This window comes from Conger conger, chromosome 2 (genome assembly GCF_963514075.1).
Source record: "Conger conger chromosome 2, fConCon1.1, whole genome shotgun sequence".
Lineage (NCBI taxonomy): Eukaryota > Metazoa > Chordata > Actinopteri > Anguilliformes > Congridae > Conger > Conger conger.
Genome location: NC_083761.1, coordinates 76,800,828 through 76,872,239, shown reverse-complemented (window position 1 = coordinate 76,872,239; position 71,412 = coordinate 76,800,828). Strand labels below are relative to the sequence as shown.

Here is a 71,412-nt window from a genome sequence, read left to right as displayed (position 1 = left end):
GGCTCTATTATAGACTATCAGGAGAGACTATGATCGGAGTTAAAAACCTCAGTGATCTATGTCCACCATCACCACCACATGGAACTGAAATAGCCTGCATAGGTGCAGGTGCATTAAATGCTAAATTAACCATAAATTGTTCAGTAACTGTTTGCTCCTACCATGCACCACACCACCTGGATTTACTCATTATTCTACCTGCTTGGTTCATAAGCTAATAAGTGAAATCAGGTGGCGTAATGCATGGTTGCAGCAAACTACTGCAGACACTACGGCCCGTAGGACGTGGAGTTGAGTAGCGCTGGTCTAACGGCATGCAAGACATAAATATACAGCATCTAAGACTGCTAAATGCCAGAAATTTAAACATGAATGAATAGGCCAAAATGTTAACAGGGGCAGTGTGACTGTAAGAACTGAATTAAAATACAGGTCAAGTTCATCGTTGACACATGACAAGGTCCAACCAAATGGGCAACTTTGTTCTTTGTAGTGTAGTTTCTGTCTCTTTACTGCTGAATTTGTCTGTATTTAGGCTGTATTTGAACCATTCGTTTCATAAATAAAATTTAAAAAAACTTTTCACTCTTGTGAAGTCATGTGGTCTTAGCCAAAAATACAAAAGATACGGGAGGGCTCGTCGTTGAATCGTCAATCGCAGAAAAGAGGAACATCAAAGAACACAATGGAATAGGAAAGAGCTGGAAATGTAAATCAATACAACCAAAATTTTTTGAAATCAGCAAGGAAATCCCATGGAAAAAAATATTTTGCCTTTGAGGCAAAACTTATGATCTTATGAATGTTATCAAGGGTGAGGGGGGCGGGTTGCAGAGATGCAATTGGATACAATTTCCTGAGTTTATTTTGCTAAAAGTGCAATTCTTTACGACAGCTCTGCCTACATGCCAATGACGCATTTTCGACTGGATCTATAGAAGGCAATGGAGTCATAGGACACTGATTTTGGGTTTTGAAAAAAACATTTGAAAAAGCGTAGCAGTAAAACTGCCGTACAGCACCAGGAGGACCTTGCTGGTAGACTCCTTCATTTCACCAGTGAAGTATGGAAGGCCCAACGAAGATGGTTTTTGTGGTTACCTTTCAATCAGCTGTCAATTAGGGCATTGAGAACAGGGTGTGTGGATTCTTTAGCCAAACAATGACTCGAATAACCTAACATAACATAAGGTGATGGCGAGAACAGGCCATTCAGCCCCGCAATGCTCGCCTTTTCCTAACCTAAGTGTACCTACTGCCTCGTTTGCCGAAAAGCTAAATAGTATCTAACACCGTATCAAGCCTGGTCATGAAAACACCCAGAGTTTCTGTACCGGCAAGCTATTCCACACATTGAGCACTGTGAAAAAATACTTCCTAAAATCTGTACTGAATTTCTCCTCTGCCGATTTTTGTTTGTGCCCTCTGGTTCTGCTAACCGAACTCACCCTGAAGAATCGCCTATAATTAATCTCCTAGAATAAACCACTGGTGCAGAGGACAACCAAAAAAAAACCAGCAGACACTGGAGTCTGTCAACTGTACTCTCAGGAATCTGTGATAATACCCATAATCCTCCCCTGCAGGTCTGCTGCTCCTCCTGCCTGGAAAAATCGCATTAACTCCATGTACAGTTGGCTGGGAAACGCATGGCGACAATTGCACTGGTATGTTGCTTCTTTAACTTTTTATTATCATTATTATCTAACATTATATTTTCATTGGGTACTTCAACACATCATATATATACTCATTGAGCACTTCATTGGGTCGACCTGTAGACTAGCTTGTTAATGCAAATATTTCATCAGCCAATCATGTGGCAGACATGGTCAAGAGGTTCAGCTGTTTTTCAGAGCAAATGTCAGAATGGGGAGGGAAAGTAATCTAAGTGACTTGATTGTGGAATGATTGTTGAGATTGTTGACTGTAAGAGAGATAGTGTGACTGTAAGAGAGATAGTGTGACTGTAGGAGAGGTAGTGTGACTGTAATAGAGATAGTGTGACTGTAAGAGAGATGGTGTGACTGTAATAGGGGTAGTGTGACTGTAATAGGGGTAGTGTGACTATAAGAGAGATAGTGGGATGCAGCCTCTTCCACTCTCCTGTTTCCCTGCAGACGTGAATGAATGCATTGACCCTGTCTGTGGCAAGGACGCCAGATGCTTCAACACCATAGGCAGCTACTTCTGTAAGTGTCATCCCGGCTTCCACGTCCATTCAAACTCCACGACGTACACTGGCGTGGAAGGAGCATGTCATGGTAAGAACTCGTGACTGCATGAGTGTGCATGCATGTGTGTGTGTAAGAGATAGATAAATAAATGTGTATGCTAGTGTTGAATCCTGAAAATGTATATACGTGCGAATAATTGTATATATACAAATTACTTAATAGTAATAACAAGTACACTACAAAATTATGCTAAAAATGTTGCCAGGGGGATGTATATATTAATGATAAATTGCATGAAACATGTTATTTTACTGGGTAAACCATGTTAATTCATGGGATGTTCATTAGATAATGAATTATTCCCATTATTCTATATATCTTTGCCCATGTTCTGGAAGAAAATCAGTGAAATCCTCTTTTGGAACATTTTATATCCAAAATGTAGTTAACATTTACATTGTGTTCCAGCATGCTACAGATCGGACAGGGTTTTGAAGAATAAGTGTGTTTCCACGGTAACGCGTGTCCCCTTCCTGGTCCTCAGATATAAACGAGTGCTTAGAGAGGCCTGGTATCTGCGGGGCTAAGGCCTCCTGCCAGAACATCGTTGGCTCCTACAACTGCACCTGCTCTGAGGGATACATCTCCAGCACTGGGGAGAGAGTTTTTCAACCAGCCAATGGAGTCACCTGCACAGGTACACCTCCCATGGGCACCCCTTTAAACTGCACTGGAACACACAGCAGGCATGGAGGAGATGGAGGAACGTGAGAGCGTGTCTTGGGGAGAAGGCCCTCCCCTCTCAGACTATTCGGGTGAGAGATAGGGTTGCCAAATGTGAAATATGTTAAAACAGCTTGAAAACAGTAAAAAAAAGTGCCGTGGTGCAGGCAGAATTTGATTAAAAACTAGCAATCGCATTTCTGACTGAGCGCTCGGTCAGTCTAGCTTTGTAAGCACTAACTCCAGTTGCAGCACACATACACACACTGTCAAGGGAGGCTAGTTTGCTCTGTTGCCTTTAGCTAACCTGGCTAGCACCTGTGTGTTGTATATGCGTAGTTGGTGCTTCTGTGTTTGTCGCCGTGTGTTTTATGTACCTTTCGCTGTTCAGTCATTATTTTTCAGTTCATCCATGTCAATCCTTTATTCAGACCGGACATTTACATATATTGATCGCAAACACAACCTGTACAAATAATGAGAAGGCCAGAGATGACTGATTGACCACTGCAGGAGAATGATTGACAGACCTGACTAGATGATTGGCAGCTGGGAGAGAGTGATTGACAGGCCCAACTGGGTGATTGGCGGCAGGGAGAGAGTGATTGACAGGTTGCTTGCCCACTGCAGACGAGGATGAGTGTGGGAGAGCTCGTCCGGTCTGCGGCAGGAACGGAACCTGCACAAACTCACCTGGTGGATACACCTGCACCTGTGAGGCTGGCTTTAGTAACCATGGGGACAGCCACGCACCTTGCTCAGGTAACGAGTGTGACCCCGGGTCTCTCAGTACCTCGCATGCTGCGATCAGACGCATCATGGTAGACGGTAGATGGCAGTATAGAGGAAGAGAGCCCAATGATAAAAACGTGATTAGGACGGAAAAGTACTCCATCGACGGCCTCTTAGACGACACTTGCTGTTGAAGTTTAAAATTATTGAACTTTTTAAAATTGTATTCAACAGAATTCCAAAGCTGATGTGACACAACACAGCACAACGCAAAATCGATGTTGAAATGTGTATTCTGTGTTTGAAGTTGTTCTAAATACAAAACATTTGGTCACAAATTAATGAAATGGATATAGAAAACTAAATCTTGTAAAAAAAATGTGTAATTTTGTCCCCCAACATCGATAATTCAAACTCGATCGTTCTTTCCCTCTCCATATTGGAAACTGCCTGTATTACCGGGCGATTCCTGAGCAAAATCCCCATAGCAATGTATGCTGTATTTGCTGCCATGCCATCCTGCCTTTTTTCTAATACCGTTCCAAAAGTGCTGTTCTACCGTCTACCACGATCCATGTGAAGGCAGCATGACTGAAGCATGCTCCGCCCGCTAACCTGTAACTTAGCGAGAAGCAAGCCTGCCATCCCATTCTCCCACACCTTAAGTGCAGCAAGACTTTCTCCCAAAGACTTCATGAAGCATGTCCACTCACACCAAGTTTAGTGAAGCATGTCCATTCTCATTCTCAAGTCACATTGCAGCAAGATCTCTCTCTCTCTCTCTCTCCTGCCTTAATGAAGCTTGCTCTTTAGCCTTGTCCTTTTAACCTCCTGTTCTACCCATTTTACTCTATCTCTCACCCTCAACAGCCTCTCATTTCAAATACAAATTTGATCTTAATTGAAATGCCTGGTAAAATAAAGGGTAACTTGTATGTATCTGTATGTATCTGCCTAAATTTGAGTGATGCATGTTCTGTTTACGCCTCACTGGACCCAGTTTGGTGGCTTGTTACAGGGATCCTTTCGCAGGCAGGATAAACCCTTTGAAGAGTAGGATTTTTTTTGTTGTTGAGTGTTCTAGAAGTCCATTGCTTTCAGTAACCAGTAGTGATTTGTTACATCAGCATCTGAATGTAGAGTTAAGAACTATATTTTCTTGCACCGTAAAGGGTCAAAGGTTATCCCCTGTATTGGATATGTTGAGGGTTTGAGTCCTCTTTTCCCCACCTATCTGTCTCTCTCAGATGTAGACGAATGCTTGACTGATGCCACACTCTGTGGAGAAAGGGGGTCATGTGGCAACATCGAGGGCAGCTACACCTGCACGTGCAGCCATGGTTACAGTAACTACGGCTACGCCCAGGGAAGATGCGTAGGTGAGTGGCTTCTTTGATTTGAGCCCTGGTTTGGGCCCTGGCACAGGTCCTCTCTTCGTGGAGTACACATGTTCTCAGGGTGGAGTATGTATGTTCTCTGGGTGGAGTTTGTATGTTCTCAGGGTGGAGTATGTATGTTCTCTGGGTGGAGTTTGTCTGTTCTCAGGGTGGAGTATGTATGTTCTCAGGGTGGAGTTTGTCTGTTCTCAGGGTGGAGTATGTATGTTCTCAGGGTGGAGTTTGCATGTTCTCTGGGTGGAGTTTGTCTGTTCTCAGGGTGGAGTATGTATGTTCTCTGGGTGGAGTATGTATGTTCTCTGGGTGGAGGTTGCATGTTCTCTGGGTGGAGTTTGTCTGTTCTCAAGGTGGAGTATGTATGTTCTCAGGGTGGAGTATGTATGTTCTCAGGGTGGAGTATGTATGTTCTGTGGGTGGAGTTTGCATGTTCTCTGGGTGGAGTTTGTCTGTTCTCAGGGTGGAGTATGTATGTTCTCTGGATGGAGTTTGTCTGTTCTCAGGGTGGAGTATGTATGTTCTCAGGGTGGAGTTTGTCTGTTCTCAGGGTGGAGTATGTATGTTCTCTGGGTGGAGTTTGCATGTTCTCTGGGTGGAGTTTGTCTGTTCTCAGGGTGGAGTATGTATGTTCTCTGGGTGGAGGTTGCATGTTCTCTGGGTGGAGTTTGTCTGTTCTCAGGGTGGAGTATGTATGTTCTCTGGGTGGAGTTTGTCTGTTCTCAGGGTGGAGTATGTATGTTCTCAGGGTGGAGTTTGTCTGTTCTCAGGGTGGAGTATGTATGTTCTCTGGGTGGAGTATGTATGTTCTCTGGGTGGAGTTTGCATGTTCTCTGGGTGGAGTTTGTCTGTTCTCAAGGTGGAGTATGTATGTTCTCAGGGTGGAGTATGTATGTTCTCAGGGTGGAGTATGTATGTTCTGTGGGTGGAGTTTGCATGTTCTCAGGGCGGAGTATGCATGTTCTCTGGGTGGAGTTTGTCTGTTCTCAGGGTGGAGTATGTATGTTCTCTGGGTGGAGTTTGCATGTTCTCTGGTTGGAGTTTGTCTGTTCTCAGGGTGGAGTATGTATGTTCTCTGGGTGGAGTATGTATGTTCTCTGGGTGGAGTTTGTCTGTTCTCAGGGTGGAGTATATATGTTCTCTGGGTGGAGTATGTATGTTCTCTGGGTGGAGTTTGTCTGTTCTCAAGATGGAGTATGTATGTTCTCAGGGTGGAGCATGTATGTTCTCTGGGTGGAGTATGTATGTTCTGTGGGTGGAGTTTGCATGTTCTCTGGGTGGAGTTTGCATGTTCTCTGGGTGGAGTATGTATGTTCTCTGGGTGGAGTATGTATGTTCTCCTTGTGTTCATTTGGGTTTACTCTGGGTCCTCTGGTACACTCCTGCCAGTGCCCTGGACCAAGGCACTAGCTTCTCCTAAGCAGTTACGGATGGGCCAAATGTAGTGTAGTAATGATCCTACGGGGTTAATAATGTATAACTTAACTGTCAGGTACCTAGTGTCTAATTAGACTCATTTTTCTGATGCCTGTAATATAATCTCAAACTTCTGAAGCATCTGAAGAGTCACATTATTTCTGATGCAGGTTTGAAATAACCAGAGGACCTGTCAGCAGTTTGGCCGATTCTGTAATATCCACAATACAGCGCAGGTGTTCATGCTGGTTTCAGAAAGGTGGGGGGAATCAAATCAAGGCTGAACTCAGTGTCATAAAAATCTTTATACCTCTCTGTTCCCCCCTCAGAGCTGAATTGTGACATGTATCAAGCCACAGTTGCACCTGAACAGGTAAGGGTCTTGCTTATACACCTGACTCCCCACTCACCATCACACTGTTCTGGATGTGACACACCACTCTCTCTCTCTCTCTCTCTCTCTCTCTCTCTCTCTCTCTCTCTCTCTCTCTCTCTCTCTCTCTCTCTCTCTCTCTCTCTCTCTCTCTCTCAGGGTTTTACAGGTCTGAAGTATATTGTGTCTCTAATGAGAAACAGCTGTTTGGAGCTGGAAGCTGGTGGATCAGCGCAGCTGAATGGAGAGACGCTATTAGAGGTACAGACCGGTCTACAGACCCACAGAGTACTGACCCACAGAGCCGCAGATCGATACTGACCTCCACAACTACAGATCCATGCTGACCTTCAATGACCTACAGATCTACACAACCTCAATGACCTACATAACTGCACAACCCTCCTGACCTACTGAATAAACAAAAAAATCCCAAAAAACATAATAATACTCTGATATATATGAGCGTGCACGCACACACACACGTACACATTTCAATAATACCTCTCTCTCCCTCTCTCTCCCTCTCTCCCCTCATTCCCCTCCCATCCCTCCCCCCCTCTCTCCCCCCACCCCACTCTCTTCCCCTTCTCTCTCTTTCTCTCCCTCTCCCCCCTCTCTCTCTCCCTCTCTCTTTCTTTCTCTCCCCCCCCCCCCCCCTCTGTAGAAACTCTTCACTAAGACAGATGACATCATGTCGGACGGGCCACCAAAGAGCAACCATGATGTGAGTGCCCTGCTGCTCTCCATGGAGACCGCCATGAGGCTGATCGGCCCTCAAATGAGACAGCCCAACACCACGATAGAGACTAAACTCACAGGTACTGACCCCATACAGACACACACTGACCCCACACACAGGCACACACTGACCCCACACACAGGCACACACTGACCCCACACACAGGCACAGTGACCCCACACACAGGCACACACTGTCCCCACACAGGTGCACACTGACCCCACACACAGGCACACACTGACCCCACACACAGGCACAGTGACCCCACACAAAGGCACACACTGTCCCCACACAGGTGCACACTGACCCCACACACAGTCACACACTGACCCCACACACAGGCACACACTGACCCCACACACAGGCACATACTGACCCCACACACAGGCACACACTGACCCCACACACTGGTACACTCTGTCCCCACACAGTTACACACTGATCCCACACACAGGCACACTCTGACCCCACGCACAGGCACACACTGTCCCCACACAGGTACACACTGACCCCACACACAGGCACACACTGACCCCACACACAGGCACACACTGACCCCACACACAGGCACATACTGACCCCACACACAGGCACACACTGACCCCACACACTGGTACACTCTGTCCCCACACAGTTACACACTGATCCCACACACAGGCACACTCTGACCCCACACACAGGCACACACTGTCCCCACACAGGTACACACTGACCCCACACACAGGCACACACTGACCCCACACACAGGCACACACTGACCCCACACACAGGCACACACTGACCCCACACACAGGCACATACTGACCCCACACACAGGCACACACTGACTCCACACACAGGTACACTCTGTCCCCACACAGTTACACACTGATCCCACACACAGGCACACTCTGACCCCACACACTGGTACACTCTGACCCCACACACAGGCACACACTGACCCCACACACAGGTACACACTGAGCATATGACCACACTGACAAGCATGATATGACACACATAACCATCGGCCCACATGCCTTACACAGGTTTGTGTATTGTTCCTGTGTATGTGTGTGCATGTGCATATGTGTGTGTGTGTGTGTGTGTGTGTGTGACACAGGTGTGTGTTTGGGTGTATGTATGTGACATAGGCGTGTGTTTATGTGTGTGTGAGACACCGTTGTGTGTGCATGTGTGTGTGTGTGTGTGGGTGTGTGACACAGGCGTGTGTTTATGTGTGTGTGAGACACCGTTGTGTGTGCATGTGTGTGTGCGTGTGGGTGTGTGACACAGTTGTGTGTTTATGTGTGTGTGAGACACCGTTGTGTGTGCATGTGTGTGTGCGTGTGGGTGTGTGACAAAGGCGTGTGTTTATGTGTGTGTGAGACACCGTTGTGTGTGCATGTGTGTGTGCGTGTGGGTGTGTGACACAGGCGTGTGTTTATGTGTGTGTGAGACACCGTTGTGTGTGCATGTGTGTGTGCGTGTGGGTGTGTGACACAGGCGTGTGTTTATGTGTGTGTGAGACACCGTTGTGTGTGCATGTGTGTGTGCGTGTGGGTGTGTGACACAGGCGTGTTTATGTGTGTGTGCGTGTGTGTGTGTGTGTGTTATTAATGTAAGGAGTGTGTTTTCCCTGCAGAGGCGGAGCTGCGGGTGTGGAGAGGCAGAACTCCGCCACAGGGGCTCACCAGCGTTGCCACCGAACACGCAAGACTGGACATCCACTGGGAGAGCGCTACGGGGAACGGCTCATACCCAGGTACGTCATCATCATCATCATCATCACTACGCTATCATCATCATCATCATCACTATTCTATCATCATCATCATCATAAACATCATTAGCATCATCATCATCATCAACATCATTATCATCATCATCATCATCATCATCATCACTACTCTAACATCATCATCACCACCATCACTTTCCTTAAATAAAGTTAAAGAAATTGAAATTGATTATAGCTTCATTTATAACAGGATCTCATTTTATAGCTGTAGATCTTAGTTTATGTTAATAACCGAATAAGCAGGAAACGGACATCAGGCAGCTCAGCTTCCCTCGATCCCTAGTCAGTGTGAGCTGTTCAGACAACTGCTTTCTTGTGCCGCAGGTTTTTCTATGGTCTCCCTGGTGAGCTATAAGGGCTTAGAGGCCGTCACCAACCACTCCTTCCCCAAGTCTGATGATGCGCACAAGGGTCACCACTTCCAGATCAACTCCAAGGTGGTGACCGCTATTGTCAGCAACCCGGCAACAGAACACCTGGACAAACCCGTCACCTTCACCTTCTCCCACCTGCAGGTGAGACTGGCCCAGGCCACACAGGTATAACCAACCAATTACCACACATGGTTTACACAGGTGTGTGTGTGCATGTGTGTGTGTTCAAGGTCAAGTTCAAGTTACTTTATTTGTACCCGTAGGTAAATTTGTTTGCAGAGAGAGTCACACAATACTTTAAAACACATAAAATACAACAAGCGTATAAAGTGCAGGGTGCAAAAAGTGCTCGGGGGTTCCAATCCTCCAGTGGATCGGTAAATACAACGCAGAATAGACGCATCAGACAGTGGAAAGCTTATCAGCGCTCTGACTTGTTCCACTCAATAATGGCTGCTGGAACAAAGCTATTTCTATAGCGCTTAGTTCTGCACTTTGGGACGGCAAGTCTACACCCAGAAGGGAGAAGCCGGAATTCACCGTGCAGAGGGTGGAACTCATCATTTATAATTGAGCTGGATATTCGCTGTAGCTGCCTGATGTATAGAAACTCAGGATTAAGCTCAGTATGTGTGTTCGTGTATGTGCGTGACATGAACCACACATGCATGTTCTCTCTCTCTCTCCCTCTCTCTCTCTCTCTCTGTCTCTCTGTCTCTCTCCCGCTTAGTCCCGAGACATGAATCACACATGCGTGTTCTGGGACACGCGGAGCGGGAAGGAGATGTGGTCCACGCAGGGCTGCAGGAGGGTGAAGTCGAGTGCCACACACACCACGTGCTCCTGCACCCACCTGAGCAGCTTCGCCGTTCTGATGTCCCTTTATGACATGAAGGTGAGCAGTGCCTTTTAGCTGAGGAGTATTACGCACAGGGAGCCGCAGGTGTGTCTATAAGCCCTTTATGAAGGTGTTCTGTCATGGTAATGAAGGTGAGCAGTGCCTTTTAGCTGAGGAGTATTACACACAGGGAGCCGCAGGTGTGTCTATAAGCCCTTTATGAAGGTGTTCTGTCATGGTAATGAAGGTTAGCAGTGCCTTTTACCTGAGGAGTATTACACACAGAGAGCCGCAGGTGTGTCTATAAGCCCTTTATGAAGGTGTTATGTCATGGTAATGAAGGTGAGCAGTGCCTTTTAGCTGAGGAGTATTACACACAGGGAGCCGCAGGTGTGTCTATAAGCCCTTTATGAAGGTGTTATGTCATGTTAATGAAGGTGAGCAGTGCCTTTTAGCTGAGGAGTATTACACACAGAGAGCCGCAGGTGTGTCTATAAGCCCTTTATGAAGGTGTTATGTCATGTTAATGAAGGTGAGCAGTGCCTTTTAGCTGAGGAGTATTACACACAGAGAGCCGCAGGTGTGTCTATAAGCCCTTTATGAAGGTGTTATGTCATGTTAATGAAGGTTAGCAGTGCCTTTTAGCTGAGGAGTATTACACACAGGGAGCCGCAGGTGTGTCTATAAGCCCTTTATGAAGGTGTTATGTCATGGTAATGAAGGTGAGCAGTGCCTTTTAGCTGAGGAGTATTACACACAGGGAGCCGCAGGTGTGTCTATAAGCCCTTTATGAAGGTGTTATGTCATGTTAATGAAGGTGAGCAGTGCCTTTTACCTGAGGAGTATTACACACAGAGAGCCACAGGTGTGTCTATAAGCCCTTTATGAAGGTGTTATGTCATGGTAATGAAGGTGAGCAGTGCCTTTTAGCTGAGGAGTATTACACACAGAGAGCCGCAGGTGTGTCTATGAGCCCTTTATGAAGGTGTTATGTCATGTTAATGAAGGTGAGCAGTGCCTTTTACCTGAGGAGTATTACACACAGAGAGCCGCAGGTGTGTCTATAAGCCCTTTATGAAGGTGTTATGTCATGTTAATGAAGGTGAGCAGTGCCTTTTAGCTGAGGAGTATTACACACAGAGAGCCGCAGGTGTGTCTATAAGCCCTTTATGAAGGTGTTATGTCATGGTAATGAAGGTGAGCAGTGCCTTTTAGCTGAGGAGTATTACACACAGAGAGCCGCAGGTGTGTCTATAAGCCCTTTATGAAGGTGTTATGTCATGTTAATGAAGGTGAGCAGTGCCTTTTAGCTGAGGAGTATTACACACAGGGAGCCGCAGGTGTGTCTATAAGCCCTTTATGAAGGTGTTATGTCATGGTAATGAAGGTGAGCAGTGCCTTTTAGCTGAGGAGTATTACACACAGAGAGCCGCAGGTGTGTCTATAAGCCCTTTAAGAAGGTGTTATGTCATGTTAATGAAGGTGAGCAGTGCCTTTTACCTGAGGAGTATTACACACAGAGAGCCGCTGGTGTGTCTATGAGCCCTTTATGAAGGTGTTATGTCATGTTAATGAAGGTGAGCAGTGCCTTTTAGCTGAGGAGTATTACACACAGAGAGCCGCAGGTGTGTCTATAAGCCCTTTATGAAGGTGTTATGTCATGTTAATGAAGGTGAGCAGTGCCTTTTACCTGAGGAGTATTACACACAGAGAGCCGCAGGTTTGTCTATAAGCCCTTTATGAAGGTGTTCTGTCATGGTAATGAAGGTTAGCAGTGCCTTTTACCTGAGGAGTATTACACACAGAGAGCCGCAGGTGTGTCTATAAGCCCTTTATGAAGGTGTTATGTCATGTTAATGAAGGTGAGCAGTGCCTTTTACCTGACGCGTTTTACACACAGAGAGCCACAGGCGTGACCACGTGCTCTATGAACCCCTTATGAAGGTGTTATAAGGCAGTCCGCTCCTGTGCAGGTCTAGCAATGGTCACCGTTGGAGAACAGTAACTATGTAACAGAGGAACTGATTTAGAATGTTAGATATGTCACCTGCAGGCACCTGTAGCCCAGATCAAATCTGTTGTGACAGAGCCAACTAACAGGAGTGCGTAAGACTCCCACCACATTTCAACTGATTAGTGTGAAATGTTTCAAAGTTCCAAGTCAATGTTTTTGTCAATGTCGTTACATTAGAAGGTTCAGTTAAGAACATTCTAATTGCCTGTTTGAAAAGTTGTTGTGTTGGCAGCTATACTGGCAGCCATGCTACATTTGTCAAAGGGTGTTCCTCAAGGGTCAAGTGCTGTTTACCCTTACCCTTAATTAATGCCATTGTTACATTTTTCAGTGTCTGTAATATTCATATTTATGCAGATGGTGCAGTTCTGTGTTGCTTCTTCCACTCTATGCCTCTATGGCGGTTAAAAATCTGCAGCATACTTTTGTTGCTTTGCAAATGGCACTCACAAATCGTAAACTTGTTTTAAATAGTAATGAAATGAAGTGCATACTCTTTACCCAAACAAAACAATTTGATTGAGTGTTTATCTCCCGATAAACACTGTAGATGGTGCTGCTATTGAAAGAGTCCCCCATTAAGAATACTTTGGCGACTGGATTTATCGTAAAATCACTTTTATGTTCCACATAAATAAGCAGGTAAAAAAAAGAAAAAAGAAGCTTGGCTTCTTATATAGGAACAGATCTTGCTTCCCTATCTTCATCGGAAGGAACTTAATTGAATCAAATTTTCTTTCTGTCCTTGATTATGGGGATGTCATTTACTGTATATATAAATGCAGCTTCAGCCTCTAGATGCTGTTTATCATTCCGCACTGAGATTTATTACAGGGACGATTATGGTACTCATCACTGTGTTTTATATGACAAATGTGGGTGGCCCTCCCTCTCAGTAAGAAGAGATTACCATTTGTATCTGTTCATTTATGAACCCCTCCTTCACAAATGACCCTTTTATCTTACTTCACTTTTAGTTTTCAACCCTTGTGTTGTCTTTAGGGACAAAAATGACCCGCCACTATGTTTTACAGCAGAGAAAACCCCCTAAAATATATTTTATATTTTTTTGATGACAAAGTTTGTGATGGATGACAGATGTAGGTTTTTTTTTTGCGTGCATTAAGCAGCATTGAGCGGGTGGATGGATGTTTGCGTTGCCAGGACACGTTCCAGCTGCAGCTGATCACGTGGGTGGGGCTGTCGCTGTCTCTGGTGTGTCTGCTGCTCTGCATCGCCACCTTCTGCTTCTGCCGGTCCATCCAGGGCACCCGCAACACCATCCACCTGCACCTGTGCATCTGCCTCTTCATCGCCGACCTCATCTTCCTCGCCGGCATCTCCCGCACCGAGAACAGGGTCTGTGTCTCCTCCCCGTCTGTCTGTCTGTCTGTCTGTCTGTCTATCTCTCCCTCTGTCTGTCTCTCTGTCTCTCTGTCTGTCTCTCTATCTGTCTGTCTGTCTCTCTGTCTCTCCCTCTGTCTCTGTTTATCTCTCTGTCTCTCCTTCTGTCTGTCTGTCTCTCTGCCTGTCTCTCCCTCTGTCTGCCTCTCCCTTTGTCTCTCGTCCGTTTCTCTGTCTGCCTGTCTCTCTGTCTCTCCCTCTGTCTCTCTGTCTGTCTGTCTGTCTGTCTATCTCTCCCTCTGTCTGTCTCTCGGTCTCTCCCTCTGTCTGTATGTCTCTCTGTCTCTCTGTCTGTCAATCTCTCTCCCTCTCCCTCTGTCTGTCTGTTTATCTCTCTGTCTCTCCTTCTGTCTGTCTCTCCTTCTGCCTCTCCCACTGTCTCTCTGTCTCTCCCTCTGTCTGCCTTTCCCTTTGTCTCTTTGTCCGTTTCTCTGTCTACCTGTCTCTCCCTCTGTCTCTCTGTCTGTCTATATCTGTCTGTCTGTCTGTCTATCTCTCCCTCTGTCTGTCGGTTTATGTGTGTGCGTATGAGTACTGTATATCAGCGCATGTGTGCGCACGCACATGCATGTGTGAGTTCATAATTCTGTGAGTTTCTACACGTAAAAATGTAGGCTCCTTGCGTGTCTTCCTGGGAGTAAACGTGTGATTTCCCCGTGACTCTCTCCCACGGTCCCCCCCTGCCTCTCCCTCTCTCAGGTGGGCTGTGGTATTGTGGCGGGGCTCCTGCATTACTTCTTCCTGGCGGCGTTCTGCTGGATGTTCCTGGAGGGAGTGCAGCTGTACCGCATGGTGGTGCTGGTGTTCAACACCACACTCCGGCCCCTCATCATGGTCGCCGTCGGATACGGCGTTCCCGCGGTGATCGTCACCATCTCCGCCTTGGCCAACGCGCATGGATACGGCACGGACCGGCAGTAAGGGACGCCCTGCTAGCTCTACTAATACAATTGCTGCTGCTAGTACTAACACTACTACTACTACTACTGCTGCTGTTGCTGTTACATCTAGTACAACTACTACTAATACTATTATTATTTTGTCTGCTTCTGCTTCTCCTGGGACTAATACTATTGCTACTGCTACTACTACTGCTGCTGCTGTTGCTGTTACATCTAGTACAACTACTACTAATACTATTATTATTTTGTCGGCTTCTGCTTCTCCTGGGACTAATACTATTGCTACTGCTACTACTACTGCTGCTGCTGTTGCTGTTACATCTAGTACAACTACTACTAATACTATTATTATTTTGTCGGCTTCTGCTTCTCCTGGGACTAATACTATTGCTACTGCTACTACTACTGCTGCTGCTGTTGCTGTTACATCTAGTACAACTATTACTAATACTATTATTATTTTGTCTGCTTCTGCTTCTCCTGGGACTGATACTATTGCTACTGCTACTACTACTGCTGCTGCTGCTGCTGATATGTCTAGTACAACTGCTACTACTTCTATTAATTTTAATAGAAGTAGTACAATAAGTACAATTAAGCAACAATACAGAGGCAAATGCTCCCCCATCATTCAACAGGCACATTATTAACAGTGAAGAGAACAAATTAAGTGTCAAAAAAGAAATGTTGCTTCTATGATAACATAAATAATAATAATAATAATAATAATAATAATAATAATAATAATAATAATCATGTGTGTAGCTGCTGGCTGAACCTGGAGAATGGTTTCATCTGGAGCTTCTTCGGTCCCGTCTGCATCATCATCATCACCAACGCCTTCTTCTTCATCATCACCGTGTGGAAGCTGGCACAGAAGTTCTCCAGCCTCAACCCGGACATGACCAATCTGCGCAAGATCAAGTGAGTGTGTGCGCGCATGCGTGTTCATGTGCGCGGAGAGGATGTGTGTGTTTGTGAACCTGGGTCAGCTCTTGATGCAGTAAAGAAAAAGTTGAGCGTCTTATGCAGTCGACTCACATGCACTTCAAGGAATGATTGTTTTGATCCCTCCAAGGAAGATTTAATGAGACTTCACTCCGCTGCCAGACATACTTCAGTTCCCTTAGTGCGTGGGTTTGTGCTTGGTTATTTTGCCTCTCTCCAGAGCAGAATGAAAATGAGCAGTGGGGATCTGAATATAAAATTGGGGAGTACAGAGCCAAATCAAGAAAGAATATGGGTATCTGTTCATAAATAGGTATTTATTAGACTTTTTTTACTTCGACTGCTGTAGCCTATAGCTCTCTCTCAATAATAAGTGCTTCTGTCTGCAAAAACATCTGTTTTTGCACCATGCTTTGAAAACCCTAGAGCCTGTTGTTCATGAAAATCCCAGGAGATCAGCTGTTTCTGAGATACTCAAACCACCCTGTCTGCCACCAACAATCATCCCACAGTCAAAGTCACTTAGATCACATTTTTCCCCCACCTTATTGAACATTAACTGAATCTGACCTGTATGTACATGGTTGTATGCATTGCACTGCTGCCACGCTATTGGCTGATTAGATAATCGCATAAATAAGTAGGTTTATTAAAAAATGATGTTGCTAATTAAGAGCTCGGTGAGTGTATATGTATATTTTTACCCAAAACATTATGGAGCGCACTGTATTTAAGAATAACGGACAATTCAGCTGTGATTACGGCAGACAGCAGTCCTCGTTTGAACTGTTTTTTTCAGTGGTTTTGAAAATACAGAACCCTTATCAGTTATATTAACCCTTATCATGTTCACCCTCTGGTGTGGCATGCGGATCGATCCATGTCCCAGAGAACCTGAGTGCACTGGATTTCAGTTGGATGACTCTGGAGTTTGCATGGGTGCATCATGACCCCAGCCACTCCCCCAAAATTCATGGTAAATGGTAAATGGGTTGGCATTTATATAGCGCCTTTATCCAAAGCGCTGTACAATTGATGCTTCTCATTCACCCATTCATACGCACACTCACACACCGACGGCAATTGGCTGCCATGCAGGGTGCCGACCAGCTCATCAGGAGCAAATGGGGGTTGGGTGTCTTGCTCAGGGACACTTCGACACAGCCCGGGCGGGGGATCGAACCGGCAACCCTCCGACTGCCAGACAACTGCTCTTACTGCCTGAGCCATGTCACCCCCATCATCTCCATGTCACCCCCATTAATCTCCGAACCACTCATTACATGACAGTACATTACATGTTATTTAACTGATGCTTACGTGTGTCCAAAGTGAATTACAGTTGATGAGACTAAGCAGGGGACAATCCCCCCTGGAGCAATGTGGGGTTAAGGGTCCGGATGGGCCTCGCTCAAGGGCCCAACGGCTGTGCAGCTTGAACCACCAACCGTATGAGGAACAGCAGTACCCCCTGTGACCTAAAAAAGCAGCAGGTGTGGGATGCCCTTTTGGTCTGTGCACACTGAACGAATCATCATCAATAATACATCTGTAACACTCAACAGTCGGGAACAGAGAGCTGCTTTGTGGTCCTTGATTAGACATCAAGGACCACAGTGGAAATAAGACTGTGACTTTATTGTGTTATCCTTGACAATTTTTTTTTTTAACTGGGATATTTGTCTTATTGCTTTATTATTGTCAAATAATTAAATTAAAACTGAAGCCACATTTGCATTACAAATAATGATTACCGCAATTTAATTGGGCGATACATCCATCCATCCATCCATCCTTTATCTTAACCCGCTTATCCTGAACAGGGTCACAGGGGGGCTGGAGCCTATCCCAGCATACATTGGGCGAAAGGCAGGAATACACCATGGACAGGTCACCAGTCCATCACAGGGCACACACACCATTCACTCACACACTCATACCTATGGGCAATTTAGACTCTAACCTGCATGTCTTTGGACTGTGGGAGGAAACCAGAGTACCCGGAGGAAACCCACACGAACACGGGGAGAACATGCAAACTCCGCACAGAGAGGCCCCGGCCGACGGGGATTCGACCCAGGACCTCCTTGCTGTGAGGCGGCAGTGCTACCCACTGCACCATCTGTGCCGCCCTTGGGCGATACAATACACTTTAATCAAAGGAGTTGGCTCACTCAGTTCTGCGACAGCCTTTGGACAAAATGGCGACTCTCGCTAATGTGCAAAATGAGCGCTAGTCTGCAGGCAGAGTGATAATGGGACGAGTTTGGACAGAGTATCACGCTCCATCAAACCCAGACCTTTTTGCCCATCAGCTGACCCCAATTCACATCTCTGTGAGCTTATCCCCTCCCAGACTGAAATGAGCCCGACCACCGGTCAATAATCTCACTGAGGTGGAAAGGCTACTTTTTAAGGGGCTCAGGTTCCAGAAATGTACCTCCTAAAAAACAAGGAACACAGAACTGTGCAGCAGTGAGTAAAGATGTTTGCGTGTACTGTATCTTGGCATCAAGGTGATAATGCCAACAATGTGATAATGTGAGAATGTGTGTTGGTGTTTATGATGGTAAAGGTGTGTGTTGTTTGTGAAGATAAGGGTATTATATTGTTTGTGAAAATAGTGTGTGATTATGTTTGTAATGGCAAGAGTGTTTATTGTTGCAATGGTAAGGGTATATGTTGTTTTTAATGGTAAGGGTATGTGTTGTTTGTGAATGGGTTTTGTGTTGGTATTTCTGATGGTGTTTGTTGTTTGTGATGATAAGGGTATGTGTTATTTGTGAAGGGGGTGTGTGTTGGTATTTCTGATTGTGTTTGTTGTTTGTGATGACAAGGCTGTGTCTTGATGTTAGTAAAGGGGCTAGTAGGATTTGTAGGGGCTGCCTGTAGTGTATTGGTTAAGGTAAATGACTGGGACATGCAAGGTCGGTGGTTCTAATCCCGGTGTAGCAATAAGATCCACCCAGCCATTGGGCCCTTGAGCAAGGCCCTTAACCCTGCATTGCTCCAGGGGAGGATTGTCTCCTGCTTAATCTAATCAACTGTATGTCTGGATAAGAGCATCTGCCAAATGCCAATAATGTAATTTAAAAAAAGATGGGCCCATAAGGTGGCTGTCAAGGTGTGCCCCTTGTGTAAAAGTCTGTTGTAAAAGGTGAAATTATGCCTCTGTCTCCCCCTACAGGGCGTTCACGGTCACTGCCATCGCCCAGCTGTGCGTGCTGGGATCCATGTGGATTTTTGGCTGCTTCCAGTTCGAGGGCAGCTCGCTGGTCGCCTCTTACCTGTTCACCATCTTCAACAGCCTACAGGGGGCGCTGGTCTTCATCATGCACTGCCTCCTCTCCAAGCAGGTGCGACTGAGTCTGTGAAGTAGTCTTAAATCCGACCAAGAACCACTTGTATGAACAGATTTGCCAGAGCCAACTGTGGCAAAGAAATATGAGACATATTGGGAGAATCCTTGGAAGGAACCAAACTCAGATGTAGTCATATATAGTGACACGTATAGACTGACTGGGGAGTAGTTGGAGGTAAGAGGCTTGTAGAATGTGCACAGAAGATATGCTGGGAAGTGCTGTGGCTCACTGTGGCTCCCCGCTGCCCCCTGCAGGTGAGGGAGGAGTACGCCAGGTTCCTGTCCTGTATCTGCACTGATCTGGCTGAGAAGAAGAAGTACTCAGAGTTCAGCAGCAGCCACCCATCCAGCAGCTCCCAGGTACACACACGTGCACACAGACACACACACATACACACAAACACAACCGCACACACACAAAAGTGTACACATGTACACACAAACACATACACACACGCATGCACGCACACACACACACACACACACGCCCAGGCATGCATGCAGACATGCACACTCGCAAACACATACAAACACAAATACATGCAACACACACACACACACACACACACATGCACACATGCACACACACGTATGCATGCACAAGCATACAAACACATCAAAAAAAATACACACACATGCAATCATTTTTTATATACAAACATTTGGCCACAGGTTTTGAGTAGAAGTAGAAGCTACTTTGTAAATGTATGGCCTTTTGTCAATAATCTTTTTAAAAAAAAGGTGTAATCACTTCATTTTGAGTGACGGTAGATTTCCTGTCTGCCAGGAATCCAGATCACTGGGGAGTGGTCAGAACACTGGGGAGTCACAGATCTGAGGAGGACCACTGCTGTCCCATGATGCCTTCTGCCCTTGTGTGACCCTGGCATGACCCCTGGCATGTTGATTAAGCTTCCTGCACTTTAACTGTACCTTGAACACAAGCAACCAAATCTAACCAGACCTGTACTTTCAAGGGGAATTCCACCCTGGGTTCTTCTATTCACCATAGAAGAGCAGATTAAAACTGATTAAAATGAGCTCTACAGCCTACCTGTAGTGAGTGCAGAGATGTACCCCCAAGTCACGCAAAGAATGTGTGTAGCGTGTAAATTATACGGACAGGCGTATACAATTTTCCACTTCTGCTGAATACAAACAGTGTTTACTACTTGGCTGTTATTACTTGGTCTGGAAGCTGTTCTAGCCCTAACCCTAACCCTAACTCACTTGCAATGGTTTAATGTCAAAGAAGCAAGGAATTTATTTTTACCAGATACTGTAAGATGAGGGTGTCTGAAAACAATGGTTGATGGAATTCAGTAATTATATAACATTTTGAGCAACATCGTTGAGCAAAATGGAGAGGTTGAAGTAAAAATTTTAATATAGTTATTAATATATAATTTTATATAGAGAGCTTAATATATATTATGTGTGTCTAGAGCAGGGGTTCCCAAACAGTAGATTGTGGGGTCACCTGAAATAAAAAAGAAAAAGAAAAAGAATATGTGAATGTAGGCTACTACATGTTGAATATCACAGCAAGCCAACTATAATAAAGCTACAAGGCAGGGAGGTGGTACATGGTGCCATGTAATTTTGTGGGGTATAGGGATCAAGTACATTTGTGAACATTCAATTGGTGTCACATCAGAAAAAAGTTTGGGAACCCCTGCCTAGAGACTAGCTGTTCTGTTTCTGGGTTTTTTGCGTGCGTGTGGGTGTGTGTGTGTGTGTGTCTGTGAATGTGTGTGTGTACAGGTATGTGTGTGTGTGTGTGTGTGTGTGAGCATCAATGTACGTGTTGTGGGGACATGTTCTGATGGAAAGGTACTTGATCTATAACTCAAAAAACAACTCTCCTCTGATACGCGGTAGGTGTGAAGCTTAAAAAGTATGTATGTACGTTTGTATACAAGTACAGCGCAGTCCATAAGTATGGGCAGTGGTACAATTTCTGTTCCTTTGGCTCTGTGCTCCAGCACATTGGATTTGAAATGCAACAGTGAATATGAGGCTAAGGTGCCGACTGTCACCTTTGATTTCAGGTATTTACATTCATATCGGGTGATCTGCGTAGCAAGTGGGCAAATAGGGGCGGCCTGTAGCGTAGCGGTTAAGGTAAAGGACTGGGTACACGCAAGGTCGGCGGTTCTAATCCCGGTGTAGCCACAGCAAGATCCGTACAGTCGTTGGGCCCTTGAGCAAGGCCCTTAACCCTGCACTGCTCCAGGGGAGGATTGTCTCCTGCTTAGTCTAATCAACTGTATGTCGCTCTGGTATGAGCGTCTGCCAAATGCCAATAATGTAATGTAAAAATTGACTGGTGAACCAAGGAAGACCTCTACAGCTGATGATGAAATAATTCAGGCCATAATGAATTAAGACCTGTCTGAGGAGGCAGATGTGGATGTGTCAGTGACTACTCACCAGCACTCTGGATTTGTTTAATTTATAATCCAATGCTCTGGTGTACAGAGCTAAAAGGACAGAAATTTATACCACTGCCCAGTTCCTCATGAACTGCACAGCGTGTATGCATTTTATGTTTCTATATTTGAGTTTTTTGAACATATAATATATGTCATATTTTTGTAAAATGCTCAAATCTGATCAGCATTAGGCTCGGTCCAGTTGATGTGAAAGCTGGTCCACTCCAAAAGAACCGGGCCGGTCCTGGGTCCCGCTTGCTATCAGTCTGGACTGGAGTGGAGGATGTACGGAAACCAGCATTTCAATGCACTTTCACCACAGGCTTAGGGTGAAGCCACACATCCTCAGCCAATTTCTCAGCCAATGACATCACCTTTCATTTTCAATGAGAGCCGGTTCCTTTCACGTCCGCAAGGCATGTTGGGATAGCTGGCGACGTGAGGTAAAGCCGGGAAAGTGACGGGGAACTTGAGGCGATAACCAATCACATTAAAGATCTCACCATAACCAACCACAATAAAGATCCCACCATAACCAACCACAATACAGATGCCACGATAAACAACCACAATAAAGTTCTCACCATAACCAATGATTAACATTAATGATCTCACCATAAACTACTATCCCACGATAACCGACCACATTAGAGATTCCATGATAACCAATCCAAGATCCCACATGTAAATTGTCCCCCATTTTCATATTTTATAAAGCCCACAAGCCCCCGGCTGTGTGAGGCGAGAGTGTTGTCAGGTGAGGTTGTTGGTTCTTGTATGGCTTCACCCTGAAACATATTTTATGTTTTGAGGAACGATACATCGTCAGTTATGTGAAAAGTTAGATTCTTTCCAATAGATGCAGACCTGCATTATAATTAGTTAATTTATCCTCAAATGTATGAAATGCGTTCACTGTCAAATGATTGAATCATGACATGATCTGCTTATTGAACAATTTGACTGTAGTATGATCTGATTGCTTGATTATTTGTTTGTAAAAATATTTCATATAAATATTTGCACAGCCATGTCAGTATCCTTAAGAAATGTACAAATTATTGTGGCCTGATCCAAAAAGAAGATATTTTTTGTTCATATTCTGTTTATTACATTTTATTTTAATATTTTTTTACAGTTTGTATTTTATAAGCTTTGCATAAAGTCTTTGCACAAAACTTTGCATTTTGGTTGTTTTTTTCCTGTACCAGTACCAGTCTTTAGTTCAAAGCATTAATATTAATATTATTATTTACACTCCGTGACCCCATTTTTAGGTATCTATTAGACCTTTTTTCACTTATTGGTGTTCTGCTGCTGTAGCCCATCCACTTGTGTGGTGTGTTCAGAGATGCTCTTCTGCATACCACTGTTGTAATGTGTGCTTATTTGTGTCACTGTCACCTTCCTGTCAGTCTGGCCTCTCTCATTAACAAGCCATTTTCACCCACTCTTTTTTCCGCACAATTATCTGTAAACTCAGCAGTTTATGAGATAATCAAACCACCCTGCCTGGCACCAATAGCCATTCCATGGTCACGGTCACTTAGCTCACATTTATTCCCCATTCTGATGTTTGGTCAGAACAACAACTGAACCTCTTTACCATGTCTGCATGCCTTGATGCGGTGTGTTTCTGCCTAGTCTATCTAGTAGGTCATACCTACTCAATATGATCCTTACTGTAACTACTGTACTCGTCCTTCTCTCTCTTTCTTTTTCTTTGGTGTTATACCTGTCTCTCTCACTCTCTACCTCCTTATCCCCCTTTTTCTCTCTCTCGCACTGTTGCTCCTTCTCTCTTTCCCTTTCTCTCTGTCTACCTGTCTCTCACAGTCTCTCACCTCTTCCTTATCCCCCCTCTCTCTTTCTCTCTGTCGTTCCTCTTTCTTCGTCTCGATAAATGCATGGACCCTTATCCTGAAGGGTCACTCTGCGTGTCTCAGTGAGTCATCACACAGCTCATTCAGAGCCTGCAGTAACTAGAAATAAAACATAAAAATGTGGCGAGACTAATATAATACGTGACATGACAATAGAATACCTAAGACAATAACTAAACATGAAACATGACATGACAAGCATAAGACATGACACCAGCCGCATGCTGACTTCTCTGCTGAAACACCACATCTCTAAAATGTGAAAACACATGCAGATCGTACTGTCAGAAGCCAGAGTCCATGGGTCCATTATGCCTTCTGTAGCGGTTCAGGATTATGGTGGTGGTGCAATGGCATGGATGTTTTCGTGCCACACATATGGCCCCTTAATACACATTGAGCATTGTTTAAATGTCAAAGCTTACCATAGTATTGTAGCTGACCATCTGCATCCCTTTATGACCACAGTCTACCCATATTCTGATAGCTACTTCCAGCAGAATGAGCCATGTCACAAAGCACACATTGTCTCAAGCTGCTTCCATGACCATGACAATGAGTTCAGTGTGTTCCATTGGCCACCACAGTCGCCAGATCTCAACCCAGTAAAACACTTTGGGGATGTGGTGGAACAAAAGGTTCGCAGGATGAAAGTGCATCTGACAAATCTGCAGCAACAGTTTGATGCTACTCTACCATGTGAACATAGACCAGAATCTCTGAGGAATGTTTCCATGCCACAAATAATTCAGGCTGTTCTGGGGCAAAAGGAGGTCCTACCCAGTAATAGAATAAAGTGGTCACTGAGTGTACAACTGAGCATTAGCAGTCTCTAATAATTTTATTTATTGAGTTTTTCTTTTCTATCCTTTTTGAACAAAACTATGCCCTGCAAAATCATGTGTTCAGAAACCAAAAAGCAGATGTGAACACCCAACATATGAAAAGTACACATGAACTAAAAATATAATCTCACTTATTACATAAAATGAGAGCAGAAAAAGTTAACCAATGCTATTTCAGATTAAATGTTTTCTTTCACATAAACGTTGCAGTTTACATTTTGAAAAACGTGGCCTATTATCTTTTCACATATTGAATAACCAATCATATGAAAATATCAATATTTTAATTCATATGAGGAAATGTTCAATTTCACATTTCAATTTCACAAATGTTCAATTTCAAAAAATTTCATAAATGATTATACAGCATAATCACCACTTTTTAAAAGAACAAAGCCACTGGTGTGTGTGTGTGTCTGTGTGTGCGTGCATTTGTGTATGTGCATGTGCATGTGTGCGCATGCGTTTGCGTTTGTGCGTGTGCGTTTGTGTGTGTATGTGTGTGTGTTTGTGTGTGTGCATGCGTTTGTGTGTGTGCGTTTCTGTGTGTGTGTGTGTGTTCCTGTGTGTATGTGTTTGTGTGTGCGTTTGTGTTTGGATGCGTGTGTGTGCGTGTTTGTGTGTGTGTGTGTACATGTTTGTGTGTGTGTGTTCGCGTGTGTGTATGTGTTTGTCTGTGTGTGCATGTTTGTGTGTATGTGTTTGTGTGTGTGTGTGTGTAAGCGTGTGTGTGTGTGTTTGTGTGTGTGTGTGCATGTGTGTGTTTATGTGTTTGTTTGTGTGTGTGTGTGTGTGTTTGTGTGTATGTGTGTGTGCATGTTTGTGTGTGTGTGTGTGTTTGTGTGTGTGTGTATGCGTGTGTGCGTGTGTTTGCGTGTGTGGGCGTGTGCGTGTGCGTGTGTTTGTGTGTGTGTGTGCATGTGTGTGTTTGTGTGTGTGCATGTGTGTGTTTATGTGTTTGTTTGTGTGTGTGTGTGTGTGTGTGTGTGTGTGTGTGCATGTGTTTGTGTGTGTGTGTGTGAGGCTCTGGGACATGCTCAGGAGGCAATTTTACCATGACACTCACAATCACTTCACAGTAATTTTCTCCTGAGTAGCTGATTGTGTGTTGACCTAAAGCAGTCACATTAAGACAGAGACGGAAACAGAAGAGACACACTTTCATGCAGAAAATAGAAAGCAATTAATTTAACAAACATTTTACTCATCACGCCTGTCATCACCAAATGACAGTATTGGAAAGATGACTTGTTGAATCAGCCGGATCGTAACAGAACACAGTGTCCTGCCTCACCCGCTCCCAGCGTGTGACCGCTTCTATAGCAGCACCTCTCCCCGTCCCTCCCTACCTCCCTGTGAACCTTAATTGTTGTCTCTGTGATGTGCTTTGTGTATCGGTATTTTTAGTTGGCTAGGTAAGCAGTGTTTGGATAGTTCACTTTGGTCACTTTTGCTCTGTTTGTTTGTTTATTTGTTCTCAAAAAAATAAAAATAAAAATAAAAAAAGGCCCTTGTCCTTATCTTTGTTGTACAGGTAGCAGTTGAAATTGTACTTCCCTCTAGGGTCCTTCAGCGAACTTATCCCTGGTTATGGGTATGCACTTTGTTGTATGTCGCTCTGGATAAGAGCGTCTGCCAAATGCCAATAATGTAATGTAATGTAATGTAGACCAGGGCCGTTCCCCACACTCTACACGGTAATGGGACATAACCCCAAACTCAGTGTGTGACCACTTCCATAGAGCGGTAGCACACTCTACAGTCCTGTAAACTTATAAGAATGAGTTACTGAAAAGGCTCCTTTGTGTGTGAAAGCTTTGCCAGATCATATTATTGTCTCTCTGTCACTGCTTGCATACTTTTAATAAACTTTGGCACAGCAGAAATTTGCAAAAATTTGAAACTTACAGTGGGCAACCTAGACTCAGAAGAAATTAATGCAAGAATGTAAATGTGTAATTAAACATTCATTTATCCCTTTCTAGCTTATCAAGTGTACGTAATTCCATTTCTTGTCATACTCCGCACCTGTTCTGTGTTAGTGTTTAGTGTCTCACGTCCGCGTTTTGTGTCCGCTCTTGCTTTCCGTAGTCTGTTCATTCACTCATTCAGTTCACCTGTGCCTCGTTTGCCCGTTCCTCACACTCACACCTCATTGTAGTCCAATCACCTGTGTATTTATACCTGTATGTTTGCGGAAGTTGCCATGTTTGCCAGATTGTTATGTGCTCGCCTCTAACTGCCCAGCGGTTTCTGGATTGTCTGTTCATATAAGGTCGGGGACTGGCGGAGAGCCAAGAACGACTAAGGGTATCCCTTATAGGCGAACGTGTTCACCACAAAAGCCCGGAAGATCGAGGAAACAGAAAATGCCTTGGAGATAACTCCGGCCAAAATAAAAGGAACAGCCCACAAAACGCCCACCGGAAAATAAAACGACCCTTAAAAACCAGGGCGAACAACCAAACAAAAATGAGTGCTGAAAACGAGCACTGTAACCCCAGACCGGGGACAAAATAAAATGACAACCTAGTATAAAACACTAGGCACGAAAACAAAGAACCTTGAGGCGCAGCTCAGGAAAAAAACACAAACCAAAATACATGTACCGGGGACAACGTCCCTCACCCGAAAGCTCACACGAGCTGAAAATGAAATCAAAGAAAAACAAAGAACCTAACGGAAGGCGTCAGCCGTGCACACAGCACCAACAGGCTGAGCGTCTTCCTTACCTTTTCTTTTTGTTTTGTTTTTTAAAATGCGACAGAAACCCAAACCTGCATGATACCTGACTCAATAAGGCTCAGAGTCTTACCGTGTGCATACCGGCTTGGTGTCAGAGCGAACGGTAACACCAAAGCGTCGACCGATAGTCAGAGAGTGTTATGCCAGTGGGAACAGAGAAACCAAAAGCAGACAGCGGTGCAGAAAAATGGCAGGTTTAATTCCAAAAGGGGCAGACAGAGCGGAGTCAAAAAAACAGGCCAGAGTCAAAAACCAGGGGGTCAGTCCAACAAAGCAGAGCTACAGATATCCACAAAGCAAAGAAGAGTCCAGGGAAGCAGGCAGGGGTCAGAACTGGAAATCCAGATAAACAAGGGCAAGAGCAAGGAAACAAGGAGGCTAGAACTGGGGGAAGGAATCAAGGGCTCAGACAAGAAATCAGGACAAGACGAACTAGCCGCATGCAACTGAAAAGGACAGGTATAATACACAGGGGAATGAGACAAACTAGGTGGGGCATGGGAGTGAGGGCGGTCTAACAAATAAACATCAGATGAGACACATGAAAGGGTAATAGGACAATAACGAGGGGGAAACGAAAACGCGGACTGGATTCACAATGACACACATGTAATACAAACGGCTCCGGACTAGAGAGTAGACAATTGCAGAGAATGAGGAGATGCAGAGATAGAGAGAGACAGGTGCGAATACTTCGCTGAAACTAAGCAAGTAATCAGTGATAGAACAGGGAGGCGGAGTTACGGAACAGAATTGAAACTGGAGATGCGTTAGTAAGTTAGTTACATGATTTAAATTACAAATACCCAAAACTAGTGAATGTTGGTTTGTTAGTTTGACAAACTGCCCCACATATCAGTTTATTTTCTCACTTATTTAATTTTGGTTCCTACCTGTTTAGTTAAGGTGAGGTTCATTATCATTGTTTCCATACAACACTTTTTGGAGATGAACCACTAAGCAGAAGCATAACAAGGAAGCAACACGGACTGTCTCCACACACACAAAGAGAATTTAAGTGATAACACAAGTCAAAGAGTTAAATGTAAACAAGGGAAGACGGGGACAGAAGATGAAGACAAGATAAAGCCCCTTATGGTAGTGCAGCCTACGAGGTATGTTATTGATGTGTTTGTGAAATTTGTACTAAGATAAGCTAGGCTAAAGCCGTCCATTCATGTGTGTGTATGTGATTGTTTGTTTTCTATTCTCTTCAGTTCTCACGGGTTGGGTCGGAGCTGTAATAAACCCTGTGTTTTAAAACGGTCTCAGGCCTCATTGTTCACTACCTAGAGGAGCTACAGTTAGTATAATTAGTACTGTACAAATTCTATGTTAGTTGGGATTAGTGCTATGTACAAACATGAAATGGAGAGAAAGCAGGAAGTAAGGAATGCAAGATTGGAAGGAAGATTGAACCCCGGAACTACCGTAAACACCCGAATAGTGGGGCATGCAGACAAGGGAGTGACTGGACTAGTAAACATTCAGACTCCGACATCACAGGGGAAGACGAGTGCAAAGACTAATGAACAGAACACCAGACATGAAAAAATAAATAAATTACAAGACTAAATATAATAAACAATGATAAACTAACACACAGAACACAGGAACATAACAGAGAGGGCTTTAAATACTTTTCAGGAGGTAGGCTCCCCTGGCACTAATGAGGGCCAGGTGAAAATAATAAACCCCTGGTGGTCCCAACCGGTACTACTTCCCAACCCTGACAGTTCAGGTTTGTGTACCCCGACTTTCCCTTTGTACCTTTGCCCAGTCGGACTGCCTATTCCAGTACAAACTCTTGCCTGTGACATCGACTCTGTTTTGGATTTTCTGTACTGCATCTGTATGCTGGTTACCGACCCCTGCTTGTGTGACCACCCCTGAAGTTAATAAAGACTTCAATTCTATGCATTCTCTGGTTTTGATTGGTTCTTCAGCCATGCGGTCTGACATTTCTACGTGCCTAGACTTGCTCACACAAAGCCTACATACCTTCATGAAATTGCTCTCATTCATTCATTTACAATACAATATGTTAATGCAATAGACTTAATTTACAAATTAAGTGAATTAATTTGCATTCTGCATTGGCAAAATTTGCTATCGCTAAAAGGAGTCATCGACAATGATAAGCCTAAGGCATCTGACTCCTCCGTTGTATGTATATATATATAAAAAAAGGTAATTAAAGCTCATTAAAAATGAACTCAAATGCCGGCTCCCTAGTTAGCATGCACAAGTGCTCAGCAATCAAGTTAGAATATCAATCGAGGGAGGATTAACAGCCCTTTTAAAGGAATGGAGGGCAAAGAGCTCTCACAAGCTATTTTGTGACTTCATGTGCAGAGGGACTACAATACGTTCGTGCTGGAAGGATGTTCCAGGCAAGGGGAAGTTTTCAGGTGTTTGTCCAGCACAACTACAATTTCCCCAGGTAGGTCGCCTTGTGCTTGTTTAACATCTGCACTGAGAGAAGGAGAGAGAAAGAGAGAGAGCACAGGTAGAAAATAGAGCTAGGAGAGAGGGAAAATAAAATAACGAGGAAAAACACCTAAAGATAAGTGAAGGGAGGGAGGGAGTGGACATAAAGATACAGTAAATGGGATGGAGAGAGTGACAACTACTCGATCGATTCAAAAGAGTAGAAGAAAAGAGGGCTGGGGAGAGAGAGTACGCACAGTCATGAAACAGACAGAGGCGAGATTTTGTGTGAGAGGGACACACACACAGAGACAGACAGGCAGAGAGGCAGACAGGCAGAGAGGTAGACAGAAAAAGAGAGCACACAGGTTTGGAACACACAGAGGAGAGAGACACATAGAGAGAGTGAGAGACAGAGAGGGAGGGGGAGAGGGAGGGAGGGAGAGAGAGGGAGGGAGGGAGGGAGAGAGAGAGTGAGAGAGAAAGGGAGGGAGGGAGAGAGGGAGGGAAAGAGAAAGAGAGAGGGAGAGAGAGAGGAAGAGAGAGAAAGAGAGGTTTCAAACAGACAGAGGAAGCGGTCTCAGTCCATGTTGTTTACGACAGTTAAGTGCAGCACTGTCATAGTCCCCCCTCCAGCTCTCCAGGACAGAAGAGGCTCCGGGCTGCGTCAAAGACCAACAGGCCAAACTCCTGTCCTGTTTCCAGGTACCGCTGCCTCAACGTGTCTGTAACGTTGCCCCAACGCATCCATAACCTCCATTCAGCCTGTCTGCAACGTTGATTCAGTGAGTCTGTAATATTGATTCAGTGCATCTGTTATGTAGAATAGAGTGTCTATAACATTGCCTCAAATCATCTTTAGCCTTGATCGCGTCTTTAAAACTGGTTCAGTGTGTCTGCAACTTCGATTTGTGTCGGGAGCAATTTCCTTGAATGTAGTTTATCTAAAATGTTTGCACTCTGTAGAGTTTACGCTGCATCTATTACATTGGTTTGCTCAACAGCGTCTGTAACATTATTTCATGATTGCCTGCCACATTGGATCATTGTGTCAGTGATGTTGGCACAACTTGTTTGTAACATTGGCTTAACGTTTCTGTAACATTGTCCTTGCAGATGCGCTCTGTACTGGCACCCTTATTGCTGGGGTGGGAAATCTGCACTATTGATGGTAAAATTTCAGCAAAAGTGACCTCACAGTGATACTAATTAGCCTTGCACTATAGAGGAATATTTAATTACGTTGTTATTGCCTAAATCTTCACTCAAAGCCAATGTTATTATTGTGTTATCAATTAGCCCCGTACTTTATATCAATAAGTGATTACAGTGTTATTAACTAAAAGTTATATTCACATTTAGACCAAAAGGTTATACAGCGTTATTAAATGACCTCTCACTGTAGACCTAGTTATCACAATCTCACTATATACCAATAAGACTTTACAGACTATTACATAACCTTCCACTGTATTTCCATATGTAATTAGACTGTTATTAACTAACCTTTCACTGTAGACCAATATGTTATCATACGGTTATGAATTAACTGCATACTGATAACTGGTTGGTGTGTCATTAACAACCTTCTCACTGTGGACCAATACGTTATTATAGTGTTATTAATGAACATTTTACTCTTTATCGATAAGTTATTACATTGTTATTAACTAACCTGTTTGTGGGGCTGAATTGTGGACTGAAGATATCCAATTCTCACTAACAGTCCGAAAAGGGAGAGTCAATGTTATAGAATGTGTCAAATCGGAGTCACAGTAGTACATATTCCATGTCTGCACATATTTTCACAATTAGCAACCCACTGATTTTATATTTACCCTGATATTTAATGAGTTTGAAAAATTTTTGTAAACTCTTTGTAAAAGGTATCATTTGAAAGCATTAGTTGACTAAACTGAACTCCCTGGGCTGTAAATATGGGAAATCTATTTATGACATCTATAAAGCTATTATTTTCATGTCATAGCATTTCAGTATGTCCTAAATGTTGATTTAATATCCTCATGTATTTATGACGTCTACAAAGCTATTCTAAATTAAATTAAATGAATTTATTAAAAGCGTAAAAATGTAAATCATTAAAAGCATCAAAATATGAAAGATTAACAGCTTGTTAAAATTCATAGCTTGCCCTGTGGTTTGAATGAATATCAGCACACCTGAAATATTGTACGTATGAGAACCACTGGGCTTGGAAGCAATGCAGTGACATGGAACAGTGCTCACAATAACGGCCAGGGTCTGTTTCTGAGCCTGCAACTATTAAATATTTAAAATATTAAAATATTATTAAAATATTAGTGTCAAGACGACCGTGCCATCCGCCCACCGATATACAGTTAAAGCCCTAGACCTGGCCTGCTCAGTCCCTGAACTGCAGTCCGACAGAACATCTTGTACTGCTGTGTAAATGGGTTTTTACACATTCATTTAAGGCTCAGGCTCCGGCCTGAAATGAGATCTTATCTCTGCCATGTTACATTTACATTTTAGTCATTTGGCAGACGCTTTTAATCCAAAGCGACTTACAAGTGCATAGGTTCTACCACAAGTCAAAGCATCACATCCAGAACAAGAAAAATACACCTGGACTGCTGTTCTAAACATATAGTCGTCATTATAAGTGCAATTTTTTTTTTTTTTTTTTTTTTTTTTTTTTTTTTTTTTTTTTTGGGGGGGGGGTTAGACAGGGATAGGGGTATCAGAAGGGGGGGGCGGGGTAAATCAGGAGGGGGGACTAAGGTAGAGTTTGAAGAGGTGTGTTTTGAGTCTGCGTCGAAATAGGGGGAGGGATTCTGCTGTCCTGACAGTGGTAGGCAAGTCATTCCACCACTGCGGAACCAGAACGGAAAACAGGCGTGAACGTGCAGCTCGACAGCCAGGTGCCCGTAGAGAGGGAACCGTAAGGCGACCAGAGCTGGCAGACCGGAGTGGTCTAGCTGGGGAGTAGGGAGTGATCAGGGATTGTATGTAATGTGGGGCAGTCCCCTTAGCAGCCTGAAATGCCAACACTAGGGCCTTGAATCGGATGCGCGCGGCAATAGGAAGCCAGTGGAGGCCAATGAGAAGCGGGGTGACATGAGCCGACCTGGGCTGACTGGTGATCAAGCGGGCTGCAGCATTCTGGACCAGCTGGAGGGGCTTGATGGCGCACGCTGGGAGACCGGCTAGGAGGGAGTTGCAGTAATCCAGGCGGGAAATGACGAGCGCCTGGACTAGGAGCTGGGTGGCTTTCTCCGTCAGGAGATGACGGATGCGGCGTATATTAAACAGAAAGAACCTGCAGGTTCTGGCAGTGGAGGATACTTGTGGAGCCAGGGAGAGGCAGTTATCAAGAGTCACCCCAAGATTCTTTGCCGTACGGGAGGAGGAAACTACAAAGTCCTCCACAGTCAGTGAGAGGTCGATTGACGGAGAGGACTTAGCAGGGATGTAGAGAAGCTCAGTTTTAGCAAGGTTGAGCTTCAGGTGATGGGAAGTCATCCATGCAGAGATATCAGCCAAGCAGGCAGAGATCTGTGTGGTGATTTGGGTGTCAGGGGGGAAGGAAATGAAGAGTTGGGTGTCATCAGCGTAGGAGTGATAAGAGAAGCCGTGGGAAGAGATAACAGAGCCAAGAGACATGGTGTATAGCGAGAAGAGGAGAGGCCCAAGAACCGAGCCCTGCGGGACTCCAGTTCGTAGGGGTTGAGGGTCGGAGAGTGCGCCCCTCCAAGTCACCTGGTAAGAGCGACCAGAGAGGTAGGAGGAAAACCAAGCGAGTGCAGAACCTGTGACACCCATCCCAGACAGCGATGAGAGCACAATCTCATGGTTGACTGTATCGAAGGCGGCCGACAGGTCGAGGAAGATGAGGACAGAGGAGAGGGATTTTGCTTTAGCAGAGTGGAGTGCCTCAGTGACCGCGAGCAGGGCGGTTTCAGTGGAGTGGCCACTCTTGAAGCCAGACTGGTTGGGGTCATGGAGATTGTTGTGGAGAAGATAAGTGGACAGTTGGGAGCAGACCGCCCGTTCCAGGGTTTTAGCAAGAAAGGGAAGAAGAGAGACAGGCCGGTAGTTGTTCAGGGCAGAGGGATCGAGAGTAGGTTTTTTGAGGAGGGGAGTGACTCTGGCCCTCTTCAGGGAAGAGGGCATGGTGCCGGAAGAGAGGGAGGTGTTGATTAGAGAGGAGAGAAAAGGGAGAATGTCCTCAGATATAGATTGTAGGAGGGGAGAGGGGATGGGGTCAAGAGGACAGGTGGTCGGGCGGTGGGAAGTAAGGAGTTTCAGCGTGTCGGCGTCAGAGAGGGGAGAAAAGGAGGTTAGGGAGTTGGGGAGGGTAGGAGGGTCAGCAGGGGTGGAGGGTTGGGAGAAGGAATTGCGAATAGCAATGTCCCTCCGCATGGGGAAATATGAACTTCCGAGTGTCGATTGAATTAAGAAACACAAAATATACATTTGAAGGCGGCACGGATGGTGCAGTGGGTAGCACTGCCGCCTCACAGCAAGGAGGTCCTGGGTTCAAATCCCCGTCGGCCGGGGCCTCTCTGTGCGGAGTTTGCATGTTCTCCCCGTGTCTGCGTGGGTTTCCTCCGGGTACTCCGGTTTCCTCCCACAGTCCAAAGACATGCAGGTTAGGCTGATTGGAGAGTCTAAATTGCCCGTAGGTATGAGTGTGTGAGTGAATGGTGTGTGTGCCCTGTGATGGACTGGCGACCTGTCCAGGGTGTATTCCTGCCTTTCGCCCAATGTATGCTGGGATAGGCTCCAGCCCCCCTGCGACCCTGTTCAGGATAAGCGGGTTCAGATAATGGATGGATGGATGGATGGAAAATATACATTTGTTTTTAATGTAAAGGGATTTGGGTTGTACATTGTAGTTAAACAGATGGCAAATTAGTCATAATAATACATCTTAATAAGAAATATAATTCTAATAGTCCTATGCATTAAAAGGGTCCTGAGGCACCTGTGCATTGAAGGGTTAAACCCTTGTCGAAAGCCAGGAAGATATACTGTCAGAGGGGGAAAGTTGTGACTCACTACAGTGCTGATGTGCAGAAGTAGGCAAATGTTGTGTTTTGCTGAAGGCCTGTTTGGTTCTGAATGTTTTACATAATTACTTGTTGTACCTTTTGAACCTTTTGTTTTCCTGAGTAAAAGGGTGCTGTTGCTTGGGCTATATATTCATGTACAGAGCACTGGATGCTGTTGCTGCATTCATGTCAATCATTCTCTTCACTTTCAAATGAACCAACACTTAAAAGAGATTACGATTTATGATCCAGCTGCACTGTGTCAATTATACTGTGCATGACATTGAATATAAATAGGCCTATTAAGCTTTATCAGTTTTCATTATATTATTCTTTTGTACTTTATCATTTCTTTACAAAATGGTTTTGTGGGGTAAAAATGTATCTATTCATCCAATAGCAATAGATGCTTATTATATAATAAATAATTATAATTTAATGTAATTGAAGGGGCAGTGCCACAGATGAACAGACAGAAAAAAAAAGAAAAAATTACAATTCATATTTTGAATATAGATAGAAATACAAATATTTTTGTATTACCACTTTTTTGGGGGGAAAGTAACTCATATTAGAACGTGCTTAGATGAACATTTTTCCATTCCGTTTCTTGACCATTTTGGAATTTTTTTACTATTTATTTTGTTCATTTGGATCCCCATTAGCTGCAACATAAGCAGCAGCTAATCATCACTTATTTGATTTGTAGTTGACACTTTTATCCAAAGCAACTTCATTTGTTAATTAGATTAGACAATAAGATTGAAATTAGACTAAGATTTGATTAGATTACATTAGAAAATCCCCCTTTGGAGCAATTCAACATTCCTTCCCAGTTTCGCATTCCTGCTTCTCTCGCTAGTTAATATTGTATCACACTATACTTACTGAGAAGTACTTATATAGATATTGTACAGTACTAATTATATTAGCGCACTTACTCTGTCTATCTAATTAACTAACAGTCACTTATTTTGGGTAATTTAGATTTAAGCATGTAAATAATTTACTAACACTATCTCCCGTTTCAATTCTGCTCTGTAACTCCGCCTCTCTGTTCTATCACTGATTACTCGCTTAGTTTCAGCGAAGTGTTCGCACCTGTCTCTCGCTATCACTACGTCTCCCAACTCCATGCGAATGTCCACTTCCTAATTCGGAGCCGTTTGTCTTACGTGCGGGTCTACGTGTTTTCAGTCCTCGTTTTCGTTCCCCCCTTGTTATTGTATCATTACCTCATTATGTTTTCCACCTGTTGTCTATTTGTTTAGCCCACCTCACTCCAGAGCCCCGTCTAGTTTGTTACCTTCCCTCGTGTATTTAAACCTCAGTCTCTGCCTTGTTCTTTGTCAGAATGATGATCATTTTTAAGAGCCGAGTTACCAGTAAGCCTAATCATTGAAATTGGTTTTCCGAGTTTGCGTTGCCCTCTTGTTTTGTCTGCCTATCTGATTGTTTGGTTTTGGCTTATCCTTTTGCCACATCAACTCAGATTTTTGCCTTAGCCCACCTGTACTTCTGTTTTCTGATTTTCTGGATTATCGAACCCTGCTTGTTTTTCGACGTTCCTTTTGCTTTTTTGTTTTGGCTTGTTGTCACGTGATGTCTTGGCTTTGAACTTGAGACTGAATAAATGCAACGTTTTTGGAATATCCCCTGGTCTGCAGTTGGGTCTTCAGTACCGTACATAACAACATGTTCTGAACGTTACAGTGCAGAGGGCAATGGGCAATGAGAGGCCTAACGAGGCTTTTAGGTGCTTGTGTTTTAGCAGCTGCAGAGAGGGAGGTGGGCGAGGGATTATAATGACGCAGTCCTGAGAGCATCTGCCCGTACGTTCAATAGCTCCAGTGACTTTCCAGAGGAGGTGAGCTTTCCATTAGTGGCACTATACCAAAGATTACTAGTGGCCCTAAATTACACCAGATATTGTGAGTGGTCCAAAATTAGAGGGTCCATAACAGGGATGGTCAAATCTGGCCCTTGAAGCCAGTAGTGCTGCTGGATTTCATCGCTATCCCCGAAGCAGGACTCATTTAAACCTGGGGCACCATGAGTCAGGGCCACAGAACTATGTGGATGGAGAATCTCCATTATGATAAATCTTATGTGTGATAAATCTGGCCAATCAGTGGCACTATTTAATCAATGGACTCTCAGGTAGACAAGAAAGCCAGCCCTTGTACTGGCCTGCAGGGCCTGATTCCAGGATCCCTGGGTATCTTATTTTGCACCTCTTTTCTCTTCTCCTTCTTTTCCAAGTCCTATTTTCCTGTGTGTGTTTAAGCCTGTTTCTGAGTCTATGTATTTGTGGATAGGCTACAGCAGTAGAAGTCTAATAAATACCTAATAAAGTGCTTGGTGAGTGTATATGTAACACAAATACTAGTGTAATGCCAAATGCTAACGCAACATAATGCTAATCCTAATCTAATACCAACTACGAATTACAATGCAGTCCTAATTTCTGAGTGTTTTTTTCAGATGGTCTCAGCCACAACATCTCTGCCACCATGCCCTGCGAGACCCTGCCTTCCTCTTCTCTTTCCCCCCTCCACAAGTCCTCCTCCCCCTCCGCCCCGCCCAACCTGTCGCAGCCCCTCTCGGTGTGGAACGGCAGCGCCCCGTCCCCTCTCCCCGCGCCCCCGGCCCTGGGCATGACCTGCGTCACCATGGCGCTGGGCGCGCTCTCTAACCTGGCGGCGCTGTCCATCCTGTGCCGGTCTTCGGCCCGCTCGCGGCGCCGCTCCAGGTCCCCGTTCCTCGTCCTGACGGGGGCCCTGCTGCTCGCCGACCTGATGGGTCACCTGATCCCGGGGGCGCTGGCGCTGCACCTCCACCTGGGCGGCGGGGGCGGGGGCGGGGGCGGGGGCGGGGGCGGGGGCCGGGCGGGGCCTGGCGCGAGGCTGTGCCGGCTGTTCGGAGCCTGCATGGTGTTCTTCGGCCTCTGTCCTCTGCTGCTGGGCGGGGCCATGGCGGTGGAGCGGTACCTGGGGATCACCCGGCCCTTCCTCCACGCTGCCGTGGCGACCGCCAGCCACGCCCGGCACACTGTGGCACTGCTGGGCTCCCTGGCCCTCCTGCTGGCGGTGCTCCCTCTGGCGTCTGTAGGCAGCTACACGCCCCAGTTCCCGGGTACCTGGTGCTTCCTGCCCGTTCACTGCCCGCCCACCCCCGCTGACGCCGGCCTGGCGCTAGCCTTCTCCAGCCTGGGGCTCGCGGCGCTCACCCTCTCCCTCCTCTGTAACGCGCTGAGTGGGCTGGCTCTGCTCCAGGCCCGGCTGGCCTCCAGAGGCTCCCGGACGGACTACCTCAAGGGGGTGGGGAGGGATCAACACGGAGTCACGGGCCAACCGGCTTTCCCCTCCCCCATGCACTCGCTGGACCTGGAGATGATGGGGCAGCTAGCTGGGATCACTGTGGTCTCCTGTGTCTGCTGGACCCCCTTCCTGGTGAGAGTGAGACAGGATGTGAGCGTGAGAGAGGATGTGAGTGATAGAGACTATGTCAGTGTGTGAGGACGTGAGTGATAGAGACTATGTCAGTGTGTGAGGATGCGAGTGTGTGACAGGATGTGAGTGATAGAGACTATGTCAGTGTGTGAGGATGTGAGTGATAGAGACTATGTCAGTGTGTGAGGATGTGAGTGTGTGACAGGATGTGAGTGATAGAGACTATGTCTGTGTGTGAGGATGTGAGTATGCTAGAGAGGATGTGTGTGAGAGAGGATGAGTGTGAAGGGTGGATGTGAGTATAGTTGGGAGAGGATGTGGAGAGGATTTGAGTGGGATTCATCAAACAGTACAGACAGCGCAGTAGTCGTCTTAGGAGAAGCTGAAGTCTTTTGGAGTCTACGAGCACAGCTGAGTAATTCAAATCGCCACCTTGTGGACAAATGTGGTTGCAACAAAAATATTATCTCTAGCTCTCTCACACACACACACACACCTCACACACTTCACACATTTCCTCTCTCCCTACCTCTCGCTTTCCCTCCTTCTCCTTTCTCTCTCTCGTACTCTCTCTCTATATATACATATATTCCTCTCTCTCCATTTCTCTTTCATGCTGTCTGTCTCTCTCTCCCGCAGATCTTCACCTCGGTGTCGGTGGGACAGTTCTACAGCGGTTCTGGGCGGAGCGGCTTGGGTCCGGGCCCTCGTCCGTACGAGCGGCAGGTGCTGCTGGGCTTGCGGATGGCCTCCTGGAACCAGATCCTGGACCCGTGGGTCTACATCCTGCTGCGCCGGGCGGTGCTGCGGAGGCTGTTCACTCTGCTGCAGTCACAGAGCTCCAGCCTCAGACACAGCAGCTCCTCCGCAAACTCCGCCAGACTGGACGCCTGTCTGCGCAGACGCACGCAGACCCCATGCTGACACATTCACTCTGCTGCAGTCACAGAGCTCCAGCCTCAGACACAGCAGCTCCTCCGCAAACTCCGCCAGACTGGACGCCTGTCTGCGCAGACGCACGCAGACCCCATGCTGACACATTCACTCTGCTGCAGCGCAGACGCACGCAGACCCCATACTGACACATTCACACTGCTGCAGCGCAGACGCACGCAGACCCCATACTGACACATTCACTCTGCTGCAGTCACAGCGCAGACCGAATACTGACACATTCACACGCGCACAGGAAATACAAATACATCCACACATACGTGTACAGAATGCCTGCACATACATATACACACATGCCCACAGACACACATACACACACAGCAAATACATAGACAAATACATATACAAATACATAGGCTTAAACACACACAGAAACACACACAAATACACATGCACACACTGTAAATGCAAAGACTCACACACAGGCTGAAATAAACACTCACAGTAAATGCATACACATACACACACATACTGTATACTGTGAACACACTCACACACACACACACACACACACGCACACACACAGTAAATACATAGATAATCAGATACATACACATACACACACAGATTTGCACATTCCAAACACTTACACACGTACAGACACATTCATGCAGTTAAAACACTCACACTCACACATGCGCACACACACAGGATGTTTAAGTACACATTAAACACTGAGATACAGGCTCTAACATGTGTATAGACTGAACTGAATACTGGTGCATCACAGTGATACTGATATGAACTCTAAAATCTGTCATACATGTCATACTCTAAAGGCTGATTCAACCATACCGTACAATAAAGACTGACTGAACCACACCGTACAATAAAGACTGACTGAACCACACCGTACAATAAAGAGTGACTGAACCATACTGCTGGCGGCACGGATGGTGCAGTGTGTAGCACTGCCGCCTCACAGCAAGGAGGTCCTGGGTTCGAATCCCCGTCGGCCGGGGCCTCTCTGTGCGGAGTTTGCATGTTCTCCCCGTGTCTGCGTGGGTTTCCTCCGGGTACTCCGGTTTCCTCCCACAGTCCAAAGACATGCAGGTTAGGCCGATTGGAGAGTCTAAATTGCCCGTAGGCATGAGTGTGTGAGTGAATGGTGCGTTTGCCCTGCGATGGACTGGCGACCTGTCCAGGGTGTATTCCTGCCTTTCGCCCAATGTATGCTGGGACAGGCTCCAGCCCCCCTGTGACCCTGATCAGGATAAGCGGGTTCAGATAATGGATGGATGGATGGATGAACCATACTGTACAATAAAGACTGACCTGCACTAACCAAACTAAGAAACTGTCATACAGGCACATGGAGATATAAAATGTAGACACAGTAAATGTATCTGTTCAAGGACATGGTGTTTGTTCTTGGGTGTATTTAGACTCTGCAATGTAATGTTTTTTTTATCTCAAAACTTGCTGAAGGCTGCATTCATTTTTCAACTTTATTGTGAAGCTTAATGGTCATAGATTATATTTTAAATGGTATCCCAGCCTCCTTCTGTCTGAGGTTAAATGAGAAGTGCTTAGTCTTTTCCAGAATATTCTTGGCCTTATATTCTTGGCTAGCACAGGAATGAAACGTTCATGAAAGGTAATTTCGATATTATTTCCAAATATATTTTTCTTATTAGTGATAGTTTGATAGTAACTGTTTATATATTCCTATAATGGCATATACTGTTTATTATTTCAAAACCCCTCTGACTTGTTCTTCACAAGTTGGAGCCTGCAACTTCAGACAGAGATGCCAAGGGTGTGGACATAACTTACAAAAACCGCTGGAATGTTTCATCACAGTTCTAAATGTTCCCCCGTTTCATTTGGACTTGAACTTTGTTATAATTTAACTGATCCGATTTCACACGGCAGGTTTTAAAACCCAGCATGGTTGCAAGAGAGATTTTAGTCACAGCCTGACTTCCTCCGAAAACAATGGCAATATTTTATCATTTAGTATATACAGTACACTCATTGAGCACTTTATTCGGAACACATGCACACCTACTTATTCATGCGATTATCTAATCAGTCAACCGTGTGGCAGCAGTGCAATCCATAAAATCATGCAGATACAGGTCAGGAGTTTCAGTTAATGTTCACATCAACCATCAGAATGTGAAAAAAAATGTGTCCTCAGTGATTTCAACCATGGAATTATTGGTGCCAGACAGGGTGGTTTGAGTATCTCAGAAACTGCTCTCAAATCTATTGGGTTTTGCCATGGCCGACAGTCTCTAGAGTTTGCAGAGAATGGAGCAAAAAACAAAAAACATCCAGTGAGCAGCAGATCTGTGGGCAGGAAGCTTCGAGGAGAATGGCCAGACTGGTCACAGCTGACAGGAAGGTGACAGTAACGGAAATCACCATACATTACAACAGTGGTATGCAGAACAGCATCTCTGAATAAATAAATACCTAATAAAGTGCTCACTGAGTGTATAAAAAATCTCAATAATAAATGTAAGGTGTGTCAATCCACTGAATTAATCCGCCGCACTGGCAGAATGTCTGTGTGTGTGTGTGTGTGTGTGTGTGTGTAGGTGTGGGTGTGTGTACAAGCATGTGTGGGTGTGTGTATATGCAGCAGCGTGTGTGGTGATACCAGTGTGTCTTACCAGTGGTGCCAGTTCACTGCGCTGATATGCAAGAAAAAAAGTTGTATTATGACAGCAGCATAAAACCATGAAACACATTCACACTGAAACCCTGTTCAACTCAAATCTTCAAGTCATTTGATGTGCAGCTAAAGCAATCAAATGAGTTAAAAGGCCATGATATAATTAACGTTGACAATTCATTCTTTCATATGAAACGTAACTGCCGCTGCCGTTTGGCCATCACATCATGACCCCTGCCACCAATAATTCCCAAAACGATGTACGTCGTCAGCGAGTGGTGTCGAAACGTCGGCTGGTGCTTACACACCAAATCCGGCACGCGACGCATTCCATTCACTTTCTATGGAGACCCTTGCGGTATGTTCAGTGTAGTTCGATGGTTCTGTATTTGCATACTGATCTGTCCATACAAGTGAACTGCGTCCAGCACAGCTCGCATGGCTCACAGAACTAGGATCCATCTTTAAATCTAGGCGTTGAATCAAGATTTCTCGCTTCGTTTTCCGAAACATATTTTCGAGGAATTAGAAAAAGTTTCTAAGACATCGGAATATTTGGAAGTATAGAAAATGATTAATTTCACCGCTTGTTTAGGGGATAACAACTTGTAAACGAACCTATTTTCCAATATGTTCATGTTTACAAAAAATATTAACTACCGTTTTCATTAAAACATGTTTGTTGATGTATAAATTATAGAAATGTAATTTGTAATTCACTTATTCTCCACCCAAAGCTACTCGTCCTACCGAGGGTATATTCTCGTTCACTATGACAAAACTGCTATAGCTCGTTTGAGGAAGTATTTAATTCATGAGAGCGAAGACCCGTATCCGTCAGATCAGGTATGCCGCTGTAATGCTCTGGGGAGTACAACTGCGCTCAGAATAACGGGTAATACGTAAAAGTTGTGTACATCGCGTCAGGGCGGAACATGAAAAGTGGGGGGCGGCGCCGTGAAACGATGCACAAACAAGCGGGCAAGCGAACTGCAGCAAAGTGGTAGTGTAAAATTAGAAAAGCGACGTTGTGTCACCCTCCTTCGAAGCCTTTGGAGTAAATGGGAAAAATCGGAAAACAATCACATAAAAACGTTACTCTTCTTTCCTTTTTCATTTGTTTTGTATATATATATGCATTTGTTTCCCTCATGAAACAGTTCTTGTTTGATTCGCGTTTCTTTCTGTAATTTATTTGCTGTGGTTTCAAGTTTTAAGCGTTTAAGCGTGAATAAGCGTAAAATAGTTTTAGGTATTTTGGCGATTATTCGTCCACTGGGGAACAATAACGCTGGTCAATTTAAATACATTTTACTCAATTGTAGGCGACGTAAAGAACGTGGTAAGGTGCTCTAAGAGCAAACACACACAGACACACACGATCCAGGAGGACCTTTAGCCTGGTACTATATGTTTTAAGGCACGTCTGGAATTTTTGGGGCAATTTCGGAACAAAACAAGCTTGAACAAGTAAGTATATCGCAAACTTTGTTATGTTGGTTGTTACTGGTGAACCATCTCAGAGTGTTAGTCTACCTTTCTGTAATTTGGCTTCTGTGTAGGATACTGTTTTGCGATGATGCTGTGATGTTTTACAATTGTATTGATCAGCTATGAGCGACTGCACGAAATTAAATGCCATTAATAAACATGAATGTATATCAGATTCATTGAAACGGACAGTAATTTGTGAAGATTCGCTCACCGTGCACTTTGTTAGGAACATTTACTTTATTACACCTACTCATTCATGCGATTATCTAATCAGCCAATTGTGTGGCAGCAGTGCAATGCATTCAATCATATGGCTACGGGTCACAGGCTTCAATTTAAGTGTTCAAAGTAAGCTGGAAAAACCAGCTCTTTCTCTCTCTGCAGTCTTGTGTCTGTGGTATGTACATTACATTGCAGGCATTTCGCGGATACTCGTATACAGAGTGTTGTATTCTTTATTATTTAATTACTACAAAAAAAAAAGCACTGGCACCGGCTATACTGCTGGACATGTACTGAGACATTTCAGGTTTAGCACCTGGCTTAAGGGTACAATGGTAGTGTCCGACTTGGGACTCTACCCAGCAGACTTTAGGTCAGTAGCCCAGTTCCCCAAACGTAATACTACCCTGCTGCCTGCTTTGAACCCAGCCAACAGCCGCTGTGGTCGAGCGGCCACAGTCAGTGATGCAGGATTGGCTCTTTTCTAGCCCTGGTGTGGCAGGGCTTCAGTTGACTGGGATTACAGTGCCTTGTCACGCGCTAGTGACTCCTGCTGGTCGATTGGGTCAGCTGCAAGTCCTCCTTCTGCCCTGCTCAGGAAGTGTCTTCCTCCCACTCATGTCTGTGCGAGCCTCACTTGTGCTTGTATACTGCGGCGTGGTTTTGCTCTTTCCTACCTACACCTGTTTCCTTCTCTCTTCCCAGAATGCCGAGCGTGGCCCATATCCTTGTCACTCTGGCAGTCCTGGGCGTGCTCAGATTTTCTGGGGCACCCTGGTCCTGGAGTCTGGCTGCCGGTGTGGTGGGGGTGTATCTGGGAATGCGACACTGGCGCTACCTCTATGTCGTGGCACGCACCATCAAGAGAGACCTCACGTGAGTGTTGAGGGCTGGGACCGGGGGTTTTGGGGATATTTCAGCCACAGGGGGACATTGTTGACCTTTGCCTGCACAGTTAAACCTTCATTACATCGATGGCATTTGGCAGACACTTGATTTTAGACTAAGCAGATGCGTGACCCCGCATCTCCCCTGGAGCAATGTGGGGTTAAGAGCCTTCAGTGTTCAGTGTTCATTCAGCAGTTAAAAGAGTAACATGGTGGTTGAATGTGCCAGTCGTCTATAGGCAACAATAAAACAGATCTGCATAAAAAAAAATTTTATTCAGTCATTTAAATGTATTTTAAAACATTTAAACATTTCTTAAATTTCGCACTATAGAAGTTCACCCGAACTGTCTGGGTGAGGTAATGAGAAGTGACAATTAGCTATGACGTGCCCCCACTTTACTGTAGGCCAGTGGCACAAACTGTTACAGGGGAGCGATAAGATGAGTGGTTATCTTCGTGTGACGTGCAACGAGGAGAACATTCTCAACCGGTTGAAAATAGGACGATAAATTCAAAAATGTTTACTTCCCCAAAACAAAAGAACGGACATATTTAATACTTTCATCGTGTTTCTTCAATGCCCTCTTGCGCAAATTGCATAGAAAAACCTAGAAAGTGTGACCAACCGCCATGTCACTGCATTAATAGAGTTTATGTCGACACTGTAAAGCTTAAACGCTTGATTGGCTTGAGACATTTCAAGAGGGCAACTTAATCTGTTCAAGTATTCACTGCTTTTTCACTTTTACACTTGCATGTATGACTTACACTGAGTGCAAAGGAAGAAGGGGTCTCATTGATTTACTCTTTTCGACTGACTTATCGCAACTACCGATTTATTCGGCAAAATGTCACTTATGTTTTACAGTCCATGGGTCATGTGGAAGACTGTGTACACTTAAAATTTTCAGGGTAATCACGCGTACTTGTGTCCATTTGTTCATCGGCATTCAGATAACGTTGTTTTGCCCGGCCATACGATAAAGATGTTTTGCTTACAGTAAGACTTGAGTCTGCAGGAACAAAAATAATATGTACATGGGTGGAACAATATCGGATATGCTAAGTGTGTAGTTTTGACTTAAAACACAGAGTAGAACAGAGAGCTTGCTGCTATGTTTCAGAGAAAGCACCGCTCTGACGTGTTGTGAATTCTCTTCCAATACTGCATGTAATAAAGAATGCCTCATCACAGTGGTCCGTTCCTCGACAATTTGGTTTATACAGTATATCTTTGTCTGTACTGCATGAAGGGCATTCTTTCGTTGGAATGAGGTGTAAATCAGGCTTAAGGGACATGACTTCCTCACAAAGTGCATTTAACGCAGAGTGTCGTATGACAGAAATGACATGTTTCCATTGGAAAAGGTGTTGTGCGACACTCGTTCTCAGTATCGCGGACCTTGAATTTTGTTATGTCGTGGACGCAGTCATACTGTGTTGCGCCAGTGTTGATTGGACAGCCCGATTGGACGCTGACGTTCACTATCGCAGCTAGGCAACGGCGGGCGCCGCCGTGTTTTCAGAAATGTGCGAAACGTATCTTGTTTCCGTAGCGACCGCATGACAGACCTTCGGCGGAATATAAATGCCAAAAAAAAATCGACAAGCGACACTTGAGTTCTTTGTGGCGACGGCACATCACTTTAAAAAAAAAAAAGGGGTATAAACGAGGCTGTGCTCTCCCCCGCCCCCTAGTGGCCTGTACGTGCTGCTGCGCGTGAAGCGGGACATCCGGCACCACCTGCGGCGGGGCGGCACCATCCCTAGCGTCTTCCGCCAGACGGCGGCGCGGCACCCGGACAAGCCGGCCCTGGTGTGCGAGGCCACGGGCCAGAGCTGGAGCTTCGCGCAGCTGGACGGCCTGTCCAACGCCGTGGCCCACTGGGCCCTGGAGCAGGGCTGGGCCCCGGGCCACGTGGTGGCCCTCTACATGGAGAGTCGGCCCCTGCTGGTGGCCCTGTGGCTGGGCCTGGCCAAGGTGGGCGTGGAGGCGGCGCTCATCAACTACAACCTGCGGCGTCGGGCGCTGCTGCACTGCATGGAAGCTTCCGGGTCGCGGGGGTTCGTCTTCGGAGCCGAGCTGGCCGACGGTGAGGATGTCGCCGGGATGGGGGGGGGGGGGCACATTGGCCCCAGGCGTTAAGAGGCAGTCGTCTGTGGCAGTCGGAGGGTTGCCAGTTTCATTCCTGCCCTGGCTGTGTCGAAGTGTCCCTGAGCAAGACCTCCTAACCCCCCGAATGCTCCTGACGAGCTGGTTTGGCGCCTTGCATGGCAGCCATTCGCCATCGGTTTGTGTGTGTATGTATGAATAGGTGAATGTTAAGCAACAATTGTATAGCACTTTGGATAAAGGCGCTATATAAATGCCAGCCATTTTGTCATTGGGACTGACAACTTCTTCTCCTCTAAAACGGCCAACGAACAGGTATACTGTTTGAATCCAGCCCTGTAGCATCCTCCCTGCTCTTCTTATTTTTAAATTTTCTGTTGGATAAGGTCAGGTTTGAGCTAGTCGTTAATGTAAATTAATTGGTGTTCATAATGTTACTGTGCATCCTTACAAGACCAGGGGTTGCCTGGGGCGGGGTTCGAAACAACGCTGGCATATATTAATTGGATCTTAAGTCCAACACCTTAACCACTCGGCCACCCGGGCGATAATGGCCCTGTCTGCGGGGTTTGTGTTAGAGGGAGCAAGAGAGGAAGAGCAAGATAAGGAGCCAGTGTGTGTGTGTGTGTGTGTGTGTGTGTGTGTGTGTGTGTGTGTGTGTGTGTGTGTGTGTGTGTGTGTGTGTGTGTGTGTGTGTGTGTGTGTGTGTGTGTGTGTGTGTGTGTGTGAGAGAGAGAGAGAGAGAGAGAAGCAGATGAGGAGTGTGTTGTGCTGAACGCTCCTCTCTCTGTCCCAGCTGTGGCAGAGGTGAGTGGCTCCCTCTCTGACTCCATACTGCGGTTCTGCTCTGGGGACCTGAGTGTGGACCGCCTGGCCTCCCTCAGCGCCCAGCCCCTGGACCCCCTGCTGAGCACCGCCTCCCGCCTCACCCCTCCCTCCACCCACAACAAGGGATTCAACGGTGAGTGTGTGTGTCTGTGTGCGTTCGGATGAATGGACTTCAGTGGGGAAATTATGCATTTTGGCACCAGACGGTTAATAAGCTGCAATACCTCTGCTAACCCCATGCAGCTTCTGGGGGTCTCAGGTCCGCTTTAACATGACTGCAGAACTCTATCCCAGGACTTTTAGGATTGGTCAGTCAACAGGGACTCTGATCCAAACAACGAACGTCTGCAAATGTACTTCTGAGACATTTAGACCATCAAACTGACCATAGTTTATCACATTAATTTCTGGCCAGGTTCAGGCTGTGTGAATGATTCCTCTCCCTCTCTCTCTCTTTCCCTCTCTGTTGCACACACACAAACACACACACAGCATACACACTCTCTCGCTCCCTCACACACACACACAGTGGCTGCAGAAGGTCTCGGCCTGTCGCACAATACATAGTTGTATTCCTCTTTTTCACTCCCTCTCTCTTTCACTGCTGTCTCACTTTGGAATGGAATGCAACCTTTCCCCCATTTCTTTGTACTCCACCCTCTCCCAACCTCCCTTTTTCTCTCTCTATCTTTCTCCTTTTTGTTTATCTCAGATACTCTGAATAGGTTGTTTGATCTGAGGATCCTCAGCGAAGTTCTGGTACACCATTGCTGAAGCTGAGCAGGTGTGGGCTGGGGTTGTTCTTGGTTGGGAGACCTCCTGCGAAACCGTGGTGTTGTTGGGCCAGTAGGGGGCTTGTCAAAGATAATAAAGTCAGAAACAAACAATGAAGGAGTTATTTAACAGTGAAGTTGTAAATGCTGAGCATCACATGTAGTCCTCTACTGCAACTGCAGTGCTAGCTCTTGGATTGCTGCATTCATTTGAATCTTAAAAATATATATTTGTTTACTAAATCAAAAGATACATGACTCCATAAAAATATGCACAGAATAGTCAGACCCATGCAAAACGTTAGCTTCAAAGGGCTTATTACATTACATTACATTACGTGGTATTTAGCAGACGCTCTTATCCAGAGCGACGTACAACAAAGTGCAAATCAATCACAAGAACAAGTGCAAAATTAGACCTGAGAGGACAGTACAGTTCCGAGTCCTAGTGTAAACATACAGAAATTCAGAACCCTTGAAGAGTACAATCAACATTCAAACTAGCATACCACTGTTGGCAGCTAGAATACAACAACAGCCAATAAAAACAACAATACGTATACAAGTAACAATATCTATACATAAGTGCCATTATGGTCTAAGGCTAATCACAGTGAATGTGAGTTGGGGAGGGAAAGGTGTAGCCTGAAGAGATGGGTCTTCAGTCTGCGCTTGAATAAACATTCATATTCTCCTTTTCAAAAGCTTTCTTAGCTTTTGCTCCCTGATATTCAAATACGTGGAGATGTTCATGTGGTTCGTCCACCTGTGCGTTCTTCCATCTTCCCGTTACTAACTGCAGCTATCTTCCATCTTCCATCTTCCCGTTACTAACTGCAGCTAATGGTCCAACATTAGTTCTAATTTGACATTCATTCTAGTATGCAAAAAAAAACATGTTGTTTCGCACAATTGTGGAAATCAAAATGAATAGAAATGGGATGGAGTGAGCAGGTGGGAATCTGGTGGCTGTTGCCATTTGCAGAGCACATTTAACACCCAAATTTATTTTCTGAAATTTACACAAGAAATGTAACACGTATAAACGTTTCTCCCCAAAAACCTAGACTTTTCTCAGTGATAAATTAGGTTGAACATCACAAAAGCACTGAAGGAAAATGTTGAGCTCCTAGTCCATATCATTGCAAGGTCTTCGTGCTGTCGATGCCGAGTAAATCTCAGTTTGATGCATCTTGTGAAAATGTCTAGCACTGTGGCCAAATCCAGTGTGTGAAAGAGCGGTGGGTTGGCAGAAGGGCGTGTTCGGAGATGAAATTAAGAAAAGCATGGACGAGCTCTTCTCCCTGGGGCAACACGGTTTTTGCAAGATCACTTAAACCTTACCCGACATTATAATTCCTCAGAACCCTCCACTGAAGCACCACCATCACCACCACCACCCCCCTCACACCCCACTGAGTTACAGCTGCACAGTAACTCTTCCTGCACTTGGCATGTGGCTACAAGTATCAGGGAGTTCGTGGAACCCAGCCAAACAGATCATGTTCTAGTAGCTGTTGAATTTCGGACAAAAAAAAGTGCCATTGTATTTTGTAATTTGCCAAGGAAATAGCTGTCTCCAGAGTGTCCTAATATGGCACTGCTCTTTAATTTGGGGTTTTCACAACGCCCTGTCCGTGCTGCTGCATGTCTATGGCAGTCGCTGAGGCGTCTCGCCCACAGCTACTGAGGCAAAGCACCGCCGGGGGTCTGAACCAGCTGCCATCGAGGCGTACGCCCTGTTCTCTCTCCATTACTCTACACTGCCGCGTCGTCCATGTTGCATTGCGTGAATATTACAGTGCCGATATTACAATAGGAATGTCAGATTTAGAGCCCGAATGTGGGTTTATGAGTGCGGCCCCGTTCTGCACATGAAGCATGAAAAAAAAATTGCTCAAGCTAGGTTTTGAAACAGTTGGTAGCTGGTCGACCGGTTCAGATCAGCTTCACGCTCAACATGGTTTGACCAGCTCAAGCTAGGTTTTCAAACAGTTGGTAGCTGGTCGACCGGTTCAGATCAGCTCCACGCTCAACATGGTTTCACAAGCTCAAGCTAGGTTTTGAAACAGTTGATAGCTGGTCGACCGGTTCTGATCAGCTCCACGCTCAACATGGTTTGACCAGCTCAAGCTAGGTTTTCAAACAGCTGGTAGCTGGTCGACCGGTTCTGATCAGCTCCACGCTCAACATGGTTTGACCAGCTCAAGCTAGGTTTTCAAACAGCTGGTAGCTGGTTGACCGGTTCTGATCAGCTCCACGCTCAACATGGTTTGACCAGCTCAAGCTAGGTTTTCAAACAGTTGGTAGCTGGTCGACCAGTTCTGATCAGCTCCACGCTCAACATGGTTTGACCAGCTCAAGCTAGGTTTTCAAACAGCTGGTAGCTGGTCGACCGGTTCAGATCAGCTCCACGCTCAACATGGTTTGACCAGCTCAAGCTAGGTTTTCAAACAGCTGGTAGCTGGTCGACCGGTTCAGCTCAGCTCCACGCTCAACATGGTTTGACCAGCTCAAGCTAGGTTTTGAAACAGTTGGTAGCTGGTCGACCGGTTCAGATCAGCTCCACGCTCAACATGGTTTGACCAGCTCAAGCTAGGTTTTGAAACAGCTGGTAGCTGGTCGACCGGTTCTGATCAGCTCCACGCTCAACATGGTTTGACCAGCTCAAGCTAGGTTTTGAAACAGCTGGTAGCTGGTCGACCGGTTCTGATCAGCTCCACGCTCAACATGGTTTGACCAACTCAAGCTAGGTTTTCAAACAGCTGGTAGCTGGTGTGTGTGTGGACGTGTGTTACAGACGGATTTTAAACCCCTTCCGAAATAATCACGTTGCACCCTCCCTACAGACAAACTGTTCTACATCTACACCTCCGGCACCACTGGACTCCCCAAAGCGGCCATCATCGTTCACAGCCGGTGAGTGTTTGTACGGCAAATGCGACACCTAGAATCACATCTAGACCCTCGTTAGCTTTCTTGTGCATGAACTAATGATGTCACAACTATCTGCTCATAGTCTGTAGTCATGTGTGTCTGTTCTGCCCATTGTCTGTGGTCATGTGTGTCTGTACTGCTCATAGTCTGTCATTATTTGTGTCCGTACTGCTCATAGTCTGTAGTTATGTGTGTCTGTACTGTAAAGTCTTAGGGACCGCCACACATTGTAAGGTCAACCTTGCATTTAATTAAGTGTAATTGCTTGGGAACAGCGGCCATTTTGCTGGGAACCAGCGCCGGTCCACGGATCGGTGTTTCGGAAACCATGTAGTGCAGAGTGTCTGCACAGAATTGAATATGTACAACTGAGTTTTTAGCCAAACGGACGGACTGTACAGTAATATGGATAAGGATCAGAGGAGTAAATGTTGTGATAGTTTGTGAACGTTTCCTCTGTGTTTGGGGCGGTCTGTAGCGTAGTGGTTAAGGTAAATGACTGGGACCCGCAAGGTCGGTGGTTCGATCCCCGGTGTAGCCACAATAAGATCCGCACAGCCGTTGGGCCCTTGAGCAAGGCCCTTAACCCTGCATCGCTTGAGAGGAGGATTGTCTCCTGCTTAGTCTAATCAACTGTACGTAACTCTGGATAAGAGCGTCTGCCGAATGTCAATAATGTAATGTAATGTTTGCGGTCGACCCGACGCCCGCTCTCTGTCCCCCTGCAGGTACTACCGCATCGCTGCGTTCGGTCACTATGGCTACCGCATGCGTCACGACGACGTCCTCTACAACTGCCTCCCTCTGTATCACTCCGCAGGTCTGGACTGTTCGTCTGTCTGTTTGTCTGTATGTCCGCCTGTCTGAATGTCTCTTTGTATTTCTGACCGTATCTCTGTCTGCACTCGCAGAAATAAAGGTACAGAAAGTGGCAAGTGCCTAAAAAGGCACAAATGCTTGTTGTTGGGGTGGTATCCTATAGCTACATAAAATTCTATAGCTACATAAAATTGTACCCCTAGCTGATATAATGAATTTGTACCGTTTTTTGCTTGGAAAACATACTCATTTGTACCCAAAGAGAACATTACTGTACTTTCAGGGTACATTTGGGGAAAATGTACCTCCTCTGTCACTTTCTGAGAGTGTGCCTGTCTGTCTCTGTCTGTCTCTTTATGTCTCTCTGACTGTGTACTGTACTGGTAGATTCCCACCATTCATCTGTTTTCCCACACTTTGTCTGTATGCTTCTGTCCAGTGATGTTGTCCGTGTCTCTTTAGATTTTTTGGTTAAATGGTTGGCATTTATATAGCGCCTTTATCCAAAGCACTGTACAATTAATGCTTCTCTCATTCACCCATTCATACACACACTCACACACCCACACCCACAGCGATTGGCTGCCATGCAAGGCGCCGACCTGCTCATCAGGAGCATTTAGGGGTTAGGTGTCTTGCTCAGGGACACTTCGACACAGCCCGGGCGGGGGATCGAACCGGCAACCCTCCAACTGCCAGACGACTGCTCTTACTGCCTGAGCCATGTCGCCATGGTTCCTTATAAAACTTTGCTCACTCACCCTCTCTCACTCCCGTCTCAAGCCCTGTCACTGGAGGTGGCCCAATGTCTGATTTATGGGCTGTCCTCCTGCTATGCGGCATGGCTTATTTATGATTGATGGGTTTACCTTCTGCTATGGGGCATTGCTAAATGTATGATTGAAGGGTTTACCTTCTGCTATGGGGCGTGGCTAAATGTATGATTGATGGGTTTACCTTCTGCTACGGGGCATGGCTAAATGTATGATTGATGGGGTTGCCTTCTGATATGGGCAGTGGCTTCATTAGGTATTTTTGTATATGATCAGCTTTGTGTTCTTAACGTGGATATATTTCGTTTTATTTCATTTCATTTCTAAGTGTCATTGACATGGTCAACGCACATTAATAACATTTCTGTAAATGTGCCATTGTTTGCTGAGGAGGCTCATTTTCAGCTGTACGATGTTTTTGCACGTGTCTGTACATGTTCTTGTCTCTGCATGTTTTTCTGTCTTGCTTGTGTGGAACTGGTGCACTGTGTAAATATTCTTGAGAAGATGTGACTAGAGACATCAAGTATCAGTGGATCTTCTGTCCTTGGTTGTGGTGGCGCAACAGACTAAAGGCCCGGACACACCAAACCGACGGTCGGCGTCGGAGCCCCCGGAGCCGTCGATGAGAGAGCCCTCCAAAACACGCCGACGGAGTGTCGGCGTGCGGGACACACCGGAAAGACTCGGCCGACAGGGCGCCACCGACGTCCGACGGCCGACCGTCGGTTTGGTGTGTCCGGGCCTTAAGATGTACCCCCAGATGTATCACACCGGGGACCAGGGTTCGATTCCCGGTCCTGCCAAAAGCCAAGTTTGGCCAGCGCACATGGAGCAGCATAGTTGGCTCGCTGCTCCAGAGGGAGGGACTTGGCAGGGTTATCTAATGTATCAAATACTAGCTCTAATTGAATCAGATGGGGTACAATTGGCTACCAAAAAAAATATATATATATATATATATATATATATATATATATATATATATATATATATATATATATATATATATATATATATATATATATAGAACCTATCATCCAGCTTTGACACAGGAAGTAGGACGGCATGGAGCTGAACTTCTGGCTTTGTTAGAGAATGTGTTTAAACGTTTGATTGATTGGCTGACCCTCCTCCTACCCTCAGGGAACATCATGGGGGTGGGTCAGTGTCTGATTTACGGGATGACGGTGGTGGTGAAGAAGAAGTTCTCTGCCAGTCAGTTTTGGGATGACTGCGTCAAGTACAACTGCACGGTGAGCGCCTCAGCCAACCGCGCACAGCCCTGCGATAAAGCAAACCAATCACAGTCGAGTACAGCCGCACAGTGACAGCCACAGCCAACCACGCACAGCCCTGCGATAAAGCAAACCAATCACAGTCGAGTACAACTGCACGGTGAGAGCACAAGCTAATCATGCGAAGGAATGTCATCCGCACAAAAACCACTACATTACATTACATTATTCGCATTTGGCAGACGCTCTTAACCAGAGTGATGTACAGTTGATTAGACTAAGCAGGAGACAATCCTCCCCCGGAGCAATGCAGGGTTAAGGGCCTTGCTCAAGGGCCCAACAGCTGTGTGGATCTTATTATGGCTACACTGGGGTTTGAACCATTGACCTTGTGGGTCCCAGTCATGTACCTTAACCACTATGCTACAGGCCGCCCAGTGGCTCTCCTTCCCAATAGGTAAGAGAAAACAAGTCAGCATTTGTGAGAAAAAAAAAATCAAACCCGGTTTCTGATGGGACTGCACCATCAGGCACTGGCCAGCAGGTGTCTCTACTGTACAGTAGTTTGGCTGTATACCTCAGTGCACCTGCTTTCATACCAAACTCCCCTCTTATTCCTCAATCTGCCCCTCCTAATACCACCCCTTCCCCCCTGCCACCCGTAACCTCTGTAGCAGTAGTAGCAGTAGCAGTTGTAGTAGTAGCAATGTGTGCATATGTATGTGCATGTGCTCGTGTATGTATGTGCATGTGCACGTGTGTTTGTTTGGGTGCGTGTGGATGTGTGTCTATGTGGATGTGTGTATGTCCTGTGTGTATGTGTGTGTGCATGTGTGTGTATGTGTGTGCGTGCGTGTGTGCATGCGCGTGTGCATGCGTGTGTGTCTGTGTGAGTGTGTGTATGTGTGTGTGTGTGTGTGTGTATGTGTGTGTGTGTGTGTGTCTGTGTGAGTGTGTGTGTGTGTGTGTGTGAGTGTGTGTGTGTGTGTGTGTGTACTGCTCCAGATGTGGACCCTGTGTTATCCCTCAGGTGGTGCAGTATCTTGGTTGTCCCTCAGGTGGTGCAGTATCTTGGTTGTCCCTCAGGTGGTGCAGTATATCGGGGAGATCTGTCGGTACCTGCTGTCCCAGCCGGTGCGTCCCTCGGAGACGCGGCACCGCGTGCGTCTGGCGGTGGGGAACGGGCTCCGCCCCAGCGTGTGGGAGGCCTTCACCGAGCGCTTCCGGGTCGCCGAGATCGGCGAGTTCTACGGAGCCACCGAGTGCAACTGCAGCGTCGCCAACTTGGACGGCAAGGTCAGGGGTCAAGGGTCAACAGGCAGGGGGTCATATGTGTGTGCATACACTACCATTCAAAGGTCGCTGTCACAACAAATTCTATCCCCCCTTACAAAATTTATCTCCTCCGGGGTCACGTTTCCGGTTCCGTCTCTGCAATGACGTCAAGCATATTTGTTTACTGCTGTGTGTAATAGGCTCTGCATCGGCAAACAGCGATGGTTTTTTGAATATGTAGTGCTTCATATGTAATATCTTGATTATTTATATACATTGAATCACGATATAGGCAACATCTAGCTAGCTAGATAGAAAGATCCCTTGCTAGCTATGAATAAAAAACAGCCATTGCTTATCTTCCTAGTTAGCGAGCGATCTATCCGTCTGGCTGTCTCGCTAGCTAGATATTTCTTATTTTGCTCGCTAGGGAGCTAACTTAAATAAGTCTACCTATGTCATGCTTATCTACTTCTCTACATATATTTATTGCTGAATGGTTTGCTGTCCGTTTCACAAACTAGCTAGTGGTACTGATATTAGTCCCCCGAGAGATGAGCACTAGCTATCTCTATCGCTATCTTAAACTGTTGGGAAATTGGCAATTTATGTTTAGCTAACTTAGATACTAGACTAAATAAATGCTTATTGACAGAGTAATGACTGAGCGTATGCCGTTCACAAAAAGACACGCTAGCCAGTTGATGCTACCGTACGCATCAGGGGAATGTATCTTATAGATCGCATCATAGCAACCATTTCATAGCAAGATAAAGCTTGGCAACCCCGCTGTCGACTTGACGCTAACTCATGATGCTAACTTACGCATGAGGGGAACATAACCGGAAACGTGACCCCGGAGGGGATACGTTTTGTAAGGGGGATAGATTTTGTTGTGACATCATCTTGTCTTTTTCTGCTTTCTCTGATTTTATTTTCTCTGTTTGTAATCAAACAATTCACACACGGTCAAAGTGCAGAGCTTTTATAAAAGGGTATTTTTATACATTTTGGTTTCACCATATAGTGATGAGGGCTCTCTCTCTCTCCCTCTCTCTCTCTTTCCCTCTCTCTCTCACTCTCTCTCTCTCTCTGTCTCTCCCTCTCTCTCCCCCTCTCTCTCTCTGTCTCTCCCTCTCTCTCCCCCTCTCTCTCTCTCTGTCTCTCTCTCTCAGGTTGGGGCGTGCGGGTTCAGCAGCCGCATTCTCCCGAGCGTGTACCCCGTCCGTCTGGTGAGGGTGGAAGAGGAGAGCATGGAGCTGGTTCGCGACGAGACGGGGCTGTGTGTTCTCTGTGAGCCGGGTGAGTGGGGTTGGTCAGAGGTGTGTGTTCTCTGTGAGCTGGGTGAGTGGGTTGGTCAGGGGTGTGTGTTCTCTGTGAGCTGGGTGAGTGGGGTTGGTCAGGGGTGTGTGTTCTCTGTGAGCTGGGTGAGTGGGTCGGTCAGGGGTGTGTGTTCTCTGTGAGCTGGGTGAGTGAGGTTCGTCAGGGGTGTGTGTTCTCTGTGAGCTGGGTGAGTGAGGTTGGTCAGGGGTGTGTGTTCTCTGTGATTCGGGTGAGTGGGTTGGTCAGGGGTGTGTGTTCTCTGTGATTCGGGTTAGTGGGGTCGGTCAGGGGTGTGTGTTCTCTGTGATTCGGGTTAGTGGGTCGGTCAGGGGTGTGTGTTCTCTGTGATTCGGGTTAGTGGGTCGGTCAGGGGTGTGTGTTCTCTGTGATTCGGGTTAGTGGGTCACACAGGGGTGTGTGTTCTCTGTGAGCTGGGTGAGTGGGTTGGTCAGGGGTGTGTGTTCTCTGTGAGCCGGGTGAGTGAGGTTCGTCAGGGGTGTGTGTTCTCTGTGAGCTGGGTGAGTGAGGTTGGTCAGGGGTGTGTGTTCTCTGTGAGCCGGGTGAGTGGGGTTGGTCAGGGGTGTGTGTTCTCTGTGAGCTGGGTGAGTGGGTTGGTCAGGGGTGTGTGTTCTCTGTGAGCCGGGTGAGTGAGGTTGGTCAGGGGTGTGTGTTCTCTGTGAGCTGGGTGAGTGGGTCAGTCAGGGGTGTGTGTTCTCTGTGAGCCGGGTGAGTGGGGTCGGTCAGGGCTGTGTGTTCTCTGTGATTCGGGTGAGTGGGTTGGTCAGGGGTGTGTGTTCTCTGTGAGCCGGGTGAGTGAGGTTGGTCAGGGGTGTGTGTTCTCTGTGAGCCGGGTGAGTGGGGTTGGTCAGGGGTGTGTGTTCTCTGTGAGCTGGGTGAGTGGGGTTGGTCAGGGCTGTGTGTTCTCTGTGAGCCGGGTGAGTGGGTTGGTCAGGGGTGTGTGTTCTCTGTGAGCCGGGTGAGTGGGTTGGTCAGGGCTGTGTGTTCTCTGTGAGCTGGGTGAGTGGGTTGGTCAGGGGTGTGTGTTCTCTGTGAGCCGGGTGAGTGGGTTGGTCAGGGGTGTGTGTTCTCTGTGAGCTGGGTGAGTGGGTCGGTCAGGGGTGTGTGTTCTCTGTGAGCTGGGTGAGTGGGTTGGTCAGGGGTGTGTGTTCTCTGTGAGCTGGGTGAGTGGGTTGGTCAGGGGTGTGTGTTCTCTGTGAGCCGGGTGAGTGGGTTGGTCAGGGGTGTGTTCTCTGTGAGCTGGGTGAGTGGGTTGGTCAGGGGTGTGTGTTCTCTGTGAGCTGGGTGAGTGGGGTCACACAGGGGTGTGTGTTCTCTGTGATTCGGGTGAGTGAGGTCGGTCAGGGCTGTGTGTTCTCTGTCAGTGTGATGAGTGGGGTCACACAGGGGTGTGTGTTCTCTGTGAGCTGGGTGAGTGGGTCGGTCAGGGCTGTGTGTTCTGTATACAGATGCAGCAGTTTCTTTCTATGTGTATGTGTGTGCATTCTCAGCGTGTTTGTATCTGTATATGTGTATATGCACCTGTACAAATATGTTTGTACCTGTATGTACTATACGTGTATGTACCTGTCTCAGTATGTGTGCACCTGTATGTGTATGTACCTGTATAAATGTATATGTACGTACCTATCTCAGTGTCTATGTACCTGCTCAAGCTCGGTTCTGAAACAGCTGTTTGACCAGTTCAGACCAGCTCTCAGCTTTACATGGTTTGACCAGCTCAAGCTACCAGCTGCATGGTTTCAAGCTGGTCAAGCTGGCATAGCTGTATTTCACAGCAGGGTATGTACCTGTATAAATGTGTACGTACCTCTCTTAGTGTGTATGTACCTGTATAAATGTGTAAGTACCTCTCTTAGTGTGTATGTACCTGTATAAATGTGTAAGTACCTCTCTTAATGTGTATGTACCTGTATAAATGTGTAAGTACCTCTCTTAGTGTGTATGTACCTGTATAAATGTGTAAGTACCTCTCTTCGTGTGTATGTACCTGTATAAATGTGTAAGTACCTCTCTTAGTGTGTATGTACCTGTATAAATGTGTAAGTACCTCTCTTAGTTTGTATGTACCTGTATAAATGTGTATGTACCTGTCTTAGTGTGTATGTACCTGTATAAATGTGTAAGTACCTCTCTTAGTGTGTATGTACCTGTATAAATGTGTAAGTACCTCTCTTAGTGTGTATGTACCTGTATAAATGTGTAAGTACCTTTCTTAGTGTGTATGTACCTGTATAAATGTGTAAGTACCTCTCTTAGTGTGTATGTACCTGTATAAATGTGTAAGTACCTGTCTTAGTGTGTATGTACCTGTATAAATGTGTAAGTACCTCTCTTAGTGTGTATGTACCTGTATAAATGTGTAAGTACCTCTCTTAGTGTATATGTACCTGTATAAATGTGTAAGTACCTCTCTTAGTGTGTATGTACCTGTATAAATGTGTAAGTACCTGTCTTAGTGTGTATGTACCTGTATAAATGTGTAAGTACCTCTCTTAGTGTGTATGTACCTGTATAAATGTGTAAGTACCTCTCTTAGTGTGTATGTACCTGTATAAATGTGTAAGTACCTCTCTTAGTGTGTATGTACCTGTATAAATGTGTATGTACCTCTCTTAGTGTGTATGTACCTGTCTTAGTGTGTATGTACCTGTATAAATGTGTAAGTACCTGTCTTAGTGTGTATGTACCTGTATAAATGTGTGTACACCCTTCTGATCCCGCTCCCAGGGCAGCCAGGGCTTCTGGTGGGCCGGATTAACCAGCAGGACCCCCTGAGGCGATTCGACGGGTACGCCAGTCAGGAAGCCACCAGCAAGAAGATCGCTCACGACATCTTCAGGAAAGGAGACTCTGTCTACCTCTCAGGTATGCCCTGTTCCTCAGGATTTATCTATGTGATCACACACACAAAGTGTCTTGTAATGTCTTGTAAAAAACCTCTCTAGGAGAAAATATTAGCTTGCTTTAAGGTGCTGTTTATTTGACAAGTGGATTTTTTTTCTGACCCCAATCTGGGAAATCTTGAACTGTCTCACCTGACCCTGATAATAATTTTGCCTTATTTAGCAAAAATCAACAAAACAAAATCTAAATTAAGTCTCCTCTACCTCTGTGCCTCACTCTCTCCCTCCCCTCAGGTGATGTTCTGGTGATGGACGAGTTGGGGTACATGTATTTTCGGGACCGCAGTGGGGACACGTTTCGCTGGAGGGGGGAGAACGTTTCCACCACGGAGGTAGAGGAGACCCTCAGCACCCTGCTGGAGCAGACCGACGTGGCCGTGTACGGAGTACCTGTACCAGGTGAGAGAGAGAGAGCACTGTACCTGTACCAGGTGAGATAGAGAGAGAGTACTGTGCCTGTACCAGGTGAGAGAGAGAGAGAGAGAGAGAGAGATAGAGCACTGTACCTGTACCAGGTGAGAGAGAGAGAGAGAGTACTGTACCTGTACCAGGTGAGAGAGAGAGAGTCCTGTACCTGTACCAGGTGAGAGAGAGCACTGTACCTGTGCCAGGTGAGAGAGAGAGAGAGAGAGCACTGTACTTGTGCCAGGTGAGAGAGAGAGAGAGAGCACTGTACCTGTACCAGGTGAGAGAGAGAGAGAGAGAGAGAGAGGGAGAGCACTGTACCTGTACCAGGTGGGAGAGAGAGAGCACTGTACCTGTACCAGGTGAGAGAGAGAGAGTACTGTACCTGTACCAGGTGAGAGAGAGAGAGAGAGAGAGAGTACTGTACCTGCACCAGGTAAGAGAGAGAGAGAGCACTGTACCTGTACCAGATGAGAGAGAGAGTACTGTACCTGTACCAGGTGAGAGAGAGAGTACTGTACCTGTACCAGGTGAGAGAGAGAGAGCACTGTACCTGTACCAGGTGAGAGACAGTCTCCTCTACATGGAGGAGAGAAAAGATAAGATACACACCCTCAGCCCGTTCTCTGTTTCTGTGTCCGTGTGTCTGTCAGTAACATGTCTGTTTCTGTGTCTGTGTCTCTGTCCTCAGGTGTTGAGGGAAAGGCGGGGATGGCGGCCATTGCTGAAGGGGCAGGGAGATTTGACTGTGACACTTTTTTGCGGGAGGTGCAGCAGGCCCTGCCCCCCTACGCCCAACCCATCTTCCTGCGCATCAGTCCCCAGGTGGACACCACAGGTGAGCTTCGGTCTTATCCTCCTATTTGAGTTAATACAAACAATGTATAATCTCTCACCCTCTACCATGGTTAGAATTCTCCTGTTTTTTGGGTGACAGTTGATAGATGAAATATAATATAATAATATAATAATACACCCCCTTCCTCCGCCCCAGGCACCTTTAAGATCCGGAAAACCAGATTAAGGAGGGAGGGGTTTGACCCACACTGCTCCCCTGACCGGATCTACTTCCTGAATCGCCGGGCTGGTCGTTATGAGGCCTTGGACGAGGATCTTTACCAGGCCATCGTGGAGGGAAGGATACCTCTATGAGACAGACACACAGACACACAGACAGACTTGCGATGGGACTGAATGTACTGCTATTGGGATACCTGCATGGGTTCTCCCCATCGACCGCATTCAGGGAAAACAAAGTCTGAATTAACGTAAAAATTGTGGCTAAAAAGGGGCTAATAAGCTATTCATGACAGACTTTAGCATTGATGATGCTATTGCTATTTCTTATTGGAAGACACCCATACAGTGAAGAAGGAGAACAGTGGGGCAGCCGGGAGAGGGAGAACAGACAGGAAGGATGGAGGAAGGGGAAAAGAGGGAGAAGGAGGGAAGAATGGCTGTTTCTGTGACATTATTTTTACATTAGTGGAGCTGAGGGGGGTTTTCGGCGCTAACTTCATCGAGCGACTGTTACCATGGCAACACAATGGGGTCAGAGGAAGCGTTCCTGAGAACGTAGCGCTCGGTCTGGTGCTCTGGGGAGAACTGAGTAAAAAACTGAGTTTAATCTTCAATGTTTTGGAAGATTATTATATTTCTCCCCCCAATGAGCTGCTGTTTTGGGTGCAGGAGGCATCATGTCCGCTAGGGGGCGCTAGCTGTGTGGCTGCTGGGTTTGGGCTTATGGTCCTGAGTACAGGAGTGTAACCCCTTCGTTTCTACGGTTCTGACCCGGTCTCACGCTGGGTGCTGACCCGGTCCGGGATGTCGGTTGTGGAGAAGGGAGAGGCTCTTTTTTTTGGGCCGTTGCCGGGATCAGGCCAACCTTTTTTTATATAGCACTTCTCCTGCAGGAGTGCCATACAAAGTGCAGCAGTTCACAGTAATTATGGTTAGAGCAAGCCGAGGACAATGTCAATAAGGATGGAATAAATGCGGTCACAGTGCCGTTCGAACGGAAACGCACTGAGTTCGCATCGTTGAATGCAGGACCTCCAGTGCATTTGACACTGCCCAAACAGGGACGGTTTGAGTGTGATACTCTACTGACCGAGCTGTCCAGCCTACGTGAGAGCTCACTAACGCAGAATCCCCCCGGCCGCATTGCTGTCGTTCTGCTGGCACGGACAGAGCCAGGAGAGGATTGAGCCTGAGCCCCAGTTCTGCGGACCCCCCCCCTCTCTCTGTCACTGGACCAGAACCCCCTGCTGCCAATGAGTATTTTCTCACCAGCGTTTCACCAGCCTTTCTCTCTTCAGTGGGGTGTTTTTAGCTTGCTTGCTTTTTTTGGGGGGGAGTTCTGGCCTGGGTTCTCCTGAATTTCATTTCAGGAGAATCCCTCTGTTAAAGCGTCTTTGCGGCAGTTATCTGTAAATGCAGCACACAAAATAAACGATGTTTCAACCCATGGTGGGTCTTTATCAGGTCAAACTGGCTTTTTAATAAACTGTATAGTCGCTTTCACTGTTACCAGTAGATCCCTCCTCCGGCACCACACCACACGCCGCATTGGTTGATCGGAGGTCATGTGACAGTGGTGTAAATGTTACCTGAAGGTTGTGCGTTGTTTGTCAGGCTGCTATGTGCAGCAAACCCATGATACTCCTCTTAGTTATTACATTACATTACATTGCATTTTATTTAGCAGAGGCTTGTATTCAAAGTGACGTACAATAAGTGCGTACCAAAGGTCATCTTGAAGTAAATTCATACATTTACTTAAAACATTCAATATATTTAGGGAACATTCAGTAAATGGTTCAAAGCATAAATGCTTCAGACGTTAACGCATGCTATGCACTTCGCAAAATGTTACACATTTTTATAGATTTTTAAAAATATGTAAATGTCTTAAACAGTGGCTTCGTACAGGTTTTGCAGATCATGTGAGTTGTGTGGAAGTGAGATCTGACTGCTTTACCCACAGCCCAGGCCTGGGTGGACTTCCTGGCCTCCTGGCCTGGTCCTCCAACGCAAACTACACCTAATCAGTCATTCTGGACTATGGATAATATTGATTAAGTTGTGTTCCTAAAACTGCAGACATATAAAATGTTGCATTTTAACTTCAACATTCAAACCTGTGACCATTGGGTTATAACTCAATTGAACAGCATCAAATGAAGAGCGGTAATTTTCTGTGCGACTTTTGTGTGATTGCACTGCATTTGCTTTTCAAATGTGTGTTGAAACAGCATGTGTTTCTGTTTCTAGGGTGAGACTAAAGAGAAATGTCCAGCCTTTGTTGGACAATAAAGTTCTAGTCTAGTCTAGTCTCGTCTAGTTCATTCTCCGCTAAGGAATTGTTTTGGGATGATGTGTGGTCTTGCCCAGGCGAGTCTTCCTCCACCAGCACAGACACTTTTTGCGGTAGGATTCTGAGGGGCTGCTCTGCACAGAGCGTCTCAAAGTAGGGGTACACCCGCTCGGTGAAGGTGTGTGTAAAGGTGTGGAGGGGAGCGCTGTCTGGCTCCGTGGGGTCGGAGAAGCTGACCCGTCCCACGTCCCAGTCCAGCTCCACGCCCACCCTCTGGAGCCTGCCCTGCACGGGGATGGAGGCGCAGGGCGTGTCCATCGCCCAGTATCCCCCGTCCCGCAGGCTGATGGTCCACACGCCCTCCTCGGGACAGGCGGAAAACTCCTGCTTCCTGCGGACCCACCCTGCGGCCACGCCCAGGGTCCAGTTGGTGCTGTCACCCACCTCCACCTGCCAGGCGTGCCTGCCCGAGCCAATGCCCTGGGAGCCCAGCACGCAGGCGTAGGGGCCGAACCGCTCCGGGTTATCGGGGGTCTGCAGCTGCTCCCCCTCTCCCCTGCCGCCCCCCTGGGTCAGATCCTCAGAGAGAGCGAGGGAGGGGGCCGCTGTGTTTGGGTCCATAGTGACGGGGGCTTCAGATGGGCGAGGGGAGGAGAAAGGAGAGGAGGAGGGAGAAGGGGAGAGAGGGAAGGAGGGAGAGAATCGGGGGGAAGGGGAGAGAGGAAGACAGAATGACACAATACAGGTGGACTTGGATGATAAAAGCATGTTGCAGTGAAAATATTGCTCCAAAATAAATTTTCCAGGATTTCCATATCACCCTATGACCTGCTCCTTTGTCCCCCAGGGGTGTGTCACAGCATGTGACAGAGGATTAACAGTACGGAACAGAATTACATAATATTTTTATTATATCACATTGAGCATTGTCTTCTATTTCCACATGCCAGCAAAGTGTGGTTTATTGCCTAGGGGACAGGTGGAGAAAGGTGGCGGTGTTTACGGAGCATGCATGTGAAAACTGCAGTGGTGGCTTATTATAGCATAAAAACTTGGTTCAAGTTGAAGTGCCTTGCTCAGGTGCCTTGACAGTAGGGCCCTCAACAGGGTGTAAAACACTCACTGTACTGAACCGTCGCCAGCATCTTCTCCCACACTCTGAACTTCAGATTGCTCAGGTGCTTGGTCACGTTGATCAGCGCCCCCGGAACTTTCTCAGGGCCCCGAGGGGCCTCCCAGACCCTGTGGTAAAGGGGTCAAAGGTCAAGGCTGTAATTTTTTGGGTGGTCTATTCTGATGTGGGACAAATACCTATTTGTTTTACGATTTTTCAGTCCTCTATTGATCTTCCCTGGTGCAAATGAGCCTGCCAAAAGGACCAGAAAGTTGGGCATGACGTTTTTGAGAGTATTTCATAGGTTCCAATAGTACTAATGGGTAGGAAAGTATTTTAATCCAAACAAATATGTATTTGGCCCATGTTTGATTCAGATCAACGGGTGAGAGAAGAGAGGTGAGGAATGCTTACCTTTTCATTGTTTCCTCGTAAGCCTGGGAAACAAGAAGATAATGTTATACTCACCTCACGGTAGATTTATGTGACTTATTATTATGGGAAGTCCACATTTTCTTGCTCTATGGAAATTCGTACTGGTTTCAGTGAAATTAAAACTAGTTTACTTCATAAAAGGAAACTAGAATAGTAGCTTTTGTGAGTTGGTAAAATATTGGTCAAAGCGGGGGCATTTTCCACTGAACTTGTGCCATGGCTGCATTTAAAAAAATACCGCAAATCAATCACATGTTAAAAGATAAATTCATGTATTTTTTGATAATGTACCAGCTTTTCTAATCCCCTGTCCAGGTATTTGTGCACTAGCAGCAATTGTTTTTAATGATCAAAGGTCAGTCCACTGTAAAATTCTGCTCAAAACCAGCAATGTCTATTGTGTAGCATGGAATTGGGACATACATTTTTGCTGTGTTTATTTGGAATTACTGATAGTTTACCTGGAGGAAAGAAACATCTTCAGCTTCCAGTTGGTCCTGCACAACTTTGATAGTGTCTGAAAGAGTGGATATCTCTCCTTTCATGTGCTCTATATTCTCCTTCATCATCTGACTCTTCTGCTCCTCTTCCTCCCTCACTGCGGCGATCCTGGCCTCCTCTTCCTCTCGCAGAAACCGATGGAGTTTCTCAAACTCGTCTTTTATCTGTTTCTCCGTCTGACGGGCCTGGCCCTGCAGCAGACCCAAACGTTCGTCAGGACAGCGGATTACATTTCAATTAAGGAGAAAATATTGTGAAATTAATTTCATTTAATATAATAAAACCTTCATATGTCATCATGTAGAGTTCAGTTACTGTATGTGCTTTAGACACCAGACTACTGTAATAAACAATTAAATCATTTAATATAGTAAGACATATTTTAAAGTGGAGTTCAGTTAATGTGTGCACTTTGGACACCTGACTACTGTAATAAAAACGAATGATTAAATATAGTAAGACATTCATATTTTAATGTGGACTTCCGTTTCTGAATGCACTTGGGACACCTGACTGCTATAAGAAAAAATGATGATGATGATGATTATTATTGCTATTATTATTATTATTATTATTATTATTATTATTATTGTTATTCATTCATTCATTCATTATCCTAACCCGCTTATCCTGAACAGGGTCGCAGGGGGGCTGGAGCCCATCCCAGCGTACATTGGGCGAAAGGCAGGAATACACCCTGGACAGGTCGCCAGTCCATCGCAGGGCACTCACACCATTCACTCACATACTCATACCCACAGGCAATTTAGACTCTCCAATCAGCCTAACCTGCATGTCTTTGGAATGTGGGAGGAAACCGGAGTACCCGGAGGAAACCCACACAGACACGGGGAGAACATGCAAACTCCGCACAGAGGGGTCCCGGCCAACCAGGATTCAAACCCAGGACCGCCTTGCTGTGAGGCGGCAGTGCTACCCACTGCACCATCCGTGCCTTATTATTATTATTATTATTATTATTATTATTATTATTATTATTATTATTATTATTATATATATTTTTATTATTATTATTATTATTATTATTATTATTATTATTATTATTATTATTATTATTATTATTGTTGTTGTTGTTCATACCAGGGTGTGCTTGAAAACCTTATCACATGTGCGTGAGGCTATACGGAATTCCTGAAGCTTCTCTTCCAAAGGCAGAAGGGCAGACATGACCCCCACCTGCAATTACAGGACAGACAGACACAGACAGACAGACTGAGAGAGAGAGAGAGAGAGAGAGAGAGAGAGAGAGAGAGAGAGAGGCACAGAGAGACATACATGGTAAATGGTTGGAATTTATGGTTGGCATTTACAGATAAACAGACAGACCGACAGAGACAGGCAGATAACCTGAGTGAAAATGTAGTGCTCATAATTTCATTTGATGTCTACATCAGAAAAATGTTTATCATGCTTGTAGAGCTGAATAAAAATAAAGAAAAGCTACGCTATTTAACTCGGCTTTATATTACAGTATAATAGACACTCAACATGTATATTTGTGTACCCTACATGTCTGCATGCTTGTCAGTCATCTAATAAAAGTAAATGACTGGGACTAAACACTTGACTGTGGGGCGGGGGAGTGGGAACTAAGATAACAAAAGTGTTCAGCTCTTCTCACCACATGCACATGTCAATCACAGCGACAGGAAGGGGGGGGGGGGGCAGGATCACGGGGTGGGACGGCGTCCTTCTCCTCTGATCAGGCTCCCAGGAGCTCTGTTACACAAAACCATCAGTTCTCCAGCCTGCACAGAGTTTCGCGCCTCTAACTCGCGACCAATTAGCAGATCTAATGTCCTTCACAAAACTTGAGAAGCTGAGAACAGATGGGAACAGGCCAATCCGGGCCGGCCGTTTCTCTACTGACCGGAGAGCAGTCGGCACCGCATCACGTCTGGACTTTAACATCCGGATTGGGTGTCAGTACTGCATGAACCACCACGCCAAAGTGAACACGATCCTGTCCTCGTTTTTTCCCCGATCAACTACCACTAATGATCCAGTGGTCCAGTATTTTTCAATCTCCTTTTTCGGCTGTTTGACTCAAAATAACTTATACGCTCAGTGAGCATTTTATGAGGTATTTGTTAGACTTTTCTTTAGGCACATTGGCCTTCTGCTGCTGTAGCCTATCCACTTCGAGGTTTGATGGCACGTTGCGTGTTCAGAGATGTTCTTCTGCATACCACTGTTGTAATGTGTGGTATACTACAGTATATTAAATATATATATACAGTAGTTCATTATTTAACCTTTTCATTTGTTCATAATTATAATAACCTGGAAAGTGATTTATGGCAATAAAATAGTGAATACTCATTATTTGTTTAGAAATGATACTCCAGACACATTTGTATGCAGTTTTAATTTATTTCTTTGGAGACATACACTCAGTGAGCACTTTATTGGGTAGACCTGTCCGCCAGCTTGTTAATGCAAAGATTTAATCAGCCAATCATGTAGCAGCAACTAAATGTAGACATGGTATAGGTACATGGTGAAGAGGTTCAGCTGTTTTTCAGACCAAATGTCAGAATGGGGAAGAAATGTGATCTAACTGTGGAATGGTTGTTTGTGCCAGACAGGGTATTTTCACCCACAACAGTCTCTAGAGTTTTCTGAGAATTGTGTGAAAAACAAAAACATCCAATGAGTGGCAGTTCTACAGACAGAAACGCTTTGTTAATGAGAGACGTCAGAGGAAAATGGCCAGACTGGTCAAAGCAGACAGGAAGGTGACAGTAACGCAAATAACCACACATTACAACAGTGGTATGCAGAAGAGCATCTCTGGACACACAACATGTCAAAACTCTAAATGGATAAGCTACAGCAGCAGAAGACGAAAAGTCTAAAATATAAGTCTAATAAATACGTAATAAAGTGCTCAATGGCCTTCTACAGTTTACAAATCATTTCTATCATTTCTAATGTTAGTTTCACTTTGTTTCCGTGCAATAATCTATAATCTATCTAATGTACTATTCATTTCCTGTACCAGCAATAAATCTATTTACTTCCCATGAGTACAGTAAATGTAGTTATTTCCTGTAACTACAATAAATCAATTCACCTCATATAATAACAGAAATCTATTCACTTTCTTTAACTACAATAATTACAATCCATGTCCTTTTACAACATAAAATCAGTTCAGTTAATGTTAATTATGGGTAATCTATTCAGCTTCGGTCAGTGTGAATTGGAATTTAACTGCGGTATAAGTTTTTGGTGTTTTGTCCTATAGCGATTTAGCTGATTTCTTGCATTTGTTATTTTGTAAATAATGAGTCAACTGTAATGATTATGTACAGTATATGTTAGATTTAGACTGACGGTACTGGACTGGGTTGAGGGGGGTGCTAAAGGGATGGCACAGTTGTACGTCCCTGGTATGCCCTGAAATGAAGAGCTCCTGGAACCCTAAATGTTAAAGGCTAATGCACAGACACACTCTCACACACTTACAACGAATGCCTTCAAGAGCACAAACATGCAGGGAATTTAGACAGTCAAATATACAGATCATTACACTCAGAGAAGCTCTGAATCTCCAGCAGTCTTCCCAGTGGTGAGTTTGATATACCGTAGACATACAGTAGACCACATGGCTACAGCGTGTTGCCAAACATAGTGCTGACACAGATCGATCAACATACAACAGTTTTTTTTGCGATTACTTAGATGGTACATTGAGCACAGTCGAGCACAGTCAAAACGCACATGTTCAACATTGCAATGGACCACACATTGGGACTGATATATGACGTATAACTGTCTCCAGATATATAACCGTCTCCAGTCACAAACCCCGCTTTAGAGTGAGAATGCCACTGGGACCGGCGAACTCACAGTCTGACAGATGGAAATGTGGAAGCAACCTAATGTAAGAATAGCCGGGACAGTCCGCAGTCACGCACAGGGTCTAAAACCCAGAGATCTTACCTTTTCTCTCACCTCCGAGTCCTGAACAGAATGTTCTGAGGAGGGAAGCACCACCACCACCCCCCCAAAAGCGATGTCAGACATGCCTGGGACACAAGAGGGATGAGGGCAGGTGGGGGGTGCAGGGGGGGGGGTGGGTTTAATAACAGAAGGAGCAGGACTTTGGGGTCTATATGTGGCTGTGTAAAACTACATGTTCCGTATGTGTGCTTGCTTATACAGTACAGGCAGGAGCACAGGGTAGGATTTCAGTAAACACAATCCGCCAGGAGTGGTTAGGCAGCCCTGAAATAACTACAGACCTTTCACAGGTCTCTCCAGACAAACGCCCATAAAGCGCTCTGTAAGTCGATATGCGTAAAACGAAATAATACTGTTGCACAGCGAGAGGTTTACTGTTAAATCCACTCTGACTGGATACATTTCAGTCTGATCAAGTACCCATTTAGCTCCTGTGGACCCGTGTAAAAGCACTTAGCGTTGCGTTAATCCTGAACAGTTTTCTTCTTTTACCTTTATCAGTGGGTGTACTCTTTTTGAGAGTTAAAATGTTCCATATTAAATGCTCAGTGTAAAAGGTTTTGGTAAATGGCCGTAACTAATTGCAGCATGGTCTGCTGTTAAGCATGGTACACACCAGAACCCTTGGGGCGACATGGCTCAGGCAGTAAGAGCAGTCGTCTGGCAGTTGGAGGGTTGCCGGTTCGATCCCCCTGTGTCGAAGTGTCCTTGAGCAAGACACCTAACCCCCAAATGCTCCTGACGAGCTGGTCGGTGCCTTGCATGGCAGCCAATCACCATTGGTGTGTGAGTGTATGTATGAATGGGTGAATGAGAAGCATCAATTGTACAGCGCTTTGGATAAAGGTGCTATATAAATGCCAACCATTTACCATTTAACCCAGATCTGCTATGTTTGCCGCAGAGAAGGTAAGCTACTGGACCTGGATTTGTAAGATGCCTAAAACACTACATGCACCTCAGTAAGGTCGAGAAAGGAAAAGAAAGCACGAGAAATACAGGTACAGACCATCTGCATGCTGAATTTGTTCATTATTTTCTTTATTTAACCAGGAGTGAGATAAAATAAATGGGGGAAACGGACATGAAACATGAAGTTACCCAACAGACAGACAATCAACTTACTAACAATCCATTAAAAATGGAACGGAAGTATAGCAGTAATTAAATATGAAACTCAAGAAGATATTTGTTACCTGAACAAAAATATGATGTAAAGAAAAACACAGGAATCCATCTTGTTGAAGTGGTCCAGAGACAAACTGATCAGTCTTTATTGAATTTAATATATGTGATATGTGTTTGAATTTTTGCTTTATAACCATTAGTGGTGGCTTGATAGGCATGATAAATGTACTGTCTCTGAGCCACATTGGCTGAGCCACCATCTGCCTCATACATCAACTGTATTGACACTGAAATGTGAAAAGAAGAAGAAAAAACCCTAAATTTTTGACTCGCACTCATTTGCCGGGACTGCGCTTATAAGCACCTCCTCGGGTAGGATCCTGAGGGCGTGGTGCTGGCAGGACGTGCAGAAATAGGGGTACATCAGCTCGGTAAAGGTGTGCTCAAAGGTGTACAGAGGGGTGGCCTCAGCGCGGGAGGGGTCAGAGAAGGTGACCGCGCCCGCGTCCCAGTCCAGCTCCACCCTGACCCTCTGGAGCCTCTCCCGCACCTGGAGGGGTACCATGGGGGACTCCAGGGCCATGTACTCGCCGTCCCGCAGGCAGACGGCCCAGATCCTGTTTCCGGGGCAGGCGGAGATCAGGGCCTTCCTCTGCGCCGATTGGCCGGCCACGCCGATGATCCAGTTGCTGTTGTCCCCCACCGCCACGTCCCAGCGGTGCCTCCCCGAGCCGTACCCCCGGGACCCCAGCATCTCGGCGCAGCAGGCGAACCTCTCCGGGGTGTCGGGCAGCCCCTGGTCCTCGCTGCCGTCCCGGACGCTCGTCAAGTCCTCGGAGAGCTGCAGGAAGGGGTCCGCCGAATTCGGGTCCAGAATCACCGGATCTGGACCGAGGTGAAGAGAAGACTCTTCAAAACGCGGAGGATAGGTGACTGATTTCACGGCTATTTAGGATTCACAGTTAAATGCAAATGCATTGGGAAAGGGACCACAATTTTTGTCGTTTTGGCTCTTCGGTTCACCACATTGGAATTGAAATAAACTAATTAACCCCCATATTATGTTAAGAGTTTATGACCGCTTTTATGTTTGGGGTCAAATTGACCCCAACAAATTTAAATACACACAACATTATTGCTAAATAAAAATGCTGACACTTTATGTGTCCCCTCCTCATTGTCTTCCAAATTACAAGCCTTTTATCCGTAAACATGAAAAATCTGTGATCTCATTTTAGAGCCTGAGGTGCAGGAAGTGAAAGTTTGGCACCTGTTTGGTGCCAGCAGTATCCGCAAAGAAATCTGGGATAAAAATTCTAAATGGTTGTCAGCTATA

The 71,412-nt window shown here is 45.7% G+C and overlaps 3 protein-coding genes across 4 annotated transcripts in view; all 3 read left to right on the top strand.

Annotated features, from left to right (window-relative positions):
• Window positions 1-22,788, top strand: part of LOC133122024 (adhesion G protein-coupled receptor E2-like) — a 30,304-nt gene extending 7,516 nt beyond the window's left edge. The window contains exons 2-18 of one of the 2 annotated variants that reach the window (XM_061231682.1): window positions 1,587-1,667; window positions 2,121-2,264; window positions 2,722-2,874; window positions 3,531-3,662; window positions 4,880-5,011; window positions 6,769-6,812; window positions 6,972-7,073; window positions 7,480-7,633; window positions 9,179-9,298; window positions 9,659-9,849; window positions 10,439-10,603; window positions 13,725-13,919; window positions 14,664-14,881; window positions 15,632-15,790; window positions 19,002-19,170; window positions 19,431-19,535; window positions 19,963-22,788. In XM_061231682.1, coding sequence (XP_061087666.1) covers window positions 1,587-1,667; window positions 2,121-2,264; window positions 2,722-2,874; window positions 3,531-3,662; window positions 4,880-5,011; window positions 6,769-6,812; window positions 6,972-7,073; window positions 7,480-7,633; window positions 9,179-9,298; window positions 9,659-9,849; window positions 10,439-10,603; window positions 13,725-13,919; window positions 14,664-14,881; window positions 15,632-15,790; window positions 19,002-19,170; window positions 19,431-19,535; window positions 19,963-20,013 — 2,315 coding nt within the window. In that variant the 3' untranslated portion in view covers window positions 20,014-22,788. The remainder of the gene's footprint in view (window positions 1-1,586; window positions 1,668-2,120; window positions 2,265-2,721; window positions 2,875-3,530; window positions 3,663-4,879; window positions 5,012-6,768; window positions 6,813-6,971; window positions 7,074-7,479; window positions 7,634-9,178; window positions 9,299-9,658; window positions 9,850-10,438; window positions 10,604-13,724; window positions 13,920-14,663; window positions 14,882-15,631; window positions 15,791-19,001; window positions 19,171-19,430; window positions 19,536-19,962) is intronic. The other variant, XM_061231683.1, reaches the window with a different exon arrangement.
• Window positions 22,789-37,062: 14,274 nt separating this feature from the next.
• On the top strand, window positions 37,063-38,925 carry ptger1c (prostaglandin E receptor 1c (subtype EP1)). The gene is made up of 2 exons (XM_061230538.1): window positions 37,063-38,001; window positions 38,641-38,925. The coding sequence occupies exons 1-2, from the start codon at window positions 37,063-37,065 to the stop codon at window positions 38,923-38,925; spliced, it is 1,224 nt and encodes a 407-aa protein (XP_061086522.1).
• Window positions 38,926-42,514: 3,589 nt separating this feature from the next.
• Window positions 42,515-61,973, top strand: LOC133121840 (long-chain fatty acid transport protein 1-like). The gene is made up of 13 exons (XM_061231339.1): window positions 42,515-43,048; window positions 44,000-44,170; window positions 45,883-46,277; window positions 47,094-47,258; window positions 50,748-50,817; window positions 51,564-51,655; window positions 53,574-53,683; window positions 54,752-54,961; window positions 56,116-56,242; window positions 59,012-59,149; window positions 59,422-59,586; window positions 60,284-60,430; window positions 60,587-61,973. Exons 2-13 carry the CDS (start codon window positions 44,001-44,003, stop codon window positions 60,742-60,744), a joined length of 1,947 nt encoding a protein of 648 aa, XP_061087323.1. The 5' UTR covers window positions 42,515-43,048; window position 44,000; the 3' UTR covers window positions 60,745-61,973.
• Window positions 61,974-71,412: the final 9,439 nt, after the last annotated feature.

Coding starts and splice junctions, on each gene's coding strand:
- ptger1c (XM_061230538.1), top strand. CDS start 37,063: ATGCCCTGCGAGACCCTGCCTTCCTCTTCTCTTTCCCCCCTCCACAAG. Junction 38,002..38,640: donor TCTGCTGGACCCCCTTCCTG/GTGAGAGTGAGA, acceptor TCTCTCCCGCAG/ATCTTCACCTCGGTGTCGGT.
- LOC133121840 (XM_061231339.1), top strand. CDS start 44,001: ATGCCGAGCGTGGCCCATATCCTTGTCACTCTGGCAGTCCTGGGCGTG. Junction 44,171..45,882: donor ACCATCAAGAGAGACCTCAC/GTGAGTGTTGAG, acceptor CCCGCCCCCTAG/TGGCCTGTACGTGCTGCTGC. Junction 59,587..60,283: donor GTACGGAGTACCTGTACCAG/GTGAGAGAGAGA, acceptor CTCTGTCCTCAG/GTGTTGAGGGAAAGGCGGGG.